The following is a 50,592-nucleotide window of genomic DNA, read 5'->3' as shown; positions in this document are numbered from 1 at the left end:
TTCAAGTTGAGAAAAGTTAAGAAATTTAAGGCGAATTTAGTATTAAGATTTTAAGCCTCAAATGAAATGTATGGATGAAAAATATATTAAGTAATGAAGGAAGATATTTTTTTTAGAAAGAAATAAATATACATGATGCATTAATGGTAAAAATACTTCTTCAGTTTTTTTCAATTTTGAAATTGAACAAATTGGTTCCTTTAAAAAAGCAGAGTAAATTAATCTCTACCAATTTCAAAAGTAAGCAAGTAAGGACAATTAATCACGACATTAATATTTTTCATCAATTGTACTTCATTTTGATTGATATAATAAATTTAGCCCTTAAAATTTACACATTATGTCGATTTGGTCTTAATTTAACAAATTTATCCCACAACATGTATGTAAATGTTGAGGTTGAATTTGTTAAAATTTTTAGAATTAAGGCCAAAATGTCAAAATATATAAACATTGAATGCTAGATTTATTATCATGCTAATCAAAATTATGTACAATTGGTGGAAGACATTAGTATCATGATTAATTTTACTTAATTACTCACTTTTGAAATTGACAAAAATTAAATTAGTCTAGAGGAATTAAGAAATTAAGAGAAATCGGAGGGTTTGTTTATACTTTGAAAGGAAAGTTTTAATTTATTACGTTTGGCTTAAGGGTGTAAAAAGCTCAACTTGTTTTTTTTTAAAAAAGCAATTAAGCCCCTCTTTTTTTTTTGCACTCAATTGAGCACATGAACTTTCAAAATACATCAAAAAGACCCTAAAATTTCTTCAAAAAAAGAAGCAATTAAGCCCCTATTTTTTTTCAATCAATTGGGTACTTGAACTTTTAAAATGCATCAAAAAGACCTTCAAAAATTTTCAAAAAAGTAACTAAGCCCTACTCTTATTAAAAATTAGAAAAAATTATAATAAATAATAAATTTTAGTAAAATTATTAAATTTTAATAAAAATTTAAAAATTTAAAATTTATTAAAATTAGAATTTTTTATAAAATTTATAAAAATCATAAAAAATTAATGACCCTATTTTTTTTCAATTAAATTCATCACATGTCGCAACACATGACATATGGCAAAAATGATAAAAATAAAATCAATAAAAATTATAGAAAAATTGTAAAATGCTTTTTTGGTACAATAAATTTTATAAAAAAATTTTACTAAATTTATATTTCTTTATATTTTGTACTTTATAAAATTTTATAATTTTTTATATTTCTATATATTTTATAATTTTTATGATTGTTATAAAATTTTATATTTTTTACTATTTTTATATTTTTTCTAATTTTTAATAAATGTAGGGGCTTAATTGCTTTTTTGAAAAAATTGAAGGTCTTTTAATACATTTTAAAAGTTCAAGTACTCAATTGAGTGAAAAAATATAGACTTAATTATTTTTTTAATTTTAAGAATTTTTAGACCCTTAAAACCATATTTAGTAACATGACAAAGCTAGATTATTTAAGTATCAAATCAACTTCATTTGTCCCCTAAACACAATTTCTTTTTCTTTTGGTCAAAATTATTCTAATTATAAAATAAGATGCTAATTTCTCATAACCCACTCAAGTCATTTCAAGATTTGATTTAGGGTGAGTTTGGATGGGCGGTGCGTTTACCTGTGGTTAGTGTAAAAACAGCGGTGACAGTGAGATTAGATACTATAGCGATACTGTAGCGTGATACAAAAAGTAAGCTAAACGCACCGCATCGCACCCAATCGCCCATCCAAACCCGTCCTTAGATTTTTTCAAGAAAAAACAAACCTCATATATCAAATCCATTCCCAAAAAGTAAAATAATAATAATAATTTATTTAGAAAATATTTTTACAACTGTTGAATTTTACTATTGATTTATTTATTTTAATGTTTCTTTTGTTCCTATATTTTTTATTTTGAAATTTTGATGATAACTCTGACCGTAGTTGTTTAGTATGTTAAATTTAATTATGCTATTTCTAAAATTTTATGTAATAAACATGTTATTTCATGTGTAATGTTATCTTAACTTATTATTTTTATATGATATCTATAAATAAAGATAGGTAATTTTAATTAATTGATTTAATGGCTATCATCTTAAGAATGAAATTTCAAAATTGAAATGTATATGAACTAAAAATAATCAAAATGGAGAACATGTATTCAATCCACAACTTTGCATAACACGAGACTAATATCATAATTTAACTTAATGGATTTATTTGCTTCTATTTAGTTTAAGATTGGAATTTTAAAATTCAAAAAGTACAAAGATTGAAATTGACTAAATTAAAAATAAGGACTAAATTCACTACTTATACATAATGTAGGGACTAAAACAAATTTTGGCTTTTTAAAACTTTGTTTGAAAAAAAGTTATAGTTATTTGGTGGACACATCTTTTTCTACTAGAATCGGTACATATCGGTACTGATCTATTTCGTGCACTTGTTTCAAATTTACCAATGTTTTTAAAAAATACTTATAAAATATTTAAATATATCAAATAAATTATATTAAATAATTTCAAAAATAAATATATACATATATATTAATTGATTATATAAAATACTCATCAATAAACTTCACAAATAAAATTTAATTATTTAACAAATCTAAAGTAAATAATGAAAAAAACATTCATGCATTAAACAATAAAATTATCGACAACATTATTTAAAATGTATATACAATAAGATCATTTCATACTAAATATATATAAAATGAAAATTTAATAAAACATACATGTAAATTTGGATTCGTGTAGCTTTTAGAAATTTTATATTTTTTTCTTTAGTTTGTTTGTTATGTAAATTTTCTACTTTTCATTATTTATTAATTTTATACTTTAAATTTTAAAGTTGCTACTTTACCTAAGTTAAAGTTTAAGTTTGGTTAATAAAAAAGTTTAAAGTTTGTAAAATTATTATTATTTTATCAATTCTTTAACATTATTCATGCATCAACATGTGCGCAATGTGTTAGCCAGTGTAACCGAAATTGACCAAAACAAGCTGGTACAACCGATACTGACTGAAATTTACACTGGTGCAAAAAAAAGAAGTGGTTGTTTTGATTTATTACTAAAATGGTGTGTACCGGCTAGTGCAACTAGAACCGATGTGAAACCAACTACATATAGCTATTCAAATAAATGAAAAAGATCTTACAAATTAGTTGAATGACTATAGTAGTCAATTTCATATTGGTATTAGTCGTACCAGTTGTTACGCTTTGGACGAAGTCAAAAAAAAAATTGGGGGTTAAAATTAAATTATATATTTTATTAGAGTTAAAATGTAATTTTATCATTTTATTAACTTAAATTTTTATAACTTTTAAAAGGCTAAATCAGAAATTTATCATTTTGGGAGCTAAAATGTAATTTTATATTACTAACTTATAATTTTATAAATTTTAAAGTGTTAAAAATGTGATTTCCCATTGTAAGGGTTGAGGACCCTACTACTCCTATTGAAAAAATCAGTTTAGAAAATTGTTTTTAGTCACAGGAGAAGTTTAAAACTTTTGAAAACCGAGCCCATTTTTTATATTTATAGCAATAAACTTTTTCTTGAAAAGTACTTGTGCTTTGTTCAAGATGGATTTAAATCATTCTCAGCTTTCAACCAAACGACCTTCTCAGCTATCCTCGAATCTTGAATAGAGTCAAGTGTGGGTTTGAGCAACACGAACCAAATACAGAACCAGAAACGATTTATTACTTTTAGTAGGAAAATAATCTTCTCAAATAGAAACAGATAGAAATTATTATTCCCAACAATTAGAATTTATAAATTCTCATTACTTTCTAGCAGAATAATAATATATAAAATTTGTTTGTAAAATTTATGTAAATAGCTATACTAATGCCATCTATTTATAGGGAGGGATAGGAGAATCTCGGTTAAATAAGTATAACACAAATAATATTTATTTAATAGAAAAATAATTTTCTAGTCTAACTAAAAGAGGGGGGGGACACACCCTCTTACATGTTTATGCAAAGCAAATTAGGCCTCTCATGTATTGGGTTAAATTATATGTGTTTTTTGGACTTTTGACTCGACACTTTATAATTTAATCATACCCTATATTTATTTTCTATTTCCTAAAATAAATATTAATTAATTTAATTAATCAAATTAATTTAATTAATTTTCTAATTAAATAATTTTCTTAACCCAGTTCTAATTCCATTAAATGCATGAAAATTTTACCATAAAAGAATCTAGGAGGATATATATTTAATTTCCATATTCAATGGATTCATAATGAATAATTAATTTAATTTAATTTTGAACTTCAATTATTCAATTATAATTAATTATTTAATAATTCAAAATTCTTAAATTAATTCCTAAGTCATTTTATACTTGGTAAGAAAACACATTCATTTGTAAATGCGATCTATTTCTCTAACTTCATCATCTCTATTCATTTTTGTTCATTTGATTCTACATGCAATTTATTTTTTGTTTCAACAAGCTAGCGGAGAGATTAATTAGACATATGTAATTAGAGTTCAAATAATTTATAATTAAATTTCAGTTTTTCGCCTATTAATTATGAATTTATTTAGTCACGAAGCCTATCGTGACTGAGCTCTTCCTAATTACATAGCATTACGAAAGATACTTAATTAATGCTTGTCCAATGACCTTGTCATATGTTACCCTCATAAGATATCTTTAATCTATTTGAGATAAATTCGTTCACCCAACATGATCCTATTTTATGTCATGGTAAATATTACATCTTTCTTCATGAAAAGTCAACTATTATCAAATAGTAATCAAGTCATTTATCACAAAAACAAACAACCCGTGACTACATTTACTTTTCATCTATCATGTAATCCCAATGAAAGGATACTATTTACCATTTAGTTGGGCTATGAATTCGATTATTGTGAATGATGCTACATACTGCAGAAATTGTATATCCAATACACTAACTTTCAATTCCTTATTTATTTGAATTCAGACTTATACTTACATCAAAGTATATGTGTCACGCATACATAATCCATCATCCACTCAGGATTAAGGTATGTTAAATTATTAACATAACAAGTGAATAAATTCATAAACAAATCTAGAATCTATTCTACTTGGGTCATGTCTAATGTATTGTCTGTTCAGTCAGCCACATCTATCTCTTTATTTTCTGGGAGTCATCCAGTCTGATGCTCAAGATAAAGCATCTCCCCAATTGGGTTTGATGGAAGGGATAGTAGTCTTTTAATCAGTTTGCTCATTTTCAATTAAACTAAGGACATGTTTAGATTTATCTACTAATACAAGTTGTCTTTCTGTATTATGATCCAACCACGTAATACCGCTTAGTATTAGTTAAACATTAGATAACCAATGAGTCAATATTTGTTTTCACTTTACTTTGCCTGCAAAAAATATTTGAGGACAATATATAAAGGATATTAATATAATTAATAAATATTTTATTAAACTAATTTGTTCAAAAATAAAAGTGTATATAGACGAAAAAACTACACTTAGTGTCGAAACCTTTTTAAAATCGACTTTTGGTTTTAAAACAAATGAAAAATGGGAGTCGCCACCAATCATTTTTATTTAAGTGTGATCGGATCACCTCGTAATTCAATCATTTTAATAAAAGTTTAAATTTACTAAAACGATGATTCTTGGTCTACAAAATCTAGAAAACGTGTTTGGGAGTAAGTTACACACGAGGAAGGATTAGCACCCTTGTAACGCCCAAAATTGGCACCTAGTTGACTAATTAAAGTCTTAGTGTCGTGAATCGAAAATTTGAAAAATTTTAAAATGCGATTCTCTTTGTATTAAGGCACTATCTAACTAAAATAATTTTCGCGAAAATGGGTCATTTCAAGTTAATCGAGAAAAAGGACCGCGTCCTGTAAGTTAGGACACCATGCCTTAAATCCTCGAGAACGAACACTAAAATCTTATTTTTATTTATTTTAAGATAGATATTAGACCATCTCAGTTTTAAAAGGAAGTCATATCTCGTAAGTTAAAAACACGACCTTTCTAATTTCAAAATAATGAATATTTATCTCGTTTTAAAAAATTTCCTTTTTGTGCCTTGTGCAAAAACTAATGTAATACTTAAATTAATGTACATTTAACTTGTTTAGGCATTAGGTAAATGAATGAATATATAACGACATAGTAATTAACAAAATAAAACAAAGTTGTGATGAAATGATATCGAATAATAAATAAATAAATAAATAAAAGCTAAAATGTCATGCTTAGCAATAATGCTAACGCCGCATCAATTTGTGGTAATAATTAAAAATACGCAGAATAAAATATAAAAGTATAATAGTAATAATAAATCATGATACTAATATTCATAATAGAATAATAATTAAAATGATAATAATAATAATAATAATAATAATAATAATAATAATAAAATAAATAATTTAATTTTTTTTGAAAGTAAAATAAATAAATAAATAACTAATAAATAATAGAATAATAATAACAATAATAAAGGCAAAAAAGAAAATAAAAATGCACAATAAATACAAAAACAAACCAAATTTTAAAAAAGAAATGATAAGTAAATAAATAAAATAAAAAATACATAAAATAAAAATCTAGACAGGTAATAAATTAAATAACAAGATTGAATTGAAATTAAAGTGAAATTAAGAGTCTAAATCATAATAAAATAAGTTCATGAATATAAGAGGGACTAAATTGAAACCTAAATAAAATTTTAAGGGAGAAATCGAGATAAAAATAAAATAAAGGACTAAATTGTAACGCACTAAAAAAGAATAGGGGCTGAAAGGGAAAATATCCCGACCTTCTTATGCGCACCGTTTTAAAGGATCAAAATAAAAAAATAAAAATTAAATCGGATAAATTAAAAAAAACACAAATAGGACTATATTGCAAAGTGTGTAAAAAGCGGAAGAATCAAAAGCGCAATTAGAACCCCTTAAAGCAAAACACGCGGATCCTAGGTTGGGCGGGTCAGATCGGGTCGGCCAAAACGACGTCGTTTTGGGGCTAAAGGCAATAGGCCAAAAGGGCGTCGTTTCTAGGCCCTATTTAAATAATAAAAAATTTAAAAAAATTATTTCACCCCCTTTTAGAAAAGAAACAGAAAATTCCTCCTCATTTTCTCTCAATGACCCTCTCAAAGTAGGCCATCCAGCCACCGTGGCGACCATCGGTCGCCAATGACGGCGCCATCCACGATGGCCTAAATGAAAAATTTCCCCTTTTTCTCTGGTGACCAAAACAGGTAAGCCTTATCCTTTTTTTATGTTGTTTTATTACATATATATGTAAAAAGAAAAAACAGATTCGAAAAAAATTAAATCACTTTTTTTAGAGTTTTTTTATTCGATTACTCTTTTTTTTCGATTTCGATTTCTCTTTTTTATTTTTTAGGGTTTTGAAAAAATAAAATATAAAATATAATAAAAACTACCATTTTTTTAACTTGATTTTTTTGGTATTTCTCTGTTCAATTTTCCCTCCAAAAAAAGAGTTACATTGGTTGTTGTGGCTTTATATCCAATTTACAAACACTGTTTTTGCTATTGTTTTTCTTGCGTGTTTGCTTCTTATTTGCAGGGAGTGGTTGGCGTAGTTGGTGGTGGTAGAGGTAGCGGCAACAGGGTGCAGCATAGGGACGTACGGCGCCTGGGCTAAGGGGCTAGGGTTTCTTTTTCTGTTTAGGTATTATCGGATAGGTTTTTCTGATTTGGGCCATATTGGGCCATTATTTATTATTATTATTATTTTGGGCTTGTAATTGGACTTTAATATTAGATTTTTGGTTAATTTTTTTTGTTTTATTTGTTTGTGATTTGGGCCCGGGCAAAATAGGCCCACTACAGTTGCCCCTCTTTGCTCGTTGACGTGTAACGGGAATGGAGCAAAGACTTTAAAAATGACCAATTTTGTTTGGTCTTACTCGACTTCTTTGGTGCTCCTCTTCTTTAAGTAGTCTTATTCTAACCCACTATAACTTCAGAGGTATAGGGTTTGTCGCTTCAATCTGCTCCATTTGCAACTTAAGAGTTGTAACTTGTGGCCTTAATCTGTTCCACTGCGACTTCGGAGAAATAAGGTTCGCATCTTCAATCTACTCCACTACAACTTTAGGGAGATAAGATTTGTAATTTGTAGCCTTAATCTGTTCTACTGCAACTTCAGGGAAATAAGATTCGCATCTTCAATCTACTCCACTACATCTTCAGATAGATAAGATTTGCTATCTTCAATCTGCTCTACTGCAACTTTAGAGAGATAGATTTGTAACTTATATAGATTTGTAACTTGTAGTTTTAATCTGTTCCACTGCAACTTTAAGGAAATAAGATTCTCATATTCAATCTGCTCCACTACATATTTAGAGATATAAGATTTGCTATCTTCAATCTGCTCCACTGTAACTTCAGGGAGATAAGATTTGTAACTTGTAGCTTTAATCTTTTCCATTGTAACTTCAGGGAAATAAGATTCGCATATTCAATTTGCTCCACTGTAACTTCAAGGAGATAAGATTTGTGGTTTTGACATGCTCTGCTGCAACTCTAGAGAGATAAGTTTTGTAGCTTTAATCTACTCTACTGCAACTTCAGAGAGATAAGATTTGTCATTTTTAATTTGCTCCACTGCAACTTTAGGGAGATAAGGTTTGTAGCTTTAATCTGCTTAACTGCAACTTCAAAGAGATAAGATTTGTTATTTTCAATCTGCTCCACTGCAACTTTAGGGAGATAAAATTTGTTATCCTCAATCTGCTCCACTACAACTTTAGGGAGATAATATTTGTGGCTTTAATCTACTCCATTGCAACTTCAAAGAGATAAAAACCTATAGCTTTAATCTGCTCTACTGCAACTTTAGAGAGATAAGATTTCCTATCTTCAATCTGCTCCACTGCAACTTTAGAGAAAGAAATTTTGTTATCCTCAATCTGCTCCACTACAACTTCAAGGAGATAAGATTTGTAGCTTTAACCTACTCCACTAAAACTTCAGGGAGATAAAGGTTTGTAGCTTTAATCTGCTCTACTGTAACTTCAGAGAGATAAGATTTGTTATTTTCAATCTGCTCCACTGCAACTTCAGGGAGATAATATTTGTAACTTGAATTTGTTCTACTGCAACTTCAGAGAAATAAGATTTGTAGGTTTAATCTACTTTACTGCAACTTCAGAGAGATAAGATTTTCTATTTTTAATCTACTCCACTACAACTTCAGAGAGATAAGATTTATGGCTCAATCTACTGCACTGCAACTTCAGGGAGATAAGATTTGTAACTTGATTTAATCCGACCCATTGTAACTTCAGAGGTATAGGATTTGTCGCTTTAATATGCTTCACTGCAACTTCAAGGAGATAAGATTTGATATCTTTAACCTGCTCCATTGCAACTTCAGAGAGATAAAGTTTGTAGCTTTAATCTGCTCTACTGCAACTTCAGAGAGATAAGGTTTGCTATCTTCAAAATGCTCCACTGCAACTTCAGAGAGATAAGATTTACCACGATTACTTCAATCCGTCCCACTACAACTTCAGGGGTATAGAATTTGTGGTTTCACTAATCTGTTACACCGTTCTCTAGGGAACATGACCTGTAGAATCCATTTTATGGGCTTATATTTATGCCAAGCAATTAGGATGTTATGATCAGAATGAATCAAATGCTCCTAACTAGATGTGTATGAATGATATTTTCATGAATGCAGAATGTCATTTTTCAAGAATGATCCCCTTTTTAATGCTTAGATTGTCATTGCTCATTGTTCATCAAGGTTCTATCACTAACGTATTACCATGCCTTCTTGTTCAGATTTGGTATCTTTGACAGAAACCCGCAAAAATAATTACAATTTCAACTATTTGTTCCCAAACGTTTCCAACTCTTAGATTTGGTCAGTTCTGACTAGTGATCCTGTTTCAGGTCCTTGTACTATTTAGAAAACCTTTCAGAGCAATATGCAGAAATCCTTTTACTTGAATATTATTTGTCCATTAATCGTTATTTCAATGAAAAATACTTGAAAAATATCGTAATAATGGACAATATTAAAATTTTTTGGAAGCAGAGCTTGAAATGAATAGATTAATCAAAGAAAGTAAACGTTACAAAATGAGTAAAATGAAAATAGGTTCCCCAAATATCGCAGCATGAGTTTCTTTGCACAAACTTCTTGAGGACCATTTTGAACTTGATATGTGTTTAGGAGATCTAGAGTACTTTTTTATGCCCTAAGATGTAAAGTTTCTCATCGTTATTTCTAAGAGGACAAGACTACCACATGTCCCATCCTCGATCAAAATTTGAGTTGCCCTTTTTTGGGTTTTCAACTCAAAACCTCTTTGGTCTTAAGGCGCCCTTTGTGGATTTTCGCCTTAGCCTCTCCCTTTTTTTCTTTTTAGGTGAAGTACTTCTTGACTGAGTCTGAATTCATAAGATTAGACAAGTTTTTTCCATCCATCTTGGTCAAAATCAGCCTCCTCCAGAAAGTGTCTTCTTTACCACATAAGGTCCTTTCTAGTTTGGCATCCAATTTCCAATGAAGTCCTTTTGTATGGGAAGGATATTTTCCAATACCAGGTCCCCCTTATGGAATTCTCTAGGGCGAACCTTTTTTTCATAGGCTCGCATCATTTATTTTTGGTACATCTGACTATGAAGGATAACTTTTAACCTCTTCTCTTCAATCAAGTTCAGCTAATCATATCGAGATTAGATCCATTCTGCTTTATCTAACTTTAATTCTAAAAATGCTCAGAGAGAAGGAATCTCGACTTCAATAAGCAAAATTGCCTCCATTCCATAAACTAATGAGAAAAGCGTTCCCCGATGGAGGTCCTGATAGACGTTCGATAAGCATAGAGAGTAAATGGTAACTTCTCATACCAATTTTTATAAGTCTCAGTCATTTTCCCCATGATCTTTTTAATGTTCTTATTGGCTGCCTCCACCGCACCATTCATTTTTGGGCGATATGGTGACGAGTTATGGTGTTTGATCTTGAATTGACTACAAACCTCCGCTATCATGTTGTTGTTCAAATTCAATGCATTGTCAGATGTAATCCTTTCTGGCATCCCATACCGACATATGATTTCTTTTTTCAAAAATTTACTAACTGCCGACTTCGTGACATTGGCGTACGAAGTGGCCTCTACCCACTTGCTGAAGTAATCAATGACTACGAAGATGAATCGATGCCCATTGGAAGCTTTTGGCGAGATTAGCCCAATAACATCCATACCCCACATAGAGAAAAGTCATGGGGAAGTCATAACATGAAGAAGTGAATGAGGCACATGAATTTGGCACTTATGACATCTCTTGACATAATTGATACAATCCCCTTCCATGGTAGACTAATAATACCCGAATCTCATGATTTGTCTGGCCATTGTAAAACCATTAGCATGTATTCCACAAATGCCCTCGTAGACTTCTTATAAAATCTTCTTGGCCTCAACGACGTCCACACATCTTAGTAGCACCTGATCATTTCTTCTTTTATACAGGATTTCCCCATCTAAGACATAGTCATTGTCCAGTCTCCTCAGCATCATTTTGTCATTCTCAATCACCTGATCAGGGTGTTCACGATTCTTTACGTATCGTAGTATATCGTGGTACCAAGGGTGGTTATCTTTTTTTTCTTCTTCTTCGATGTTATAACAATGAGCTGGAGCCTTATAAATACTCATTTGGATAGGTTTTACATCCTCTCGTTTGTTTATTTTGACCATGGAAGCTAAAGAAGCTAAGGCATCAACCATCTAATTTTCATCTCGTGGAAGGTAGCAAAATGTGATGTCGTCAAACTCTTTGATTAACTCTAGGACTAGCTTCTATTTTCGATCAACTTGGGATCTTTTGTCTCCCATTCACCTTTGAGTTGATAGATCACTAGTGCAGAATCCCCATAAACCTTTAGTACTTTGATCTTATGTTCTATGGCTGCACGAATACCCATGATGCAAGCTTCATATTCTTTCATATTGTTCGTGCAATCAAAATCTAATTTACTAGTGAAGGGATAATGATCTCCGTTTAGGGATACCAGGATTGCCTCAATTCTGTTACCCACAGTGTTTGAAGCCCCATCAAAATTTAGTTTCCAATGATATTCTCTTTGAGCACCTTCTTTAGTAGTCACAACATACATCGAATCTTCATTTGAAAAATCGAAGTTTAGAGGCTCGTTATCTTCTAGAGCTCTACTCGCTAGAAAATCTGCTATTGCACTCCCTTTTACTGCCTTCTGGTTCACATAGCCTATATCAAATTCAGAAAGTAAAATTTACCACCAGGCCATTCTTCCATTTAAAGCAATCGACTCCATCATGTACTTTAGAGGGCCTATTTTTAAGATAAGCCAAGTTGTATGGTACAACATGTACTGTCTTAGTCTCTGGGTTATCCAGATCAATGTGCAACATAACTTCTCAATTGGTGAATATCTTGTCTCACACTCAGGGAACTTCTTATTGAGGTAGTATATTTCTATTTTTTTCTTTCCTGACTTATCATGTTGGCCAAGCACACATCCCATAAAATTCTCAAAAACTACCAAATATAGTATCAGTGGCTTATTTGGACTAGGTGGCACCAATACTGGGGCACTGGACAAGTAATGTTTGACTTTGTCGAAAGTCTTTTGGCATTCTTCATCCCATACACCTAAATTATGTTTCTTAAGGAGACGGAATATGAGGTCGCATTTCTCGGTTAATTGTGAGATGAGTCAGACGATGTAATTTAATCTCCCTAATAAACCCCGGACCTCCTTTTGAGTGCACTACGAAGGTAACTCTTGTATAACCTTGACTTTGTCTAGGTCGATTTTGATCCCTTTTTCGCTGACCACGAATCCTAAAAATTTTCCCGACCTAGCCCCGAAAGTATATTTTGCTGGATTGAGCTTTAGCTGAAATTTTCTCAACCTAAAAAACAATTTCCTCAAGACTTGTATATGTTCTTTTTATGTTTGGGATTTTGCGATCATATTATCGACATAAACCCTAATTTCTTTGTGCATTATATCATGAAATAGGGTTACCATGGCTATTTGATAAGTTGCTCCTGCATTTTTCAATCCGAATGACATCACTTTACAGTAAAATGTTCCCCACATGGTTACAGAAATGGTATTTTCCTTGTCTTCAGGATGCATCTTTATTTGGTTGTAATCGGAGAAGCCATCCATGAAGGAAAACAGTGAATAACCTGCTATATTGTCTACTAAGGTGTCGATATGAGGCGACGGGAAATTTTCTTTTAGGCTAGCTTTGTTTAAATCCCTGTAGTCTACACACATTCGTATTTTCTCATATTCTTAGGGACAAAGACTATATTGGCTACCCACTCTGAATATTTAACCACTTGTAGGAAACCAGCATAAAATTGATTCTTGACTTCTTCTTTTATTTTTAACAAGATGTCAAGCTTCATCCTTCAAAGTTTCTATTGAACCGGCTTGCATTCTTCTTTTACGGGAAGTCAATGTACCATGATATCAGTACTTAGACCAAGTATGTCTTGATACGACCATGCGAAGACATCTTTGAATTATTTAAGTAACTCAATGAGGTCTCACTTTGTCACTGCGATGATGCAAGCTCCGATCCTCACTTCTTTCTTTTCTTGTCCGTCTCCTAATTCACAATTTCTATGGACTCTTTGTGATGTAAATTATGTTTCTCCTCTTGTTTTACCATCATTAACAAATCAGGAGATAGGTTACAATCTCAGTCATCTTTAAAGTCCTGAGGTTCCTCTAGACACATATCTTGCTCAAAAGGAGATTTTGAATCAGTAACAACGTCGCTCATATCATTAATATCTGGAGACCTGTTATAGGAACGAAGGAAGACCCACAGAACAAATGAATCTAAGAATAATTATCTGTGTGGTATGAGTATGAATGAAATAGAAAGAATAAAAGAATGTTTGCCAAAATGAGACACAAAGATGTATTTTATTAAAATAAAGATAATGGACATATGTCTTTTTCGTAAAAGGATTCTTATTGCTCCCAGGCTTAGAGCAATAAGTGTGTTTTGAACATTACTCTAAATTAGTTCTAAAAATTACAGGGATTTCTTCCGCAATCCAATTGTTCAAAACACTTCCAGGTATGTAAGGGAAAATGCCTGATAATTTTTTCCCGAATTACTTCTTCAGATATGACGTTGATGTCCAGATTTCCCAACATTTCCTCTGTAGTTTCTTTTCTTGACACCTTCCGTTCAGGGTAAATGATTCCTCCTAACACGAATGTTATAGATATATGGGGAAAGATCATCAGTTCTCACTTAACTTCTTTGTAAAATTTGAGTTCTTTGTTGTCCATTAGACTTTGCACTAAAGTTCTAAATCCGGTGCACTATTGGATCTCATGACCTTCCTCAGCGTGGAGCTCACAATAGTTCCTCATCCCTTCGAGTATTTCTTCCGAATTTTGAACAATTATTCCCATATTTATCATTTCTTGTCAAACCCATTTTAGCGGGGATCTCACTTCCGCAACGTCAGTTTTGACCTTTTTTCCTCTATTCTCAATTATCGTGTTTACCCCTTGGTCTGAATAACTAGGTAACAGATTTCCTGCCACATTAGGTCCCGATTGATCATCGAACTTTACAATCCCCATCTTGATAAACCTTTCAATCAACTTTTTAAATGTCGTGCAGTTCTCAATTGAGTGTCCTGTTATTCTTGCATGGTATTTGTATTAAGCATTCACATCATACCATTTTGGGAACGGAGGTTGCATGGGTTTCATGTAAAACGGGGATACCATATGCGCATCAAACAAATTCTGATACAACTTCCTATATGTCATCGAGATAGGTGTGAACTGGAGTTTTTCTATGTTTGGTCTTGAGTTAGATTCCTATCTTGAGAGGCTTGCTGGCTAGTTGTTGCGGTACTTGGTTGGCTTACAGTGATCGGTTTTGAATAACCTTTATTATATACACTCGCGTTATTCACTTCATTTTCTTTCTTCCTCGGGGATGACCTTTTAACGTTTTCCCCCGCGTCTATTTTCCTACTCCTTACTGCATTTTCAATCATCTCTACAGACATTACTATATCTGAGAAGCTCTTGGTAGCGCTTCCCAATATATGGTTAATGAACGAGGCTTTCGGAGTATTTATAAAAATTATTATCATTCATTTCTCTAGAAGAGGTGATTGAACCTGCGTTGCCATCTCTCTCTATCTCTGAGCATACTGTGTGAAGCTTTCATTTTGCTTCTTTTCCATATTTTGCAGTGTAATCCTGTCGGGTGTCATGTCAGTCACATGGCTATATTGTTTCACGAAAGCTTGTGCCAAGTCTTTCCATGAGTTTATTTTAGCACGACTTAGTTGGTTGTACCACTTGGCAGCAGACCCGGTCAAGCTATCCTGAAAGCAGTGAATTAATAATTGGTCGTTATTGACGTATCTCATCATTCTTCGGCAGAACATTGTGATATGGGCTTCTGGGCAACTAGTCTCATTGTATTTTTTGAATTCTAGAGTTTTGAATTTTGGTAGGAGTACTAGGTCAAGGACTAAGTTCAACTCCTTAGCATCAACCCCGCAAATGTAATCGACATTCTCCATAGCTCTGAATTTCTCTTCCAACCACTTACACCAATCTTCTAGTTGTTTTTGGTAATTCTATTCTTGCTTTATCCATTTCTACCATGTCGCCCAAATCTAGAACAACTGGATTGGTCGAATTATCTTCTAGGTTGGAACATGAACCTGTAAGGTAATTCAATGGTGTCGAGGTACCGTCTTGGTATTGTTGTGATCTTATGGTAACGAGCACCCTTCGTGGATATGTATTTTTTTAGGCTTGGACATTCACTGGAGTGAAGCCTGAGGGTATATAGGGTCTTCATTATCATCTCAGGGTTATTCATAGTACTTTTCCCTTTTTCAGTCCCTCCGGCCAACAACTGGGTCAACTGGCTTATCATGCTTCGTAGGGACTCTTGTATTTGATCCCTCATATCTTGCAATACTTTTGCTAATTATTCCTGTGGCTGCGCTTGCAACTGATCTTGCATGTCCTTTTGAATTTGTTCTAATCATTCTAACCTTTAATCCATGGTTTTGGTTTTACCTCGGGTACCGTAACAATATTTAGTTGGCAAATTCTTGTTGGTTTCCAGGGTAATTGTCATAATTTTGATTAATCAAGGTCTTTTTATAAAACTTAATGCATGTGATGAAATACAATGCTAATAAATAAAAAAAATGCAAAAAGAGGTGTTGTTTCTAATTCAATTCTATTAGAATAACTTTATTAGAAAACGAATCTCTTTACATAAAACGGATGCATTTTACATATACGGCCTTGCCCTAATACTCAAAGTCTTGGCTTTTCTAAGAAGCCAAGCTAATTCTCGGCCCTAATTCGATTATGATTCGTATTTTAAGCTCAACATGTCGGCTTGAACCATTATGGTTTGCAAATGGTCGGGTACTTCCCTTACTTGAGTCACAACTTTACCCATGATGTAATCTCTATCTCTAATCTGACCTTGAGAGCATTGAAATTGCTCTTTCCAGTGTTCATTGTTCGTTTCTAAAGTTCAATTCGAAGTTCACAATTTTGCAGTGAGGTCTCGAGCTCTTCTATCTTTCTCTTCAACTCTTCAATCTTATTTAGGCTTACTTTCAACTCAATTGTGGAGCTGCAACTACGATATTGACGCAATGACCTTTTTAATTCTGCTACTCGACCTCTTAATCCAACCTTTTCATTTTGACTTTCTAAAAAATCCCTTTCTAGAGTATCTTCTCAAACCCGTGCATCTTGGAATTTCTTTTCCCATTGATCAACCCTAATCTTTTCTTCTTTGATCTCTTACCGCCATTGATCTGATGTTTTACCCAACCTGGCAGTCCTAATTGACAAGTGCAACTTCTTATAATCTATTTTTAGATTGTCTAAGTCTTCCTCAGCCTTGTTCTTTCGTTTTCTCATTTTCTCGGCTTCTAACTTCTGGACGTCGATGTCTAATCCTAGTTGCATCTTTTCCTCTTCTAACTATTCTATCTTTTTCTCCACACCAAACTCCTCTTTTCAAAATCTTTTTTTTATGATTTCCAACTCAGACTGGATTACTTGAAGGTGTTCTTCTATTGGCCGAGTGTTTTCTGGACTTGACATAGAGACATTGTCATTGACTCTTTTACCCCACCACCAATCATACTCGGAGGTCGTCATGAGATTTGCGGCAAATCTTTTCATTCTGTGGATTTGGTTCCAAGCATTCAATAATTCATGAACCTTCTACTTGTAATTATCACTTTTGTATACAAACTCACACTGAGCCAACCCTTGCATTACTGGTATAAACTGTTTCAATCTATACTGTCTCAATACAAGTAGAAGGACGTATCCAGCAACTTCCCATATCCCGAGTAGAGGGACCCAGTCGAAGTCTCCATATCGGTATAAAATCCCATCAGGGATCATCCAATGAGCCCTCCATTCAATGTCTTCATCTTCGAGACTCTGGAGAATTGCCATCTATTTTTCCTCCGAAATGTCATCTCGCATTGGAGTAGCTACGAGTTCTTTCAACAGAGAGTAGTTCTCAGTGAATACTCAATAAGAGACATTTTTACCTTCCAAAAGTGGTTGTGAAACCAGGCTAGCAAGAGTTGTTCACACCCGATAAATCTTCATTCACTCACTCTCCTCCATGCACTCAAAGATCTGAAAGTTTCAGCCAAAATTGTCAGAACGGCGTGACCCTTTTATCTAGACGGTCGAATAAATCTAAAACTGCATTATTTATGTGCCCTAGAGCTTTGGGGAAGATGACCAACCCGTAAATACTCAAGGCGAAGACATTGACCTTTTTCTTCATATTCGGATGTGCCAAGATCAAATCCTCTAAACATTTCCAATGGATGCATTTACTATCTCCCTTTTGTTTAATCTGGGCCGCGACCCATTGCTCACTCATCCCCGCAATGCTCATTACCTTCTTTAAGAAAGTCGAGACGTTGACGGCTCTAGAATAAACTTTGTCGGCTTGGATTCTCGGGCAACGAAGCAAAGTTCTGTACTCTTCGACTGTAGGCACTAAATCTACCTTTCTAAAAGTAAAGCAGCTGTAGAAGGGATTCCAATATAGAGCCAGAGCTTGAAACACGTGCTTATCCACCTTGACATCGAGTAAATAAGGAAGGTCACCATAGTTACAGTAGAATAGTTGCTTGGTTTCGTCATCCTAGTGGTCCCATACCTCTTTCAACTCTTGGAGATTATTCTGAGTCATGCTGATACGAGTGAAATTCCATAATTCTGACAGGTGCCCCTCTGTCATATTGTCACCTTTCTCTTGTTGTGTCTTCTCGGACCATATCCGGAAGGTTGCATTGTCTTTCACATTATCAAGAAATTATTTTTCCATGACAAGCTCTCTATTTAGCAACTGAACGTGAATCAATGCCCTTTTCTATGATGAAAATGCAATGCAATCACAACCAAAATAAGTCAGTACATTTCATTCAAATCTAGAATTCAAAGCAAGAAATAATAAGTAAAACACCTAATCAGGTGACCACTAGAGGTTTGATATGGTTCTACCCAGGGTAGGCTCTTAGGGCTCATTATATGCGGCTCGGTTCTAAAGTAAGGGTACTTGAACCAACAGATTCCCCGATCATCACCCGTTATAGACTCATACGGACTGAGTTCGGTTTAAGGGAATACATTTCCCTATGGCTATACGGAGATGAAGATCTCACGAAGACATAGGTACGGATGTATCTCGAAAGCGATCCACTATCCTATACGGAGGTAAAGACCTCATGAAGGAATAGCTTCTCACTTCCACTTAAGAATGGTCAAAATTGAACAATTATGCAATACAATATGCGAAAATATACCAAGAGACTCGAACCAATAAAGCAAACATTTCATTATGTAACAAAATGATGAAGAGCCAAAAATGAAGGACGAAATGCAACGAAGGGACCGTGAATTTAAACCAAATTATCAATTTTCGGCAAAAAGACCAAAAAGTAATCAACTCGCGGTTTGACTCTGTTATGGTGTCCCCAGTGGAGTCGCCAAGCTGTCGAAACCTTTTTAAAATCGACTTTTGGTTTTAAAACAAACGAAAAATAGGAATCGCCACCAATCCTTTTTATTTTGGTGTGATCGGATCATCTCGTAATTCAATTATTTTAATAAAAGTTTAAATTTACTAAAACGATGACAAGGTCTATAAAATCCAAAAACCGAGTTCAGGAGTCGGTTACGCACGAGGAAGGATTAGCACTCTCGTAACGCCCAAAATTGGTACCTAGTTGACTAATTAAAGTCTTAGTGTCATGAATCGAAAATTTGAAGAAGTTTAAAATACGATCCTCTTTATATTAAGACACTATCTAACTAGAATAATTTTCGCGAAAATGGGTCATTTCAAGTTAATCTAGAAAAAGGATCGCGTCCCGTAAGTTAGGACACCATGCCTTAAATCGTCAAGAACAAACACTAAAATCTTTTTTATTTATTTTAAGATAGATATTGGACCATCTTGATTTTAGAAGGAAACCATATCTCGTAAGTTAGGAACACGACCTTTCTAATTCCAAAATAATGAATATCTTATTTTAAAAATTTTCCTTTTTGTGCCTCGTGCAAAAACTAATGTAATACTTAAAGTAATGTACATTTAACTTGTTTGGGCATAAGGTAAATGAATGAATATATAATGGCATAGTAATTAAAAAAATAAAACAAAGTGTGATGAAATTATATCGAATAATAAATAAATAAATAAAAGCTAAAATGTCATGCTTAGCAATAATGCTAACGCTGCATCAATTTGTGGTAATAATGGCAAAATACGCATAATAAAATATAAAAGTATAATAGTAATAATAAACCATGATACTAATAAGCATAATAGAATAATAATAATGAAAATGATAATGATAATAATACTAATAAAAACAACAACAATAATAAATAGTAATAATAATAAATAATCTAATTTTTTAAAGTAAAATAAATAAATAAATAAATAAGTAATAAATAATAGAATAAAAATAACAATAATAAAGGGAAAAATAAAAAATGAACAAGAAATACAAAACCAAACCAAATTTTTAAAAAATAAATGATAAGTAAATAAATAAAATAAAAAATACATATAAATAAAAATCTAGACAGAGTCGAAATTAAATAAAAGGATTGCATTGACATTAAAGTGAAATTAAGAGTCTAAATCATAATAAAATAAGTTCATGGATATAAGAGGGACTAAATTTCCCCGTACACAGTGGCCGAAAACAGAAAAATTTCCCCATTTTCTCCAACGACCGAAACAGGTAAGCCTTCTCCTTTTTTTTATGTTTTTTATTACATATATATGTAAAAAGAAAAAACAGATTCGAAAAAAATAAAATCACCTTTTTTTGGAGTTTTTTTTTCTAATTCGATTACTCTTTTTTTTGTATTTTTTATTTTGATTTCTCTTTTTTCTTTTTTAGGGTTTTGAAAAAAAAATATAAAATATTAAAAAATTACCCTGTTTTTGAACTTGATTTTTTTGGTATTTCTCTATTCGATTTTCCCTAAAAAAAAAGAGTTACATTGGTTGTTGTGGCTTTATAGCCGATTTACAAACACTGTTTTTACTACTGTTTTTTTTGCGTGTTTGCTTCTTATTTGCAGGGAGTGGTTGGCGTAGTTGGTGGTGACAGAGGTGACAGCGGCAATAGGGTGCGACTTAGGGACATGCGGCACTTGGGTTAGGGGGCTAGGGTTTCTTTTTCTATTTAGGTATTATAGGCCATGTTTTTCTGATTTGGGTCATATTGGGCAATTGTTTTTTTTTTATTTTGGGCTTGTAGGACTTTAATATTAGATTTTTGGTTAAATTTTTTTGTTTTATTTGTCTGTGATTTGGGCCCAGGCAAAATAGGCCCTTTACACTTAGGACATCGAATTCAACAACCCTTGATCGTCGCCTCCTATGCTTTGTATCGATAATAAATCAAAACTTTAACTATACTTCCGTTTTGTTGAAAATTTTAACTTGTATCAGTCGTATCAATGCGTTTAGTCCAATTTTCCCCTTACTAACTAGAATAATGTGTATCGAACCAATGGTTTTTAATACATTATGTTAATCAAATTCGGACCAACTCCATTTCATCCAAATTAAATGATTGTTTTGATTTAATATATTATTTTAATTAAATTGACTTATATATTAATATAAAAAACTAATATATATCTTTTGAGTACAAATGGGAGGCTACACCGTAAATAAAAGTTTTAGATAACACATTTCTTTCAAAGTAACTCTTAACTAATCTCTTAATAATATATTCACGAGTGTATTTAGGTGTATTATTTTGAATTTATCAATATACTCTCAAAAGTAATTCCTAATTTATCTCTCAACGGCATACATCTAATACCGTTTGTCTTGAAATTGATATGCACTAGTATCAATGTGTTTTAGTGTACCATTTTAGATTTATCGATATTTTAAATATTTTCACACATATATTTATAGTTTAATTTTTGTTTTTAATAAATTATATATTTTATATATACATGCAAATATATTTCAATTATATCCATATAAATATATTTATATGCAAATATAATAACTAAGTTCGATAACTTAATTTGATCATTATAATCTAATTTTAAATGTAATTATAAAAATGAAATATTTAAAATAAAAAATAACAAATTAGGTTTAGAATATTACAATATTGTATCAATTAATTGAACTAGTATGTATTAGTACAAATTGACATTAGTCGAAATGAATTGAATCACATCGAAATCTTAACTGAAACTAAACCTAAACTACTTAATATTGTGCCAACCAACAAAAGTGGTCTCTTATAAACACAAAGTCCAGTGGTGGAGATGGAATTAATAGCTAGGTTTGGCATAAAGGGTGGTGTGGAAACTACCTCATAAGGTTGAACTTGAAATTCCATTGGTTGATACACAATTTATTGTAATGCTTCTAACTAAAGCGAAGCTATTAATTCCATACTTATTGTATCCCTTAACACCAATGCTATGCCACACCCTTATTAGAAAGTAAAGAAGTGTCTGTTAGTAGTTAGTAGTTAGTAGTTAGTATCAGTTGTGGTTAGTTACAACAGTAGTTAAGTAACGGTAGTTTGCATTATATATGTGTACTCTGCATGAGAAGTTGACTATGATTGAAAATACAATTTTGTTTCTCTTAAGTATTCTGTTATCTTAGCATGGTATCAAGAGCCAAGGTTTTCTTGGTGTTCTTATCATAGAAAAAAAGAAAGCTACGTTCTGTCCATCTCTCATGGCCACTGATGCTGCAGTTGATACACCACGTCACTCATTCAACACTAGGGAGGCTGAACACTCGCAAGGTAATGGTGTTCTTGGTACACCAACAGTTCATTACTTCTCTAAGCATGATACCATAAAACTCACTTCGCACAATTTCCTCCTATGGAAGCATCAACTTCTGTTAATTCTTGAAGGCTATGGGCTTGAAGGGTTCGTGTTACTCCCTCCCCTCCTCAGTTTGTTATTGGTTCTGATGGACAGCAAGTTGAGAATCAAGATTTTCTTGTTCATCGAAAGCAAGACAAGTTTTTTACTTCTTGGCTGTTGTCTACTGTTACGGATGATATTTTAGCTCATCTTACGACTGTTAAAACCAGCTTTGATCTATGGACTGCTACTGAAAGAAGGTTTAGTGCGAAATCAATCATAAAAGTCTCAAGCATGCGTCATGCTTTATACTCCCTCAAGAAAGTGAATCTGTCTGTTAAAGAGTATGTGTCGAAAGTCAAGCAACTTAGTCATAATTTGACTGTTGCTAGTAGTTTTATCTCTGAACAGGAACAAGTGAGTGTCATCTTGGTTGGACTCTCAGTGGAATTCGAATCTGTTTGGGTGTTTGCATCTGCAACTCCCTTATCACTTGACTTGTTGACTGAACTGTTACTTGATTGTGAATTACGCCAATTGGAGTAGTTAACAGAAACTCCCTGTCAAGTGAACTTAGCAACTCGTCAACAAGACAGCGAAGATAGTTTGAAACGGTCAGCTGAGTCTACTCGGTATTCTCAAGACTCCAAGCCAGGTTATAGAGGACAGGGTCGAGGTTGGTCTCGTAGCAGGTCTCGTGGAACTGGAGAGGACTGGTCTCGTGCCAGGCCACAATGTCAGTTGTGTGGAAAGATAGGCCACATGGACAGACCTGTAATCAAAGGTTTAATGAAACCTTTTCTGGTGTTGCAGGGGACAACTCAGTGCAAGTAAATTGTCATCAGTAGCATGGCTCTAGTTGTTTGTACTCAGCTCCTACTTGTCAAGTGATGTCTCATTGCTGTGGCTCGGTTCCTCAGACTTCCTCCAGTCATCTGCCTCTTAGAACTCTACCATCTTCACAAGCTGACTCTATTTGGTACCCCGACTCTGGAGCAACAAATCATATAACACCTGAGGTGTCCAACCTCACGACTGCTTCATCATATACAGGTAAAAATTGTGTCACCATGGGAAATGGTGATTCAGTGTCTATTGCTCATGTAGGCTCATCCACTCTCTCAGTTGGGGCTCAACTTCTAAGCCTTCAGAATGTTGGATCGCCGGCACCCCTACGGCGCAGCGGAAAAATAAAAATTCAGTGACCCTAACCACGAATCCATGTGTGAGGAACGAATTGGGGTGATAAAGGTTACGAAATTACCGAATGTTTATTCTGAGTAGACAGCAATGCCTCACCAATGAGTAGTCTGATCTGCTATCGAACCAAGCCACAATCTATCGTGACCCCGGCCTCTACGTAATCCACCCAGTTGATTATGAACGGAAGGAATCCCCAAAACAGTTTTGAAAGAATTTTCTTTGACTGCTGCTAGACCCAAACAAAGAAAAAACGGGATTCTTATATATTTTTTTTAGGGTTTCTAGAAATTAAAATAAATATAATAATATTTTAAACCAAAAATTATAATTACATTAATTATAATATAATTTTGGTAAACCATATATTTATTTGAATTTATATACTAACCAAATTCATGTTCTCATAATACGTACAACAACCTTGTACATAATGTGTTCGATATTTGATTACCCAATTAAATTAATTCTATAATTAATTTAATTCAAGCGACAACCAAACACAATACCAACTATGTTTTATTCCGTTCATTTCAACTATAGGGTGTGACCCTGTAGGTTCCTGTAACGTTAGCAGTAATACTAGAATGATTTCAATGTTACAAACAATGTGTGGCATCTAGCAATGCATCATTGCTACCTAAGTCACAAGAAATCATTATTCGATATAACCTTTTTTGATTAACCTTTTATGCAATAATCCTTAAGTCCTTTATCTCTGGATTGGACACAAGTCATGGAATAGTCACACTTGCATAGTCCATTCCATGTTCATTGATATCTTAAGCAGACTACGATATACAAATAAGTATGACATCTCATATCAACTTATTTGAGCATGGCCATGCATTTCTAGTCTCACTCAATTAAGTGGCCTAAGATATTACTCACATTATGTAGGAGGGGCTTATCCTATCTCGATCAACCATATCCCTCTACATAAATCGTGGCATATCCAACATCAGCCTTTATAGAACAACCGATTCGATTATGCACGTTTGATCAGTATCAAAATATACAACTCACGATGTTGAGATTATGATGATCTTAAGTCTGAGGATCATATACATATTAATCACTATAAGTAATGTTGTGACAATTACATAATAATCTAAGAAACATACTTATAACGGGTCAATCCAATATGTTGTTCTCTAACACACATATTCATGTATCGATTCTGACATTTCATATCAATGACAACTCTTTATCATCAACCAACTACATGTTAGTCTTAATGCATTATCGTTGTCCTATCCAACAATAATACTTGACTAAGGAACTTTTAAGAATAATCATATTATTCTTAGGACTTTATTATAAAATAGTTTATTTATACACACAGAAAAGAAACTGAAACAATAATGGTAACGCCTTATTTTAATAAATATGATAAATCAAGTATGGTATTACAACCATCTCATGATTGATCTTTGGGCATACTCTAACACAGAATGTCTTGCATGTTCCTGCAGTATGCAAGAACTTGATGTCTATGGGTCAGTTTTCCAAAGATAATAATGTTTATTTTGAGTTTCATCCGGTTTTGTGTTTTGTGAAGGACATACAGACAGGGAAGACACTGCTTGAGGGCCACATACATGATGGACTCTACAGGTTTCAGTTCACTAAATCCGCTCCAACGACTGGTGATGTAACCCCGAAGTCTAGTTACAGTTTATTAAACAGTGCTCAACTCTCTTCTTCTTTCTTGTGGCACAACAGACTAGGCCACTCTTGCACTGATGTTCTGGCTCGAGTGTTGAAATCTTGTAATATTTCCTTCAAAAAGAATATTGTGCAGCAACTGTGTACAGCTTGCCAGCTAGGCAAAGCTCATAAACTTTCGTTTACAGCTTTCAAAACATTGTATTCTTTTCTTTTCGAACTTGTGGTTTCTGATGTATAGGCCCCTGCTCGGTTACCTTCGAATAGCTTTCATTACTATGTCTCATTTGTTGACATGTATAGCAGATATACTTGGGTTTATTTTCTCAAAACCAAGTCTGAAGTGACTCAATGTTTTCTGGATTTTTATCAGCTGGTTACAGTTTAAATTGGCTGTTCCATTAAAATACTCCAAACCGATGGAGGGTGAATATCGTGTTTTGGCTCACGAGTTGTCTCATCTTGGTGTACAACATAGGGTCTCGTGTCCCCATACCTCGGAGTAAAACGGTGTTGCTGAAAGGAAACATAGGCAAATAGTTGATGTGGGCTTGTCTCTCTTGGCTCAATCCAGTATGCCTTTAAAGTTTTGGTTTTATACCTTTGTGCATGCTATTTATTTGACTAACAGACTACCTACTCCTGTCTTATGTCACTCTAGTCCCTATGAAGTACTTTACAAGGTCAAACCTAATTATGACTTACTAAGAGTGTTTGGATGTGCTTGCTTCCCAAATCTAAGGCCCTTTCAACAGCATAAGTTGAATTTTTGGTCCCAACAGTGTGTGTTCCTTGGCAGTGTTCCCAACACCAAAGGCTATCGGTGTCTTGCAGTGGATGGTCAAATTTTTTTGTCTGGCATGTCACGTTTGATGAATCAAAGTTTCCCTTCAAAGATGGGTTCCAAAATGAATCTTCACCACAGTCTGAACGAGATATTCCTCATCGATCCGTTCTTCCTTTGGTTATGGCTGGTGGTTCTTGTGTGACTACTACAGCACAATTACCTTTTAGTCAATCTAGTATGGGAACTTCTTCTGAGTAGTTGCAACCTGACCATGCCTCTTCTAGTGTCTCTACTAGTCTTTCAACAACAGCTCTTGAGCCTATGAACATTGATCCACCTGATCGTACTACCATAGCTCAGTCACCGTCAGTACAAATGAATCACATCCTATGCAGACTCGTTCTAAAAGTGGGATATTCAAACCCAAGGTTTTTACATCGGTCTTAGCTAAGATTGAGCCTATAACTATTAATGAAGCCTTTCAAAGTACTGCATGAACAACAGCAACTAAAGAAGAATACAATGCCTTGATCGCTAATCACACATGGGATCTTGTTTCTTTACCAGAGGGTCATCGGGCAGTTGGCTGCAAATGGCTCTTTCGTATTAAGAGAAATACTGATGGTTCCATTGCCAGATATAAGGGTAGACTGGTGGTCAAAGGGTACCTACAGGAAGCTGGAGTTGACTTCCAAAAAACCTTCAGTCCCGTTGTCAAACCAACCACTATCAGAGTGGTTCTTGCGTTGGCAGTTTCCCTAAAATGGTCTCTTCAACAAGTTGACATAAATAATACCTTTTTAAATGGGGAATTGAGTGAAGACATATATATGTCACAGCCACAATGGTTCGAACAATGTGGATTAACAGGAGAGCTTCTTGTCTGCAAGTTGAAGAAAGCTCTTTATGGTCTTAAACAAGCTCATCGAGCCTAGTTTTAGAAGTTAAGGGAGTTTTTGATTGTCACAGGGTTTAAGGCTTCCAAGGCTGATAGTTCATTCTTCAGAAAGGTGCTCAATTGTTGTACGTTTCAATCTATGTTGATGACATTATAGTTACAGGCAGTGACTCCCAGGAAATTGATCGGTTTGTCACTAAACTCAATGCTCAGTTTGCATTGAAAGACCTTAGACAGTTGAGTTACTTCCTTGGCATTGAAGTTAAGTACACATCAGATGGGATGTTTCTGTCCCAGACTAAATACAACCGGGATTTACTTTACAAAGTCTCCATGGAAAGGTCGAATGCTCTTCCAACACCAATGATCACAACTAGTCACCTGTCTGCTAATGAAGGGAGTCCTCTCGAGGATGAACATCACTACAGAAGTATAGTGGGTGCCTTACAATACGTGGTGATTACGGGGCCTAACATTGCCTATTCAGTAAACAAGGTGTGTCAATTCATGCATAAGCCATTGGATGTCCACTTCAAAGCTGTTAAGAGGATATTGCGGTATCTACAAGGGACGCTGAGCTATGGTTTACAGTTCACTCGAGCTTCTAAGTTTTTACTTGAAGGGTATTCATATGCTAGTTGGGGGTCTGATGTTGATGATCGCAGGTCCACCTCCGGGTTTTGTGTATTTCTTGGAGGGAATCCAGTTTCTTGGAGCTCCAAAAAACAACAAGTTGTCTCCCGTTCTACAGCAGAGGCCGAATACAGGAGTGTTGCACACGTAGCTGCAGAAATGATTTGGATCCAGTCCCTGTTAACTGAGTTGTGTGTTCCAGTTTTGCCCAAAGCTTTGGTCTGGTGTGACAGTTCAACTGCGATAGCAGTTGCAGGAAATCCTATTATGCACTCAAAGTTTAAGCATGTGGAGTTGGATTTTTTTTTGTCAGAGAAAAGGTGGCAGCTGGAGCTTTTCAGGTTGGTCATGTTCCAGGTTCTCACCAAATTGCGGACATACTAACAAAACCTCTATTAGTATCAGTGTTTAACAGATTTCGGGATCAGCTTCGAGTTGTTAACATGAATTAGAAGGAGTTTTGATCAGCAAGGAAATAGATAAGTATGGGGAATATTAGGAAGTAAAGAAGTATCTGTTAGTAGTTAGTAGTTAGTAGTTAGTAGTTAGTATCAGTTGTGGTTAGTTACAACAGTAGTTAAGTAACGGTAGTTTGCATTATATATGTGTACTCTGCATGAGAAGTTGACTATGATTGAAAATACAATTTTGTTTCTCTTCAGTATTTTGTTATCTTAGCAACCCTCACTGCTACTTTTTACTATTATTTGCATTAAAACCCCTTTCCCAACCAACCATAAAGCCATGGGAGACACCCCGTAACTTAGCCTGGCTGATCCAACTATCAATTCATAACACTTAAAATATGACACATGTATATAATCGTAAGCCCTAAATCTTATATATAAAAATGGTTGAAGATGGTTAAACCCAAGTGATAAGAGGGCAGAGTCCACAAAAGTCAAATTAATCTGAAGTTGTTACGAAGGAAAAACTCAATTTTGACTTGGTGGCTCTAGACCAAATCAGTGTCTTGGACAGCGAGTAATGTGGGTTTTAAAGTTTTGGAAGACTTAAAAGAACACAAAAACAAGTATGATGATTAAAACGAAACTAAATAGCAACATAAATAAAGAAAACAAAAATAAATGTGAGAGATGAAATAAATAAATTGCAAGAGATGGATATATCATATATGGATAAGTGCTCGATTGAACTCTCTGAAAATAATTTTTTGATAAACTCAACCAATTGCTCTAACTGGTCCTCCAAGAATGAATCTATGACAACTTAGAGCTTGAAGAACTTCCCCAAAATCTTGAACAAGATTAAACTTCTAAATGAATAAAAATTACATTTTGTAAAATAAAATACTCCAAAAATATTTTTATTAATCAAATAATAAAAAATAATAATATATATTTGACTATAGAAAACATAATATCATATAATATATATATACTACTTGGAAAACAAGGAAACTACATTTCCTTTTATCTCCAAGCAACCTATTCATAATTTTACTCTTTTAAGTTAAATTAATTTAAAAATACTTAAAAATTCGTAATAAATAAATTGCTAAAATATAAATTTCATAAATACATTATTAGACTTATATGTAATTAAAATTAAGCATTAAAATTAAATTCAATATGATTAAACTCGAATCAATTCCGTAATAATTCTATCTAGAAATTTTGCTCACGTAGTCTTACTATAACAGTTATAACTTAAGCTCATGAACTCGAAATCAAGTAAATCAAAATGCGTTTCGAGTTGAGAGATAGAAACCTCATCTGTCAGAAAATATCTTAACCCATAAATATTTGAATCCCATCCAAAAATATATAGTAAGTCAATTAATTTTCTAGAATTAAAAATTAACAAATTTAGTGAACTTATTTTAATAAAATTCACCCCTTAAATTAGATACCTATGGTGTAGTCATTTATCACCCCTTTGCATGGCTATTAGTTGTGGTTGTGTTTCAACTCATAAATTATTTTGTAAAAATCGAGTGTTTCATAATTGTAATTTATTTGTAAAAGATAAATAAATTTATAAATATAAATGAAAATTCTTGACAATATTATATATTGTCTTTTGAGTTTAATTAATACCAAAATTAAAAAATAAAAATTTAATTTAATTTGAAAAATATTAGATTCAACTTAATGTAATATAATATAATAGCATTTTAAACTTCGTACAAGACATAGACCTAAAATATGCTAGTGACCTGTACAAGAGAAAGGGCAGAGGCCAGCGATTCTAACATCAAACCCAAACATGATAGGCTTACAACGTACAAATCATATCAATTTTTTTCGTCATGGGTGCGATACGAGACTTTTGCCTGTAATTTTGATAGCGTACTTATGGCAAACAGAAATGCCATGAAGTGTGTGAGTCCCGGCCTATCAAGTCATTGTTTGTCGTATGATATTGGATCCATCACAACAAGAACGTGCCGATCAAACATGTCAGTACCATAGATTGAATAGCTCGTCAATAGTCCATTCAACAACATAAGATGCTGATAGGAACTACCATATGCTACCCTTAGCATATTTGACGCTAAGGAGTAGACAGCCATGCACAATCAAACCAAAATACACGGCAGCATTAGTATTGCCCACTCTACTGGTGGTGTCGGAGACGTCAACCTTAATGCAGAAATGACTGCAGGATCATCAACCTAAAATCTGCACAGAGAACTTATGGTCGCCACCTATCCACCACAAAAGCCTCCCCTCCATCGAGAAGAAATCCCCAACATGAAAGTTTATAATTACGTTATAATTTATTATATCATGTTTGATAGTATAAATTGTAATTACATAACTACATAATTTTAAATTTTAAAATATATTAATTATTATAAAAATTATCACCGATAATCGAAAAAATTTTCTCTAAACAAATAACAAGACTTAAAATCAAATCAATGTTTGTACTATGCTAGGCAAAAAAAAGTATTTGACAATACAATTACAAGTAAAATCAACAAGAAAAATGGATTGAAGAAGATGATGAACAATAGTGAGGTAATAAAAAAGTAATAAATGATTACATGATGTGCATGGTCAATCACCATTAGGGATTTAATGGTTGGGTGGCCAAAACGATAAATTATTATAACGACAGTGGTAGAGGCGAATCTAGGGGGTTTGGTAGGGGCCCCGGCCCCCCCTAAAATAAAAAATTTTAAATTAGTAAAAATAAAATTATATTTTGGCCCCCTTAAAATTATAAAAAAATTGATTTAATCCTCTAAAAATTATAAAGTTATAGACTATTAAAATTTAAATTTTCATTTCGGCTCCCCCTAAAAGAATTTTCTGACTTCACCCCTGGATAGTGGTTAAATTATAAGTATTTTTTATTTGAATGACCAAAATAAAAATGCCAAAAAAATTGGACTGCTAAATAATTTACCCTTTAAAAAAAGCACCTTCCTTCCCAAAAGTTTCGGCTTTTGTATATTAAATAAATGAAATTTTTTTTAATCAAATGAAATAAACGAGCAATTTACCATTAAAAGCTTATTTTTTTTAAATTTACCGAAATAGGCCTGGTATTCTATTATTTACCGGAATGAGCCCTTTTCCCCTAAATCGCATCCAAGTCAGCGCAAAGTCACGGAACGTGTCAGGAAATTGCGTCCACGTTAGCGCGCTTTGCTGACGTGGCAGCAAATCGCGTCCACGTAAGAGCGATTTGTATCCGCGTTAGCAAAGCGCGCTGACGTGGACGCGATTTGCTGACGTGTAGGATGTTCCTGGGGACGCGATTTGCCCCGCGCGTGAACAATGTAACGGTCATTTTTTTGACCGTTGGCTCCCCAACGGTCCAAAAAAAAACTATAAATACCCCCACCCTTTTTTTTCCACAAACTAATCCTCTCTCAAATTTCCTCTCAATTTTCTCTAAATTTCCTCTCAATTTGCTCTCAAATTCCTTCCAAAATTCTCTCAAATCCATATTTAATCTCAATTTCTCTCAAGTTCCTCTTAAATTTCTCTTAAATCCCTATTTTTAAATAATTTAAAAAAAATTTATTTTTTTTAAATTTTTTTAAACCGTAAAAATTTGTACGATTTTAGCAATGGCCGGAGAATTGACTCGTCTTGATAAGCAGCACATATTGGTGGAACAAATGAAAATGGTAAGCGTTAAATTTAATTTTTAAATATTATTTAAGAATTTTTTATTTATGTATTTTTAGATAATTATTAATTTATTATTTGTTATAAAAGTCTGTAGATCAGATATTGGAATGCAATATCTGGAATATGCATGCTCCTCCATCACCGTTGATAGAGAACTACCTGCGGGAAGCAAGTTTTTGGAATGTGGCGACGGTAGGGGGGATGCGAGGTGGACCCAAAACTAATCAGTGCGTTGATCGAGAGGTGGAGACCCGAGACGCACACATTCCATCTTCCATGTGGAGAGTGCACTATCACTTTGGAAGATGTCAGTCTGCAATCGAGATTGCCGGCAGACGGGTACCCAGTCATTGGGTCTGCCCAATCTAGCGATTGGGGAGCGGTGTGCTACGAGCTTTTGGGCGCTATTCCGGAGAAAATGGACGGAGGCAAGCTCGAGATGGGCTAGTTACGAGACACATTCCTAGATCCGGATGAAGATTCAACCGAAATAGAAAGAATCCGATATGCTCGGGCATACATTCTTCAGTTAATTGGAGGTTATCTGATGTCGGACTCGTCACGGAGCCGCGTACATCTAAGATGGCTGCTAAAACTCGTTGATTTTAGAGCAGCTGGTGAATTGAGTTGGGGGTCCGCCGTCTTGGCAACATTATATCGAGAGATGTGCGGGGCGACGCGACCGAGGAAAGCAAAAATCGGAGGTTGCCTGTCACTACTGCAGTCATGGGCACGATTTCATTTTCCATTTCTACGTCCTCGAGTGGACCACCCATATACATTCCTACTCATAACGAGGTAAATTTTATATTAGATTTTACAATTATTATGTAGATTTTTAAAAATAAAAGTATGCTAAAAATATATTTAATTAGGTGGAACCATCCGGCAAGTCATGCTCGATTACCTATCTCCCTTGAAGATATACGACTTCTATTAGACCAACAATCGAAAGCACATGTAAGTATTAAATAAAATTGATATTTCCATCATTCGCTAGTCGATTGGTATTTAGTATTTAGTATTTAGTATTATGTATATAACTAATATTTCTATCATGTTCATATAGTTTCAATGGACACCATACGAGGATCCGGCAATTCGTGCAGTAATTTCAGATGAGTTCTTACAAAATCCAAACGCTTGGCAAGCGAAAGTCGCGTTGATCAACTACGCGACCGTGGAGATGAACCAGTCAGACAGGGTGTTACGACAATTTAGATGTAGACAACCAATTCCCGTAGAACCTGAGGTGTTTGACGATCACCACAAAATTGACTTTCGGTAATTGAATACGGATTAGCCGAGATACTGGTCCGAGTACATCCAAATGTGGGAAGATCGGTATGATTATATACCTACTCGGGAACCGATCATCGTTCTAGAGTTAGCGTGTGTGCCGGAATATATGCTATGGTTTAGGATTCATGCCAAGCCGTATTTACTGTCGCCAGAGGAGAGGCAGCGGCAATTACGTGTCTAAAGGGCAAGACGCGGGCCTTTAAATCCAAGACAACAGGATGACGACGCTAGCCCCTCAACGAGGCCCAGATATTCACCCGACCTATCATCAGCGGCCATTCAATCACCAGGCCCAATGAGAGCACCGACACAGTCACCCGACCCAGCAGTTCAATCGATGATATCCACACAACCGCCTTTTCAGATGATGCCATGTGCGTTTCCTAGCCCTTTTATGTATCCTAACCCTTATATGTTTCATTTTTCGAGTCCTATGGTAGGTTGGAGCCAATGGCCCGATTTAGCTTCATTTCCTATTACGCCAAGTGGACCGCCGATGTATAGGCCAATAACGTATGAGGGATCGCAAGAGGGCCATCGAAGAGCTCTTCTTTTTACCAATCCCCACCACCGTATGGGTTTCAAACACCGTCGCCGTTGGTGATGCAAACACCTCCACATTCACTATTCTATCAAGGTAGCTCATCGTCCCAACTCCGACAACCAGATGCCCTACCGGAAGAACCAGAATCCCCGCTGGAGGAACCACAACTACCGCCGGAAGCTGGACAAGGGAGGAATCCAGTGCGTAACTACCAACGGACGCCATGTGGTAATAAATCCGGCGGGCACGGAGATTGATTTTTGTATTTAAATTTATTTGTACAAACATTTTGAATATTTTGATATTATTTGATGTAATAAAATAGAAAAAATTTTGAGTTATTACTTAAAAACCCTAAACTAATTTATTAAAAATTTATAAATTTATAAATTATAATTAAATGCATAATTTAATTGACAAACATTAAACCCTTAACCTAAAAACCCTAACCCTAACCCTTAACTTAAAAACCCTAACCCTTAAATTAAAAACCCTAAACCCTTAACTTTAAAACCGTAACCCTTAAATAAAAACCCTAACCCTTAACTTAAATATAATTTGATAATTTTACTAATCATTAATAGAATTATCAATTAATAATTTTACATTTACATAATGTTAGATTTGAAAAAATGTTTTGACTGGTACTAACAATTAATAATTTGATAATTTTACTAACAATTAATACAATTATCAATTAATAATTGAAAAAATATATTTTTTTTACAATTACATTCAACTATTGCGATTAAGGCATGATCGACTTGTATGGCCTGGATTCCTACACCATCCGCACAACTTCTGTTGATTGGCTGTTTTTCGGATATCTATATTGCTACGTATTCTAGTCGAGCAAGATCGACTCTTTGGTTTGCGACGCAATTCTCTATCCGGTAACAGCTTAAAAGGAGCAGAGATTCGGGTGGCCACTTACGTTCATCTGGGACCGGTGGGAAAATGTGTCTCAGACGTTGTACATGTTTTCTAATTTGTACACTTCGTCCACATAGCTCATCGGATCCAGACGGAGATTCTGACAAGCTGCAATAACATGAGCGCATGGATAACGAAGTACATCAAACATCCCACAGTCGCAAGTTCTATTTCGCAAGTGTACACGATATTGCCCGCCAACAACACATTGGTACGATCTATCAAACTCTGTGACGCGAAACCATAAGTTGTCTCGATCGTGGCACACTGTGTGCATGGTGTTTGCCCACGCATTGGCCTTGTTAATTTCTTGAACTACCTTACTGCACCATACATGGCCTTCCTGCATCTGGCCTGCATAACTTGCTGCTCGCTTTGGAAATAATGCCACCAAATGAAAGTATATCTCTCGCACAACCGATGTTATCGGTAGATGGCGCGTTCCTTTAAGAATAGAATTTATGCATTCAGTCAGGTTTGACGTCATATAGCCATATCGTAGGCCGCCGTCGTATGCTTGTACCCACTGTTCGAAACATATGTTACAAAGATAGTCCACCCTTTCTCCGTTAATTGAACGTAAAATTGCCAAGATCTCGTGAAAATGGTCTTTATTTATTTCATACCCTGCCAATATAAGTTCATAGCGAATATTACATACCACTTCTACCAATAAAACTAATTCAAATTGACAAACGAAATAACATAGATATAGACTAAATACCCATGTTGGTCACTTGTCGTCATTCGCTCTTAGATGGATATTTCCTGTAGTAGTTGGAAGTAACATGTCTTAGGCAATATCGATGGTGTGTGCGCCGCCATAAGCTTCCCTACCGATCAAATGCAACTAGTATACCGGCTCCCCGATCTGAAATAACACAGATATCAGGTTGGGGGCACACATGCCTCCTTAACCTAGAGAGAAAGAAATCTCAGTCATTAGACGACTCCCTGGTGTTATTGCAAATGCAATTGGTAGAATTCTCCCACCGTCATCCTGTGCCACTGCAAACAATATCCGATGAGTATACCTACCAAACATAAAGGAACCGTCAATTTGTACCAATGGCTTGCAGTATGGAAATGCGTCTCGACATTGCTTAAAGGTCCAAAACAGGCGTTTGAACACTTGGCATCTACGTAGCAATCGGCCGTTGTAGTATGCATGTTCCGTTTCGAGGTCTGTGATGGCACTTGGGACGTATCTTTCTAGCACTTGACACCACTACCATATTTCAGTATATGAGGCGTCCCAGCCACTATGCATCTTCTCCAACGCCTTTTTCTTAGCTATCCAAGCCTTGCGGTAAGAGGGCATGTACCCCATTTGGCTACAGATATTGGCAATTAACACCGGCACTGAAGTCTTGAGATCTGCTTTTATCGTGGGCAGTATCAAGCTAGCTAACATAGTTGAATCCATCTTGGGATGATCTTGTGAAACAACTATAAACGGAGTACATTAAATAATGCAACATTACATAATAAAAGTATTATTCAGAAACCGTCAATACTGTATCTGCAGCACATGTATGTGGACCTTTGTACTTTTTAATCTCCCACAACCCTGTCCTTTTCCTTAACGAGACGTAGATTTTCCATGAACATGTGCCGTCTTGCACCGCACACTTCACCTCAAACTTATTAGATTTGGATTTAACGACGTGGTAGTTAACACCGTTTTTGATGTTATGTTGTTTCAAAGCACCAATAAAACTATCCTTGTTGGTAAACTGATTACCAACTTCAAATTCACCCGAATCAAGCCCCAAACTTGTACGATCACGCAACCGGTATGGTAGATCTGGAAACTCTAACGCATTATCTGCAGACAGATCGACATTATGCATATGGGATGGAGGTGAGTATGCTCTGAATCGTGGATTTTCTTCTTCATCTAAACTCCTTTCAGCATCTTCAGGTTCTGTTGGAATAGGCTCCGGTTCAGAAAATAAGCCAACTTCTGCACCATCGGGCCCCGGCTCTCTAGGTGGATCCACATCGGAGTCATCTTCTAACCCACAATCATCTGCAGCGTACGAGGTCCCCCCACCGGTTGACGTCGTAGGGAGTACATCATCCCTTCTTCTGGGCATTTCATAACGTCCCCAATTGGACGTAGATTGCCAACCACTAGAACTTGATGACGTTCCCCAGTACGTATTTTCAGCATCAAACATCGAGCCACTAATGTACATGTCCCATCCATCGACAGAGTGTCTTACAAGGGATGTGCATTCGACACCGCTACCAAACATGGGCTGTTTCGTATTTTGTAACCCGCTAACCGAGTGTCGGCCAGGGGTCGTGTATACATCTCGAACACCGATCGTAAGTACATCATTTGGCGATGTAAATTGTACATATAACTCAATATAAGGTGCTCCACTAGCAAGATGAGTCTACACCATTGCCTCCAAGCTACGAGCACCTTTTATGTCGAACGAGTCATATGTCACCGGATTAACAGAAGAACAAAATCGATACATAATAGACAAAACTTTCATTGGCGTCGTTCCAAAAATTTTACGCCTAATTCTTTTACGAAGTTCTATCAAGTATATGTTTTGGTTAAAAACCAGTCGCACCGTATTTTCGAACAAAAAAATAACACCATTCTCAATGTGGCAAACCTCACCATCATAATAAATAACAACACTAATACGTTCACTCATATTTGAAACTCTAACCTTCTTAACCTCTCTAAATTGTTTCTACTGTGACTTATGCATTCTGAGAACATTTTCTGCCTCATTTATATCCTCAGCCCAAACATGCTACTGTAGCAAAAGCGATTCTACGAGGGCTTGATTTCACAAATTATTTTCAAATAGCATCCTGCTAGAAGCATTTTTATACTATTTGCTCAGAAACGTTAACTCGAAATTATTTTTCCAGGACCTACTGTAGCAAAAGCGTGTCCACGAGGGCACGATTTCACAAATTCTTCTCAAATAGCATCCTACTTGAAGTGGTTTTTTAAACTATTTGCTCAGAAACGTCAACTTGAAATTATTTCTTCCAGGACCTACTGTAGCTAAAGCGCGTCCACGAGGGCGCGATTTCACAAATTCTTCTCAAATAGCATCCTTCTTAAAGCGTTTTTTTAAACTATTTGCTCAGAAACGTCAACTCGAAATTATTTCTTCCAGGACCTATTGTAGCAAAAGCGCGTCCACGAGTGCGCGATTTCACAAATTCTTCTCAAATAGCATCCTGCTTGAAGCATTTTTTTTAACTATTTGCTCAGAAACGTCAACTCGAAATTATTTCTTCCAGGACCTACTGTAGCAAAAGCACGTCCACAAGGGCGCGATTTCAAAAATTCTTCTCATAAAGCATCCTGCTTGAAGCGTTTTTTATACTATTTGCTCAGAAACGTCAACTCGAAATTATTTTTCCAAGACTTACTGTAACAAAAGCGCGTCCACGTGGGCACGACTTCAGAAATCCATCTGATAAAGCATCCTGCTTTGATTTTATCTTAAAAACCCATAAACACGAAACGTAATCCAATTTTGAATAAATTATAATTAATTTGATTAGGAAACCCTAAACCCTAATCTCTTATTTGTTTACTTTTTCTCCAAAACCCTAAAATTTCTAAACCCTAAAATCCAAAAACCTAACGTGGGAAAAACGGGCAAATCGCGTCCCCAGGGGCGCGCTACGTGGCAACAAATCGCGGCCACGTCAGCGCGCTTTGTTGATGTGGACACAAATCGCGCTTTCGTGGATGCGATTTGTTGCCACGTCGAGAAAGCGCTTCTGACGTATTCGCCATTTTCCGCACGTCCCGACATCACGCCGACGTGGACTCGATTTAGGGGAAAAGGGCCCATTCCGGTAAATAATAAAATATCGGGCCCATTTCGGTAAATTTAAAAAAAATGGATTTTTTTGGTATTTTGCCCGAAATAAACCATCACGTGATGGCAAAAAAAAAATCTCCTTTTAAATTCTCATTTAAATATATGTTAAATTTTACTATTAGTCCTTATAATTTACAAAAGTTGTGGATTTAGTCTCTATACTTTAATTTAGTCATTTTTAGTCCTTATACTTTTAAATTTTAAAATTTCAGTCATCACCAAATGACAACTATTAAATTCTTTAAGTTATGCTATTTCCAAAATCTGATTTGGCAAATATATTATAATATTTATAATATCATATCGGTTTATTATTTCCTCATATTACTTACTAAATATTCAGGTTTATAAATTAATAATTGTCATTTAGTCAAGACTAAAATTTTAAATTTCAAAACAGATAGGAACTTAGCATGATTCAATTGGAGAATATGGACTAAATCTACAACTATGTGCATAATATAAGACTAGTGATTAAATTTAACCAAACAGATCTAATAGTTACGATTTAAGCTAAGACTAAAATTTCAAAATTCAAAAATATAAGGACTAAAATTAAAGTATAAAGGCTAAATCCACAACTTTTATAAAGTAGAAGGACTAACGGCAGAATTTAACCTTAAATTTATAATTAGAAACTTTTAGAAACTTTTTAAATTCTTAAAATTAAATTATAGAAAATTGAAAATGATCACATAGGTGATACATGAGATGACAGCCAATCCCACTTGTAAAACCACATTTAAGTATGGTTGTAATTTTATTATCACATGTCCCAAATCTATTCTTTAATTCCACTTGTGACATTAATTTATAACCTTTTTTTCATTTTTATTTAAAGAATACAAAATAAAATTTAAAAGTAGGATGAATTTAACGTTTCACTTTTTCGACCCCGAAAATAATATTTCAATTTGATTTGGTATAATTATTCTTATTTGATTGCCATAATTATTGATAATAAATAAAAATTAAATATTATGTATAAAAATAAATATTTACATTTTCAATTTTAATTAATTTTAAAAGATAATTAAATTTATAAGTTTCAGTCAAACATTAATGTTTTAATTTTATTTATTTGATAAATAGAATTATAAAATTGACTTTATTATTAAATGCCTATCACTGTTATGATCTGTATTTCCAAAAAATAAAAATAAAAATAAAAACGTTTTAACGTTGCCTCCAGGCCTCTACTTTTTAATATTTTTAAACTTTAGTCCCTCTACTTGTTTGGTTTGAAAAATTAAAGTATAATTGAAATTTAGAAATTTTTATTTTGTTTTCTTGAAATTTTTAGAAAATTTTAAATTTTTAGAAATTTTCATTTCTCCTTTAAAGTTTTTAGAAAATTTTAATTAGGTTGCTCAAATTTTGAAAAATTTCATTATATCTTTTATTTCTTTTGAAAATTTTAATTAAATTCTCTTAAATCTTTTGAAAATTATCATTAATGTTAAAAAATTACAAAAATTTAATTTGACTCCCAATTTTTTAAAGCAAAAAATCTCATTGAACTTCTAAAATTTTACTAGGCCCCACAAATAGGGGCGAAGTCGAAAAAATATTTTTAGGGGCGAATGAAATTTTAATTTTTAATAGTCTATATTTTTATAATTTTTAAAGGATTAAATCAAAATCTTATAATTTTAAGGGCCAAAGTATAATTTTATTTTTATTAATTTAAATTTTTAAAATTTTTAAAGAGCTTAAATAGCCCCCTAAATTTACCTCTGCCCTCAAAACTTAGTCATAAAATCCGTGGTTGTAATTACAAGTAATACATAATTTCAAAATAGTTTTGGAGAGAATGCATAAATAATTAGATTTAAATCAAAATTACGTAAAATGTGAGTGAAATATAGGGCATTAAGATCCGAAAGCCTCAACCTTGTCCAACACGGGCCTTAGATATATAGAGGAACTAAAATATTGAAATTAAAAGTAAAAGACTAACTTTCAAAAATAAAAAAATATATAGGGACTAAGAGCATAATTAGACCTCTAAAAGAAACAGAAATCATAAAATTGATTTAATACTGTTTGTCTTCTTCGAATGAACACATGAGAAATGCAGGCAACGCAATAGAGGGGTATTCATCGTTTTGCATGCCAATCACAGCAAATCTAAATCAAAATCGGAAATTACTTTATAATATTAATATTCTAAACCATGGGATCTAATTTTTGTAATTTAAAATATCTTTTCATTGTTGTTAATTATAAGGAAATAAAAAGTTCAAAAAAATGAAAGAAAGAAAGAAAAAAGTTTTCAAGATTCCGATCTGGAAAGTACATAATGGTGTTTTTGGACTCATCTCAATCAATACCCAATTTTTCTATTTTGTTTTTAAATTAATTATTAAACAATTATTCGCTTTCCATTGCAGATGATAAAGACAACTTTCCCAATAAAATTTTTTTGGTTTAGTTTTCATATATTTTTAAAAAATTAAATCTGCTTTTTTTTTCTTTACGCAAAAAGCTATAAACTTGAGAAGACTGGAGAGCTAATTATGTTTTTTCTCTTTGATGGTTTTTTTTAATAAAATAAATAAATTTATAATTATTTGATGAAAAAGTTAGTGAAGTGATATTTTTTTTTTCACAGTGTGATTTAATAACTGCAAATCATATACGTGCAAGTGAGAGAGCAGTATAAGGAGGGCAGGTGGCAAAGCTTCCAAGGCCAAAATACATTACCATCTATTTTCTTATTTGGCTTTTGGGGTTTTTTGATTTTTTCTTTTTGGTTCTTTTTTTTCTCTCTGTTCCCCCCTTATTTTCTGTTTAGCATTTCAGTTTTCCAAGAAAAAAAAAATCTCATCAACCCAACGACAAGTACCATTTTATTTTGCTTATTTGATGCCACAGGTAATGGCAATTTGCTTTGTTATGGCGTTTTCTAAATCCAATGATTCTTGAGAATCTTTATCATCATCAGCTTTGTGATTTTGCCATATAATCTGCCTTCGCTTCCATAGGTAATGTTAACCGTTTTCTTCTTTTTTTTTTGGTTTTTTTATTCGATTTGGACATCTGGGTTTTAATTTCTTTTGATTTTTGTACCTTTTTTTGTTTCTTTCTTTGTTTGTTTCCATCTTTTGTTTGTATATTTTTTTCATGGTATGAACTGTATGGTCCTATGGGAACTATGATATTTTTCTCTCTACAGATATAATGGAAGGGACTGGTTTAATTATATTGATCCACAATCTGGGTTTTCTTTTTGTTTTCTTGTTTAACTTTCAGGGTACTTAATTTAGTGCTCATTGTTGAGGGGATCTGTGAAAATGAATGGAGCTGTGCTTGTAGCTCTTGCAGCAGCCATTGGTAATATGTTGCAAGGATGGGATAATGCCACCATTGCAGGTGATTTTTAACTTATGCAGTTCAACATTGAGACTCTTCAGTCTTTTGGACTAAAATGATCACTTTCATATGTGAAAGATCTATTAGAAAAGTTTTGAGTTGATCATATAATTGACTTGTTTCTATCTTTAATTATATGTTTTCTTTGTGTTAACATGCTGCAGGTGCTGTTTTGTACATAAAGAAAGAGTTTAAATTGGAAAGTGCACCAACTATAGAAGGCCTGATTGTAGCCATGTCTCTTATCGGAGCCACCTGCATTACTACATGCTCAGGAGGCATATCCGATTGGCTAGGTCGTCGCCCCATGCTAATAATCTCGTCCGTCCTTTATTTTCTTAGTGGTCTTGTGATGGTATGGTCTCCTAATGTTTATATCTTACTTTTGGCAAGACTTTTGGATGGATTTGGGATCGGTTTGGCCGTAACGTTGGTCCCGGTTTACATATCCGAGACTGCACCACCAGAAATAAGGGGGTTGCTGAATACCCTTCCACAGTTTACTGGTTCCATTGGAATGTTTCTATCATATTGCATGGTTTTTGGAATGTCGTTGTCGGAATTACCGAGTTGGAGATTGATGCTTGGAGTTCTTTCTATTCCTTCCCTCGCATATTTTGGGTTAACTGTATTCTACTTGCCTGAATCACCAAGATGGCTAGTAAGTAAAGGGCGAATGAATGAGGCGAAAGCAGTTTTGCAAAGGCTACGTGGCAGGGAAGATGTTGCTGGTTAGTCTATCTACGGTGACCCTTTTAAAATCGCTTACCTCCATGCACATTGCTTTTGCCACCCCAAATTGTGTTTTTTTATATGCTCTTGTTCATGTGTGCTTGTTGAATCTCACAAGATAGGTACTTTTCAATGGTTGTTAATTATTACTCTTTGCTCCCACTTAACAAAGAGGGAAATAGAAACCCTCTATGGTTAAATTGATTTATCTGACAATCAAACCAGTCAAATGTTTTGATTGAATGCATATCTTCTAATTTGGTCCTTGGTAATTGAGACGTACCATAACTTTAGTTTTAAAGTAGCAATCACTGCCAACCATTGGCTTTATATGATGAATAATGATGCATCATGTTGGTGATACTGATATTATTTAGATGACAGGTGAGATGGCTTTGTTAGTTGAGGGACTGGGTGTTGGAGGTGAAACATCGATAGAGGAGTACATAATTGGCCCGGCAAACGACGACATTGAAGACGAAGATATATCTGCTGATAAAGATAGAATCAAGTTATATGGACCTGAAGCAGGTCAGTCCTGGGTGGCCAGACCAGTCACCGGACATGGTAGCAGTATAGGCCTTGCGTCTCGGCATGGAAGTGTAGTTAGCCAGAGTGCTCAGCGTCTTGTGGATCCTCTTGTCACTCTCTTTGGAAGTATCCATGAGAAGGTCCCTGAACAAGGAAGCACACTTTTTCCGCACTTTGGCAGCATGTTCAGCATGGGAGGTAATCAAGCTCGACATGAAGAATGGGATGAAGAAGGTGGTGCTACCATGGAGGGAGAGGACTATGCAGCTGATGGCCCCGGTAATGAATCCGATGACAACTTGCATAGTCCTTTGATCTCAAGGCAGGCAACCAGCATGGATAAGGACATTGTTCCAAATGCCCATGGAAGCCTTTCAAGCCTTAGACATGGTAGTCTAATGCAATCAACTACGGGAGAAGCAGTTGGTAGCATGGGGATTGGTGGCGGTTGGCAGCTGGCATGGAAATGGACTGAAAAGGAAACCTCGGATGGGAAAAAGGAAGGGGAATTTAAAAGAATCTATTTGCATCAAGAGACCGTACCTGAATCTAGGCGTGGGTCAGTAGTTTCTCTGCCTGGTGGTGATGTCCCTGCTGACACTGAGTATGTCCAAGCTGCCGCTTTGGTGAGTCAGTCAGCCCTTTATTCCTCAGAGCTTGTGAAGCAACATCCGGTTGGACCAGCTATGGTTCATCCAGCTGAAACGGTAAAGGGACCAAGTTGGACTGATATCTTTGAACCCGGAGTCAAGCATGCTTTATTTGTAGGGATTGGAATTCAAATACTTCAGCAGGTAATGTGAAGAGCCTGACAATATATATTCTTCTCCTTACCTGCTTATTTCGCACCTTAAATCTCATTTTCTGCATTACAACCTGCTTTGCTAGTTTTCTAGGAACATGATATCAGTTTATAGAAACATATATATTTCTAGCTTTGGAATCTAAATCTTGTTTAAATGTTAAGAAATAACATTCCTGGAATACAACACATTGCACTGCTAGAAACAGCCCCCCCCCCCTCTTCTTTTTCTTTTTTTGTATTTTTGCATTTGTAGCAGAATCTTGTGTAACCTTATACACAGCATTCTTTGAAACGGCTCGATGCGCTGCCGTCATTGGGGTATGGTACTGTTGTAAAAATTATCTTCCACCTTTGCCTTACGTGCTTATTGAGGATCCTTTGTTTTCTCTTCTTCTTAAATGCAGTTCTCTGGTATAAACGGCGTTCTATACTACACTCCCCAAATTCTTGAGCAGGCAGGAGTCGGGGTTCTTCTTTCTAACTTGGGCCTCAGTTCATCTTCTGCATCGCTGCTTATCAGTGGCATTACAACCTTGCTGATGCTTCCAAGTATAGCTGTTGCCATGCGGCTTATGGATATTGCCGGTAGAAGGTAAAGTTTCTTCCTTTCTCGAGTTCCTTGGAATGATAACAAGTCTCACTCGAGAGCATAAGATCTGTTCCATTGAGGAATTCATTTAATTTTGGTTGAGTTGAAATAGCTTAACACTCAAATGTTCCCATATTAGGATAGAAGTTATTAGTTTTGTAATTGCTATTTCATGATTTCATTAGACGATGCCATGCCTACGATTTGAGTGTCACAGTTGAATCGAGTTTGGTTGGATGCCTGCAACCTAACCTTGATCTGCTCTTATCGGTGAATCATTGTCGGTGTCTTCCCTTTGTTGCAGGAGTTTGCTACTCAACACACTTCCTGTCCTGATAATATCTCTTGTCGTCTTAGTCGTCGCTAGTGTTGTGAAAATGGGGAGTGTTGTGCACGCATCAATCTCAACTGTTAGTGTTGTGCTCTACTTCTGTTTCTTTGTGATGGGATTCGGGCCAATTCCCAATATACTGTGTGCCGAGATCTTCCCGACACGGGTTCGTGGCATCTGCATTGCTATATGCGCCCTTACTTTTTGGATTTGCGACATCATTGTCACATATTCGCTCCCGTTGCTGCTGAAATCAGTTGGCCTTGCCGGCGTCTTTGGCATGTATGCAGTCGTATGCGTTATATCATGGGTGTTTGTCTTCTTAAAAGTTCCAGAAACCAAAGGCATGCCTCTTGAAGTCATTACAGAATTCTTTGCAGTTGGTGCAAAGCAGATTGCAGCTACCAAGGACAACTGAGTTCAGTTTATCTCTTTGATTTTCATGGATATTGAAAGTTTTGATTTTTGTTCAAAATTTCTCCTTCTCATTCGAATAGGCAGAGTTTGATTTATGTAGAACAAGAAAAAGAAAACATAATGTGTTTCTCTATTGTTTGTTGCAATTCAAAGAGAATCCTATCTTTACGTATATGCTACATTACTTTCATATATGTTACATTCTATGTTCAATGTTACTCCGAAACACATCTAAGTCCAAGTAACATACAGATGATTGAATCTGCTAAGTGCTAAAACCATAGGAGGCGAACCGGTAGAGCAGAGGAAAGGCGGGAAAAGCTGATTCTTTAGAACTGGAAGATGAAGTGAAACCTTAAAATTTATACATCCGAGTGCATACTGTCCCGTTTTCTTTTTGAGCTGCTTTTGGATTTCTCAACCTTTCCATCAACGAATGAGAGACATGTACGAAGATGTGCAGAGAAGGAATTGTTACGACTTGTAGAATCCAGTTCCTCAGGACAGTGTCGGCTGTACTGGCGAAACATCAACAAAGAGTATACAAAGAGAGCTAGAACACATGCGATTCCGCATATAAGAAATAGTCCCCAGAAGCTTTGTAAGTCGAGCTGCTCTGCTTCATCCTCAGATTTCTCAGAACTACATGCACTTCTTGACAGCCATTTGTCGTGAATCTTCTGAAGCTCGCCGTTCTCGGATAGGGCAAGAATGGCAGTGGACATGTCAATGGCTAACGGAGAGTCTCGAGGAAATGCCTAAGAAAAACCATTTGCTGGAGATCATTTTTCCGCTTGTAATAGAATGGAGATATGGCGTTGCAGATCAAGACACTATAACCAGTTGAATTCTGCATATTTTTATAGCTCAAGGAAGACTCTAGCTGAATTTCAACACGCAAGTTGAAGAAACTTTTTATATAAGGATGAATGTTGGCAACTTAAATTGACTCGATTTACCGAAATGTGCACAGTAGAAAAAAGTTTAAAGGAATTAGCATATGATAACTCACAAAGCCCCATGCACGTTTGGAGAACTCCTGGCCTCTAATCGAGAATTCACATCGGTCTGAGAGGAAGAGATCCACGTACGGTCGCTCATCGACTACTGCAGCTACTTGTCTCTTCTCAAGGGCACGGGCATAGTCTTCTGGTGAGCCAAGTTGAACAAGTCTAGATTTCGGAATTCCCAGTTCCTCAGTTAGATATCTTTCAGCAAAAGACCCGATTTGGAAGCCTATTCGTTCACTGCTACTAATCAAAGTATCAATTCCTTTGATAGGCGACGATAACTGTTGCACTGTGAGGATCGATGTCAGGCTCGCAGTGTAGCTTGAATTGATTATCAGAACTACAAAAAGCCAGATAATCAGTACAAGGCGTCCAAGTGTGCTCACTGTGTTTTCTCCTGAAAATTTAGAAAACCCCAGAGTTGGTATAATGCTATAATAGACGCCAGTGATTCTAAGTTCTAAATTTTCTGTAGGAACAAGTGAATTGTTGAAATAACAAAATGAAAAGAACCTACTATGTGAAAAAAACATCGTAGAGAAGCTGAACCTGCAAGGGGAAAAAATGGAGCACAAAACGTAAAGAGTCAGAAAGACAATGAACAAGTTACGTGTGTAATCGAATGAGATGCAAAGATAGATTGTATATATGCTGCATGTTCAGTGTAGTGAAAAGAATGGTATGCTTCTTGTAGAAATGACAATGGTGATCGACCGTATACAGATCCATAAGTACTAAATGGTTACTGCCCAAATAATGCTGGATTTTTTCTAATATTCAGAACCCTTCATCATAAACCTGATCCAATCATCTGTCGTTAGATTTCAGGTTTTATAACATTCAGCAGATGTTAAATTTAGAGCATTTATGGATGCTATAAACTAATGCATAAATACATATATGAACTTCATATATTTATGTACTAACGTTAAAATTGTGACAATTTGCTGCCTCGGAGAGCCCCGGAATTCATCATTTATTCTGTGCTCAAGGACCCACACAACCGATCCTACAATGAGGAAAAATGCTGCTGTGACTGCCCACATTGATGGAGTAAATGGCCGTGAGAAGGACCAAGGGTTCGAACTTATCTTTTTTACTGGAGCTACCACAACCAGCCCCGATTCAATATATGGTTGAGTGAAATCTACTATTCTCGTCCGGTCTGTCACAATAGCAATATCACCTACTGCGCCATCAAAGACCTACAGAAACACTATATCAGAATTCATAGGAAAAATAACTATTTATCATTTTTATTATTTAAGAAACCAGTTGCACTTTCAATGTGTTGTATACTCACACCAGCTGCGATTTTACTGACAAGCTCATAATAGCTAGGGTTCTCATGGCCATTTCCAAATGGAATGAACCTGTATGGAACAGCATATGGCATCAACTTAATTGCAGCAAGAAATACATCTATGCAATATCCTTGCACCTTATTTGTGCCATTGACTACTGAGACAAAGTCTCGGTAACTAACTCGATTTGGGACTACGATTCTTAATTCTCTTCCATTGTTTGGGAAAACCCAACCTCGAGGCTTTATTGTTTCTCCTCCAGGCCATACCACACTGTCCAGGTGTTGGTTTGAGCTAGAACGATTAGGCTTTTTTCCATAAAGTGTCTCTGGTGGCACAATGGAAAGACCAGAGTGGTTAGACCAGTATCCAACTTGTCGATACCCAGTTTCAACCGTATTAATAATGTCATACGAAGGATTTATGAGGAACCTGTCTTGATTAAACCGAACAGGGCCTGTCAAACCGGTCATCTTTGTCTCTATTACATTCTTAAGCAACTGCTTCCCTCCATCAAATATACTTAATGCAGAAAGATTTAGATCCATCCCAGTAAGACTGATTAATCGTTCATCATTGGAAAACGAAATGTTGCCACCCTGATCGAATAACAACTTTACTGCACGAGCAATCATCCAGACAGTATCATAGGCAAAAAGACCATAAGGATTTAACCCAATAGAACCATTACTCAGCTGGTTCCAACGTGAAATAAAGTCCCTTTTCCTTTTTGAATCAGGTGTATGAGGGCGAAGCGTTAGTGCTCCTCGGATCGAGTTTGCTGTCTCAGGTTTAAGTGGGGAAGTTGAATCTAAAACAGTGGATAGCCAAGTAGAAGCTATCCAAACATATCCTTTCTCCATCATTCCAAGGCTCTTGGCCACTTCAAAGACCAAGAGACCTGTTTTCGAGAAAGTGTTAAGAACAATAACCCGAGATTCCATCATTTGAATCTTAGCTAATTCTCTCAGAACATCACTTCTTTTCGCCATCGGGTCCGGTGGAAGTGTGGCTTTATAAGATATCCTGCAACGCCTCTCAGCAAGCTGATCATCTAACATAATTATACCATTTCGGTTCTGATTATCATCACTAAAGACAGCAATCACTTCAGCCCAACCAAAGTAACTAACCATCTCAGCAATGGCAATCATCTGGAACTCGTCATTAGGTGCTGTTTGAACAAAGAACGGGTACTGCAGAGGTGACAGGCCGGGATCCAGGGCTGTGAATGACAATAATGGAACATGGAGCTCATTTGCAAGATGTGATAGAACATGTGCCATCACAGAACTTTGTGGACCAATTATCGCTACAGTGTCAGTCTCCATAAACTGCAATGCTAATGAATACCAAAAGAAATTGAAATCATTATCATTTCACCATGAAAACACTCCTCGAAAATGAGGCATAAGCATATAATCTGAACATCTGTATTGTTTCATCAGAAGCACTGATATTTGTTTGTACTAATTCATTGTAAACATAGAGAACTAGAGATGGATATGAATGAAATTTAACCGAACTTTTATGGAGCTACGCGTTTGAAATAAGAGGAGATTGAATGCTATGAATAATGGAACATGGAGTCCATTTGCAAGATGTGATAAAACATGTGCCATCATAGCAGTCTCCAAAAGAAATTCACCATGAAAACACTCCTAAAAGATAAGGTATAAGCATGACATATGAATATCTGTAGTGTTCCATCAGAAAGTAGTAATATTTATCCTAATTCATTGTAAACATAGAGATCAACACGGGATACGAACGAAATTATCCGAACATACACGGAACTAAAGAGTTGGAAATAAGAGGAGATTGGAAAGAGTATACCTCCAATAAAGCTAAGAAATGAACTGTAGTTTGAATCATGGAGGGCAACAAACAATTTCCTCCCACCAAGAATACTTGGATCAGAGTTTATATCATCCTCAGCTGCCTTCATTGCAACCTTTGCAACTTTCCCATTAATGGTGTCGAATGAGAAAATAGCTCCAACATTCACAACATTAGGCCTCAAAGCAGCTTCCTCTGGAAACACTTGAACAAAGAGAATGAAAATTGAAAGCAACAAAACCAAGTTGATCATGGTCATAAGCAATGACATTCCTGATCAATGACCATATATATATATATATCATCAAAGAGATAATGAACAAATACCCTAAACCCAAAATTAACCAAAATTTATATCATCCACAGATAAGTAAGGAGAATCATTTAGTTCCAAGGCAAGTAGCAACACTAACAAGACCTAAAGGCAAAGACCAAAGAGAACAAAAAGCAATTTAAAGATTTCAATTTAGTAAAGTAAAATCTCATAAGAGAATATAAGACAAACCCGTGTCAAATTCTGACATGGAGAACCCAAAGAACAATATTTAAAACCAAGAGCATAAAGCTTTATTTTAATATATATATATATATATATTTAAAGAAGGTACAAAGCAAAGAAAGCACCCATAGACCCCCAAAATGGACGGAAAAAAAAAAGCAAAGCAAAAGCAAAAGCTCACAAGCAGCTCAAAGCAAAAACAATCTTTCGTAAGAAGAGCTCAATAAGGATATTCCAATGGATGCAATAGAAAAAGCAGCCAATGGAACAGAGAAAGAGAAATGCCCACTAAAAATAAAAATAACTTTTTTTTCATTATTTTGTTATTAGAGCTTTCAGTTCATGGTCTCCTATTGGTTTCAGACATTGAGGTGCTTTTCGTTTTCATCCTCGTTTTTATAAAGGAAAACAAACATTGAAAACATGTTAAAATTGGCAAAATAAGGATTATACGTCGTTTTTTTTAATTAATTAGTTGTTTAGGTGAGTTTTAAAATTAATAAGAGAAATAAGCCGATTTTAGCACAGATGGTAGAAAAGCACATCCAGTATTTTCTCTCTCCTAGGTTAGGGTTTTTTTTAAGGTTATGGTTTTTATTTTGTTAAGGTTAGGTTAGGGTTTAGGATATTTTGAAAGTGTTTAAGGTTTTCGACTAAAACGACGGAAGTTCTTAGGTAATTTTGAGGGGTCGGGGATGTGATAATGTGCCTCAGCACACA

At 34.9% G+C, this 50,592-nt stretch overlaps 2 protein-coding genes across 4 annotated transcripts; one reads left to right on the top strand and one right to left on the bottom strand.

Annotated features, from left to right (window-relative positions):
- The first annotated feature begins 41,051 nt into the window (after positions 1–41,051).
- On the top strand, positions 41,052–45,392 carry LOC105782545 (monosaccharide-sensing protein 2). Its single transcript, XM_012607344.2, has 6 exons — positions 41,052–41,427; positions 41,696–41,815; positions 41,980–42,546; positions 42,932–43,872; positions 44,288–44,475; positions 44,777–45,392. Exons 2-6 carry the CDS (start codon positions 41,737–41,739, stop codon positions 45,219–45,221), a joined length of 2,220 nt encoding a protein of 739 aa, XP_012462798.1. The 5' UTR covers positions 41,052–41,427; positions 41,696–41,736; the 3' UTR covers positions 45,222–45,392.
- LOC105782544 (glutamate receptor 3.2) lies at positions 45,332–50,228 on the bottom strand. 3 transcript variants are annotated; one of them, XM_052626784.1, is made up of 6 exons: positions 49,371–50,228; positions 47,534–48,876; positions 47,158–47,435; positions 46,748–46,779; positions 46,233–46,627; positions 45,332–46,103 (listed from the first exon to the last, which is right to left on the bottom strand). In XM_052626784.1, the coding sequence occupies exons 1-6, from the start codon at positions 49,642–49,644 to the stop codon at positions 45,954–45,956; spliced, it is 2,472 nt and encodes an 823-aa protein (XP_052482744.1). In that variant the 5' UTR covers positions 49,645–50,228; the 3' UTR covers positions 45,332–45,953. The 3 variants fall into 3 exon arrangements, with proteins under 3 accessions (XP_052482744.1, XP_012462795.1, XP_012462796.1); XM_012607341.2 differs by having other exon boundaries at positions 45,332–45,978; positions 49,371–50,224; XM_012607342.2 differs by having other exon boundaries at positions 45,332–45,978; positions 47,534–48,868; positions 49,371–49,557.
- Positions 50,229–50,592: the final 364 nt, after the last annotated feature.

This window comes from Gossypium raimondii, chromosome 13, assembly GCF_025698545.1.
Source record: "Gossypium raimondii isolate GPD5lz chromosome 13, ASM2569854v1, whole genome shotgun sequence".
NCBI classification, from domain to species: domain Eukaryota; kingdom Viridiplantae; phylum Streptophyta; class Magnoliopsida; order Malvales; family Malvaceae; genus Gossypium; species Gossypium raimondii.
The sequence above is the reverse complement of the archived record's forward strand: the minus strand, read 5'-3'. Positions and strand labels throughout refer to the sequence as shown.

Bases quoted from the DNA above. Each gene is read 5' to 3' on its own strand.
- LOC105782545 (XM_012607344.2), top strand. From the start codon at position 41,737: ATGAATGGAGCTGTGCTTGTAGCTCTTGCAGCAGCCATTGGTAATATG. The intron at 42,547-42,931 runs GTTAGTCTATCT...TTTAGATGACAG, and splicing joins TGGCAGGGAAGATGTTGCTG to GTGAGATGGCTTTGTTAGTT. The intron at 44,476-44,776 runs GTAAAGTTTCTT...CCTTTGTTGCAG, and splicing joins ATGGATATTGCCGGTAGAAG to GAGTTTGCTACTCAACACAC.
- LOC105782544 (XM_012607341.2), bottom strand. From the start codon at position 49,644: ATGTCATTGCTTATGACCATGATCAACTTGGTTTTGTTGCTTTCAATT. The intron at 48,877-49,370 runs GTATACTCTTTC...GGTATTCATTAG, and splicing joins ATTTCTTAGCTTTATTGGAG to CATTGCAGTTTATGGAGACT. The intron at 47,436-47,533 runs GTGAGTATACAA...GTGTTTCTGTAG, and splicing joins TCAGTAAAATCGCAGCTGGT to GTCTTTGATGGCGCAGTAGG.